Here is a 70,711-nt window from a genome sequence, read left to right as displayed (position 1 = left end):
AAACCAGACTTGAGCAGGACCAGGACCATCTTGGGATGCTGGGCTAACACTCAAACTGCAGGTGAAGAGAGACGAAAATTGTTATAAAATTCTTGTTTTCCTTTGATTTAACCTCAACAATATGAAGCTTTTTACCATAAAACATTGGACATTGGAGACAAAAACATAAAACACTAATATCATCACTTTAGAAGTGACTATGGTAAAAATAGAGTTATTTCTGGCTGAAGCCTCCGATTAGCATTTCTCATCACTCTTAGCTCTTAAGAATGCTGCTCTGCAGGATTTCACTCAGAAGTGGGAGTCTGACTTCTCGAAAGGGATTTATCAAAACCTTTTATTTTAAGTCCTGTTTGTCACTGCTTTTAATCCCTGCAGTCCTCCAGCTCATCCAGCTTGATCACTGACCTATGCAAACAGCCAAAAGAGTCTACTTAACATTGGAATTCATGCAGTTGCTGTATGTTCTAAATATCCTGCCAGACCACAGAGGGTGACTGTGGGTCTGCATGGACACATATACGCTAATAACCTGCATTCACAGATCCTCCCCCAAAAAAAGATGAAGCAAGCAGCAGCATTTACTCTATGAGTCTTGCAGACATGGCTCCAATGCATAATGAAAAGGGATGGTTCATTGTTGAAAGCCCCCCCGACCCCCTGCCTTGGGTTGTGTCTGTCTGAATGTCTGGCTTCTTCTATGAATTATGAACCATGATCCCCACAGGCTCCCCAGTGGCCACAGATGGATTGGGGGCATAGCTGCCCATCCCAGCAAGTGGTGTCGAAGGGCATGTGATTGTATGAGGGGATGCAGTTGTTTGTATAAAATGCTGCGTGTGTCCTTGGCCTCTGTGCACCCCAACGGTGTCAGCTTAAAAGAAGGGCTAAACGGGTTAAAGACTCCTACATGTGAACAGATGTGAAGGTTGTTTGCCCCTAACTGGAAACCGTTATGATCTGTGGATTTTTTTTATTATTTCAAGGTAGCAAGAATAAATATGAATAGAGAATTGGTCATGCAACAAAGATGCCCTACTGTTGTTGGAATGAGGTTGTCTATTAAAAGGTTTATTCCAGGTCAACACACAAATCCCCAACCGGTGTGATTCTCTCCATACAGAGACAGAGGCTTTACTTGACGCATGGTCCTTTAAATTTTACGTGCAAATGTGCTGATTGCAGTTAAGAAATCAATAATTCCTTTTTAAGTGTCTGCTTTTTCAGCCAACTACTATGAAAGCTCTGAATTGCCGTACTTTTTTAAACCAACGGCAGGAAAATACTGTTTTGATCCTTCTAGATGTTCTTGTGACTTTTGACACTACTGATCATGTGAGTATTCCGAACAGGATCAAACATTAAAACACCTTTAGAGCAGTGTGACTTTCTCTGTTGGTACTGGAAATTGTTCATCGTCTTCAGTTACAAAGGCTCCGCAGGGTTCTCCCTTTAGGATCAGATCTCGTTTCCTGTAATATTTTACTATTGGCCCAGTTGCCTTACAGAAATAGGAGGTTTGTCTTTGACTCGAGTAGCCCAAGGGTAACATATTACACGTTAACACCCTCAACTCTTATGCAGATGATCCTTTGAACCAAGAAACTTTGAGACATTTCCTTTCATAGTAACCTTTTAAACTGAATGTCTCTATGTCTTTATACAGACGGATGTGAGCTCCTCTTAGAATACAATCATTTAATTTTTAAAATGCCAGACAGTTCTGATCAGTATGAATGGAATGTTGGTGTGTTCGTCCAGATGGAAATAATTCAATAATCTAACCACTCCTTTGCATGGCAGCTCCTGAGCTCTCGGTAGGTTCCTCGGGAGTGTTGGTGAAGATGGCCAGCCCAAACAACCAATCTGTCTGTCTGTCTGTCTGTCTGTCTGTCTTTCTTTCTTTCTTTCTTATCCTTCTTTATGCATCTTTTCCCATCTCCCCTTGTCCCATTTTCAAGCCCAGCGCAGCTTTAGCAGTTCCGTCATGAGCCCGGGTATGTTGAAGATTTCTGCCTGTTAAATGGAAGTTTTAGCTGGGCCCTTGTTATATAGCAATAGGTAAAACATTTTGAGATAACACTTGCTATGAATTGATGCTAAACAAATAAAGATTGATTGATTGATTGATTGACGGATCAAATTCAGACATTCATGTTATCCAGAATTTAATCTCTGTTTTATAAAAACATTTGTTTTATCATGATGTTGTTAATTCTTGCTGCAGAATCAAATATCTGTATTGAGCTAATGTTAGCATGCCATTTCATTAAATCTCGTAAAGACTGAACATTAACACAAGTAGAATAATCAGCAGCTAGCTGTCATTAGCACAAAGCACAAAATGCTAGCCTCTGAATTTTACTCCAAAATGTGGAAACATGACACGTTGTACTCACTGTTTGTACCCTAAAAAGTGTTATTCAGCCCCCATCGTCTGAACCACCCAGCAGTCACCTAGAAAATGTTTATTCAGGGTTTTTACTGAAACAAACCAGCCCAGTGAAGTATTGGAACTGTTTGTTGTTACATTTAATGATAGATTTTTCAAGCATTTTTTAGTTAAACCCTAACCTTAAACTTTATACCCATAATTGGAGCCAAGAGACCATCAGATTGGATGTTTCAAGTCTCACCACCTAAGCCTTGAAAAAAACACTTTTAAATATTTTTGATATTTTTATCATTTCTATGGCTTCTAACAAACGTGATTTTGAGTGGTTTAATTATTTTACCCCCAACCTTTTTAATGATAATGATTTGTCTCTAAACTGCTTTTAATACAAATGTATATGACAAACATTAACCCCCAAAATATCGGTATTCATACATAGTCCAGCCACTGCTTTCCTTATATTTATAATCTTTTATTGTCAGTGTGACACCGATGATAAATCACAAACTATGGCATCTCTTATCTTGCTTTTGACATATTCTCCAGCGCCTGAGCTGCAGCCTCCAGAGAAACAAAGACTCTCAAGAGAGCTCTGAGACATCAGTGTGATGCTGCCATACAACAATAATAACACGATGACACCATACATGACTCAGTGTATAGATCCGGAGATAATAAACCAGCCAAAAACCATTGCTACACCACAACAATGCCCAAGCTTTTACAGGGCTTCTTCAGCAAAGGCCTCCTCAGCTGTACATTATTGATGGTGCTTAAATTGAATGAGCCTTTGTTCCTCTATCGATGGACACAGGGCGTGTGTCTTCCTTACACACAGAGTAGCGGTGAGTAGTGGGGGAGGGAAGCAGGGGTGGGTGACTCACCCCGTCCCATCATGCAGAAGGCGACTCATCCATCACATTAAGAGGTGCTGCATCAATCATTAACAAGTAGCCTCCTGTTGAAAGGATGATGGACAGCTTGACAAATAAGTTAAGATGAAGTGGGACAAGGTGATGCTGGCCTTTTTCACTTTTCCGTCAATTTATTCAAAACACCACAATGAAATATCTAAATGCAGGCGATGAAATTATCCTGAATAGAAATTGCCATAAACCTAAAATGAGGGAAATAATGGATAATGGGTTCTTCTTCAGAGAGCTTTAAACTCCACTAAACTGAGCTCACAGAATGAATTTACTGATGCTTTTAGGGATTCTGAAGTGCTCGGGCCGAGACGACACTTAATACTTTTCTCATGGGTGGCCAACTCTTCTCAGAGAAATTCCTGTGGTTTTTCATACTCACCCAGGTGTAAGGGATGCATGCTCTGATAATCTAGAAAGCCTGAAAAAAACCCTTGAGAGGATTTTAACTTCAGGTGCGAAGACAGATTGGAGCCGTTCATCCGAAATAGGATTATTCCCCCCTTTTGGAAGGATTTGACATCTTAGCTGTCTTAATTCCAACTAAAATTTGTAGAAGGAGCAAAACCACAAACCTGTTTGTCATCAGTCAGCATACCTCAGACCTGCACCTACTTGTAAAGTAACCTGATGAGGAGTGTAATCAGGAGCACAAACACTTTTTAAAGTTCAATGGATCACATTGCACTGCGTCATGTAAAATGAGTCAGAAAATCATAAACAAACTCTGTAGTTTCCTTCTGCTCTTTGCTGCTACTGCTTTTGGTTTAGCATTTAGTCTCAGTCTTATCTGTGTGATCAGTTTTCCTCTTCTGTCATCTGCTGAAAACATTCAAGAAATATCATGAACCTATCTGCAAAGCATTGACAGCAGGGAGATAGATTATGATAAATGTCCTGTGAGCATATAGTGTAATATTTAACAGAAGCATTAGGAGTTGGTGCAGAACAAACATCTTGTTGACAGGAGAGGAAATATCAGACAATACAACTTACAGTACATTAGTTAGGTAGACAATACCAGTCCAAATGTAAACTCATAATATTTGCTGGATTAAAAAAGCGTGTTGGGCTAAAAAACTTTCAGGGACAATTTTAAGAAGTCTCTTTATTCATATACCAATATTAGGCTGCTGGACATTGTGGGGATGACTTAAAAAAAAAAAAAGCTTAGTTGAGTTCTGTAGAAATCTGTGACTCAGTGTTTTCATATATTTGGACAACAAAGGAGCTCTATCTGTATGAACTATGCTGAGCTTGGGCTACAATACTTACAATTTTTGTAAAATGATGAGGTGTCAACATGTAGTTTATGATAATAACTCTAATCAGAAAATAAAACATGAAGCTAACCTCCATGCATTTTACATTCAATTTTAAAAAGATGAAGTAATGAGGTCATTCAGGAAAATGGTTTTTTTTAGTGTATTATGAATATACTTAAATGTTGTCTGATTTCCCTTTATGACGAACAAAGCAAACCAGACCGTCAGGGAGAAGATTGAATGTTTCTATGAAGTTATTTTCATGCTGTAACTGCTGCTGACAGGAAGGGGCCAGATGAGGAGATTCACAACATGAAGCAGAAACAGCCTTTCTTTTTTTTTTTTTTACACAACAGCAAAGATTCACAGTGAGTGTTGGACTGTTTAAAGACAGTAGGATGAGAAAACAATATATGCACTATATTGACAATGCTTTGTCCACTGGGTTGCTAAAATAAAAAAAACCATTCACACAAGCTCTAAATGAAATGGTTTTAAAAAATCCTAATCTGTTGTTCAGATTACAAATCATTCCAACTTTTCATGATAACTTTCCTTCTCTGTAGTCCAGTGTTTGCTGATAATTTTTCACAGCCAGAGTAACTGCCAAGAAGCTTGTATAAAGCACATATCTAAACTTTTTGTAAAAGCATTTGAGGTTTTTAATTTCTTGCTCTCAGCTGAATATGTTCCCACTACTGATTTCATTGTTGGCATTTAACTGAGCTGAACTCACTGCAAACTGATTAGCGCTAAGTTTACTCTCTATCCCTTAAATCATACCAGCCTAGTTTTTTCTTTTAGACTTATAAGTCTGACTCTGAATCTCCATGGGAACTGATTTACTTACAAAAGAAAGAATGCTAATTGGAGGTTCAAGCTCTCATATTCACACAAAACACATTGTGCTCCAAGCGCCATGTCAATCACACTGTCTTCATGACGTTGGATTCTTGTTTTTGTTGTACATTTTGCAGCAACTGGAGATATCTATCTCTGTCAGATATTTACAGTCAATTAAATGTATCCCACGACAGCCCCTGGAGGCTCTACAGTATGTTTTAGTGCTCTACATTCACCCCTGTCCACTCCCACTCTCAGAACTAATTGGACCAACGTTTCCTCACACACTGCTCACACACTGACTGAACTGATGCTGTACCTACACTTGGGCATATGCTGCATTCATATTGTATCACACAAACACCAGCTGCTGAATGGGGAATGCTTGTCAAGTCTTGAAATAACGGGCAGAAGAGTCAGGATTTTTTTCTGCAGACTCCAGTTTCCTCAACGGTGGATGATTAAATATGGGCATAAGAGGAAAAGTTGTGCACACAAATTTATTGGGTTTATTGGTGAAACTTAAAGTAAGGTTTAGCTTAGTATAAGAACTGCTCAAGAAATGATTATCATATTTCCTTAAATGTTGTACTATCCCCTCAAACAGGAAGTAGAAAAGTAAAAGGTGTCCCATTAGCTCTTCTTGACTTTCTCTGATATGACGTGAACGTGGCTTTGTAGTTTGCCCACAGTCTCCCAGCTTCACTGTCTCATTACCAGAGGTTAATGGAACAGGTGGACCTTCCCGCTTCCTTCGCCTGCTCAGCAGTCGAGCAGAATGCTACCTTTGTTAAGTTTTTCACATTTACCTGCACTGAACCCGTCGCAGCACATTAGCACATCACATCAGCCCATTAGCTCGCCGCTGACACTGTTTATCCAAAGTCATCATATTCGCAGAGTCTTCATGTCCATATGCCTGCCCTAAATTACAACAGGTCTATCAATTTTTCATGACTGTGCTGTCTACTAAACTTAACGTATGGCCCGCAGACAGGCTCATATGCATATTAATTAGAATGGAAATGACAGGACAATTATTCCTTCAGCTGAAGACAAATGAGAACAAAATTCAGGATTCAAAAAAAGACAATTTCATCCTTGTGTCTTTGGCAGATTATAAGAAAAAAGATTTAATGGCAACAACACAATGCTGCTTATGAATGAGCATACAACATAAGTTGACTTTAAATATAGTAAGAGACATGCACTGAGAAGAGCAGCATAAGCAGCAAGTCTATTGCAAATTTCTCTTCATTCTGCTTCCCCCTGTGGCTATTAACATTATAGAGGGCAAAGCAGCTGGATCCAAAGGTTAATGTCCACGCCATTAGAGAGGGACAGAGCATGCGTTTTATCCCTGTTGGTTTAATTAAATTACAGGGAACTCATAAAAAGGGGTATTTATCCCGCACATACAGTTACTGCAGTCTTAATAGGGCACCACCTTCCAGCACGGCTGATTTATCCCCCTCACGTTTCAAAGTGGGTCGTCTTCTCACAGAGTTTGTTATGGCCTACTTAACAATACAGGAACTCGTAATTAGATCATTTGTCAAGCCAGCTGATTGCTTGCTTGTTCTTTTCATGGTGTACAGGAAGAGACATCTCACATTTCACTGGGTCAGTCTTAAAACTCATCAATCTTCAAGTAAACCGGAAATTTGAGCAGATTATGAACTCCTCTGCTCACCATAATGATGACATGATGAGATATACGCATGTCAATTGAGAATAATGAGACAAATCTAATCTTGATTTACTCATACATGTTTGACCATAGAGAAGTTGTTATTCCTTTCATTCCTGAGTGCTTGACTGTAATGTATTTATGAATGGCACTGTTCATCCTGAATCCTGAAAATCTCTGTAAAACCTGCCCCTCAAATATTAACATGAAAAGAAAAAAATGATGATTAGACACCCTCTAGTGGATGATCATTACAAAAACATCACTCCGCAAACCTTGGCACAAAATTTCTTTTCCCCTCTGTTCTTCCAAAACAAAGTTGAACCTATAAGGAAACTCCTCAAAGTGTGAATTTGAAAAACTACTGTATTTAACAGTTCTACTTTTTGTACCAGCTATTCATTTAATTATATAACATCATGCGTGCCACGTCTCTGCTTTATAAATTCATACTTTTTTTATATATATCTGTAGAATCCTAAAATGTACTTATGATAAACAAAACACCCCACAATTTGTCCTGCAGGTGTCTGCTGTTAGGAGACACAGCCTCTTGTTTCATATCTTGCAAGCTTTAATAGTAACAATCATAATGCATGCTTGACATGAACAAATATACACATATATACACACCAGCAATCATTCACTTCATAGAAATATACAAACTTTCTCAGAACAGTTGCCACATAGGATTTAACATTATTATAAGGCTTCAAACTATGTGAGTTCCCCCTGATTTTTTACACAAGCTTGAATTCATCCTTTGGAAAATGCTAATCCTGCAAATAAATAACTGAATTTACCCACTCATTCTAATAGGATCTTTGAAAAAGAATTCATCGTCTGAGTGACTGCCAACAGAATGCAGGGTAATAGAAAACTAATTTCACATCTAATTCAATTACATTAAATACACAGGCTTTTCTACAAATAACATGCAACATGTCAGCACAGGCCATCATAAGTCAGTTGACATTTTTACTGACAATACACCCAGATACATGTGAGACCAAAATGCAAATTTGCATTTTTATTGTCATTAGCTTATGCTTTGACCTGGTTTGAGAGTTAAAGTGAATGTTAGGCATTGTGGCAAATTCTGTTTAGCTTCGAGGAAGTAAATTATTACAAATTCCCTGTAAACTAAACATGTAACCAGAGCCAGAAGCTCGTTAGCTTAGCTTAGCGCAACAACTACAAAGGAATTCTAATTTAACTACCAGCACTTCTAAAGCTGCCTAATTATTACTGAACATCATTTTTAAATGAGTGAAAATGAGAAAAGTACACTGGAAAATGTGCCTGTTCATTTGGAGTTGTATGAAGATTATTTCTTGGTTAGGGCCTGCAATTATGTTCATTCCCAAAATGTCCAACTGTAAGATCGCAACCTAATGACTCTGTCTTTCTCTCTTTCTTTCCTTACTACCATGCCATTATGAAAGCCTTTTTATTCAGACATCACCTTCTTTAAAGCCAAACAGTCCCTGAGGAATAGCAAAGAAATATTAAGTGCTCCAATCAATAGTTTGATTCAGTACAGAGGAGTCCTACATACATACATAATGCACCTCCACCAGTACGTGAATGTCACCCTGTCAAACTCATTTTATCATTTAGCCTGTGGTGACCTTCCCTCATCAACATTTATTGGGCTGCTGCTAGCTTAGCCGCTTCAGTTTTCTATAAAAAGATGCTGCCATCAAAATGGCTGCAACCCCTATCACAATGAGGATAGCGACAGCAATTCCCAGGCCAACAGACGCCCGCTTGCCATCAGACTGGCCACCAGACAGCGCTGTGCACAAATGAGAATAACAGCATTATGGGACAACTGAACACATTCTGACACATTGCAATGAATGAATACTTTTCATTTTTGAAAGAACTTAATTAAGAGAAGTTTGAATATGTTGCTGTTCATATTGAAGTCAACTCAATAAATGATATACTTACCCTCGTCTTTGGAAAGAGCAGCTGCAAGAAGGATAAGAGTTAGTGTTACAATCTGAAAGAGATTATTATGCTAAATAAATGTTATTCGCCCTTGATCCTGACCCCAAGAGAGGCATAACTACAAAGATTCAAACAGGAATAAAAAAAAATCTGAAAATTGTGACGTTTGGGTTAACCAAATGCTAAATGATACATTTAGCAAAACATATTTACAGGTGATGAAATTGGCCAGCATAACTTTGTTTTTATTCTCACCCCCATGTACTGTAGTTCTTAACTGATGTTTCATGTATGTTTTACATTCAAGGGTAATGTCCATTCTTTTCTCAATGTTTTCCAGTTCTCTAATGGAATAATTTGTCACCGCTAAGCAACATATTAGTGATGCTCTATAGCCTCACTTTGTATTGTTGCTAAGCTATGCTAACTGTTTGCTAGCTGTGGCTTTATATTGATTGAGAACAATAAAAGAGAAGTGAGAATGATATTGATCGTGTTATTGTACTTTCAGCAGGAAAGTTTTTTTTCCCTCCAAAATGGCAAATTGTTAAATAACTTTTTATTGACAAGTTCTAATAACGTTTGTTGTGAAATATTTCCTTTTTAATACTCCTGGGTGCTGGCATTACAGTGTGCAGATCTTTTGCCTGACTCCTTTTTACTTCTCATTGTTATCAGTAGAAATATACAAAGCAAACGTACGGGTCTCTGTCTTGGCCTTTATTGGCACAGTGAGAACAGACAGCTCACTGATGCTTTCCTTGACCACCGTTTTCTCCACACTCCTCTTCTTCCGGTTGCATTGCTATGGATCAAAACAGAAAAAGAGACTCAAATTGAAGATCTGGCTTGGAATTAGAAAATGTGTAATTGAAATGCATGTGGTGCCATGTTACCTTAAAGGTGCTGCAGGTGCTGCTCTCACAGAGTCGGGTGAGGCAGTGCAGATAGTAGGTGGATATAGTCTCATTCTGCTGTTCAATGAAGCGGAAAGCCGGGAAGAAGAAGCGTGCCTTTTGGCTCTCCCCATTTTCCAGCATGGTGGTAAGTTGATCTTTGGAGCACCTTTCAACAAAAGGCGAACCTCACAAGTGCCCCATTTGCACATCACACGGATACATACAGGCAGTGTATTAATGAGAGAAAGGCAGGGAGACTGAACTAAGGCTAGGACTCCCTTTGGATTTACTGTTAGCTGTGTTTCCTGTAGATATGGTGAAAGGTTTAAACGTGGAGCTGCTGAAACCATCACCAATTGGAAGGAAATTTAGATGCCTGAAAGAAGTTCAGCTAAAATTAGTATGAATGTCAAACTGTGTTTTTGTGACTTACGAGACAAACAGATTGAAGAAGGTGGAGTTGGAAGGCTGCTCGCTAGTTGAGGCGTAGCATCGATCCAAGAGTACAAAGTACCTGTAGAGAAAGAATGAGGTCCCCAGCACCGAGTCAGAGACTCCAGGTCACAGGTGGAATCCTCAAATTTAACAAATCTATCAAGACACAGCTATGAGGTCAGGGACGCAGAGAGACGAAAGGTTTTCATCTCGACATTCACTCAGGATGCCATTCCGGGAGCCATTCATACTTTATGTTGTGATGTGAAAAGTGAACGTTTTAACCTTTACTTTTAATCCAGCTTGCATATTGAATTTCCTACAAGGAAAAATGCTTTAATTAAAGTTGGTTGATCAATGACCAGCAGTAGTAGTAGTAGTAGTAGTAGTAGAGTAGTAGAGAACACTATAACACATGAAGGCTATTGGAGTAACTGCATAAAGAATAATTGCTCATAATGTGTGTAAAGGTTGCTTTTATAGTTTCAGGGTTTCTAAAGACCATGACAAAGCTGCCATTGATTTTTATTAGAAACATAATTTTTATAGGATCACTTTCAACGCTGGCTGCTTTTACAAATCTAATACTAAACTCTGCTCATGGTTTATTTAATGTTCTCATTAATCAAGTTTGATTTTGGTTCCATCTCAGGCAGTTTATTCAACCAATTTGCTGGTCTTCATTTGACATCCTGATTATTATATACAAGGTAATCATAAATGTGTTTGTAAGTTTGTATCTAAATCATGATGAGTAGGCTACAGGTATTCATTCTTTTTTCTCTTGGCTTTGTTGGCATCACCCAGTTAACAAATTTTGATTATAGAAGTATGTCATGACACAGATTTTATTCAACGATATTATTTGGACTTTTTAGCATCTATTGATGCTAGAAATGTGGGGAAGAGAGATATTTTAGGGTTGTCATGAATGAAAGGTCCAAGGCCGAAAGATGAACTGGCTTCAGCTAATGTGTTAAGTACTGTCCACCCGCTGAGCTAAGAAAGTGCTAAAACTTTTAACACATATGACTAGCTGTCGGAGAAATTTGCAACTGAAATAAATGCATTTAAGTATATGACAAATGTCTTAAAATTGTAACAGAGTAGAACAGTTATCTCTTTAACGTTTGGTCTGAACCAGTCAATCAGAAAGATATTGGGTTATGTATATGGTTCTTACTGGGATGTCAGGTTGGATGCCTCCACCTGCACATAGATGTTTGTTCTGAGTTCCACGCCCAGAGGTGGAATGACGAGGGGTGTGGTGTAATTTACATCCTGGCAGAGGAAGAGTGGGACAAAAAAGAAGTATCATTACAATCATTACATAGAATAATCCCCTCCAGTTACCCTTATAGTCTGTGCCAAGCAGAAATAATGGTAAGTGTTAAGAAAAGGTGTCATGTGGCACCTTATACAGGACCATGCTGAGGGTGCTGATGAAACTCCCATTCTTGTCCTTCAGAGCAATGGAGGAGGCGGACCTATGTGGAAGAAAAGGATGAGATCACACTTGGTACAGAAGGGAAATTTTAGAAGTCTTAATGTATTTTTTAACCTACATACTAAAACTTACACGTCCACCTGGGTGTTGTTAATGAGATACTCCAGTGGGTAAGCACAGGAATAGAAATACTTCAGCTCTGCATTATAGGTGATCGTCCCAATGGTGGGGTCGAAGGATCGGATCACCCCGCTGACGTTCACCGTCTGGATGTCGGAGAAGTCTGAGAATATTCCTGTCCCCGGTGCGCTTGTGGTCTGAGGAATTATTTAACAGATTCATGATTATTTTAAAAAATGGTCAAAAAAAATATGTTGGTCCAAGTCTTTGGCATGGCAGGCGGCCGTGATGAAATCAGAGAGAGAGAAAGCGGAACAACTATTTGATGCTTCTCAGAAATGGAGACTGGTAGGATTGCATGTGTCTGTTAAATGAAATTCTGACTCATGTATGTTTGGCTAAAAAATCTCTTTTTTCTTCCCTCAGTGCTTTCTTGTTCTCTTAAAGGCCAAAAATAAAAACCACACAGCACCCATAGACATTGTCAGTTTCCTAAATCTGCTTAAAACTCTCCCTGGCTTGAGATTACAACTTCTAGAATCACCCTCCCTTTAAAACTTTAAATTAGGAAACTGAAATGATGCAATACTTACCAAGAAGTTGCTCCCACAGGCGTTTCCCTCACTGATGGGGAAGCTGAATCTCAGTACAGGAGGGGCAACTGACGTGTCCAGTGTCCCCTGACAGTCCACGTTGTCCCGGATATGGTTGAGGATCAGTAAGCTTGTGTTGTATCCGGTGTATACAACAGGGCAGATTTGAATGGCCAGGTCAATGGCAGATGTGCCACACACCACAGAGATATCAGTGTATTCTGATGATTATAAGAAAGCTCTGTTATTAAGAATGTGATGTGACTTGTGATTTACCTGAGTAGAACTATACTCTTGTTCAGGAGGCCCAAACAGATTGAATGAAATTTGAATGTAGTGGATAGCATAACATTAAAACATGTAATTTCATCATTTATATAGTCAAAATAATATATCTACAAGTAAAAATATTTTATATTTTATTTGCCTGAGAAGAACGATGATCAAGAAAACATCATTAAAAACTTTAACATTTAACATTGGGTAGTTTGAAAATCTATGTGTTTTGCAAAACACTTTTAGCAGCTCAATTAATACTCTTTCATCTGTGCTAAATAAATATCAGAAGTAAACATGAATCAAGACGGCCTCCCTAAAGGTCCACAGCTGAACTAAAATCAATATTACCTCTTTAATCCAAAATAAATACAAGAGATTGAAGGTCAAAGCCATCTCACCAGGTCGTCTAGCGAATGCTCCACATTCAGATAAGGTGAGGGCCTCTCGGCCCGCAATACACAAGGAGCTCAGGATGAGGAAGCTGAAATAAGCCATCTCACTGCTCTGCCTTCTGTGAAAGAGCTGAGGCAAACACAAGGATGTCAAACACAGAAATTCCTAATAAGTCCAGCACAAGGCAGAAGAAAAGAACATATGTAGGTCCACTAAAGGGAGGTGCAAAAGTCAAAATTTAAATTTAGTTTTAGAAGCTAAATCAATCAATGGATTGCATCATGGTTCTTACTTCTTCAGTCTCTCTGCTGCTTTAGGGTAACAGACGAGCTGGATGTTTTATATATGGTGAACATGGCCACTGTGTGGTCACAACACTGATATAGGATTGGATGGAAACAAGGTCATTCTCATCTTTGGTGGAGCTGCCTCAGTGAAAACAATTCTGTTTTTGTGGCTCAGGTGCTGTGGTCGTCTCCTCGAGGCAAATTATGAAACCCAACACAGCCCTCTTTAAAGTTACATGTATAAACAACATCCATAAGGCTTTGTGAGTGTGTGTGAAATGCAGCCCCCTTCACCTAAGACTATGAAACTTAATAAAGTAAAGTATGTATGGTTTCTTTACAGCAGGGACCTCACACATAATAGGAGCCTGTTGTCTTCTGAGGTGTTTGGTATATTTATCTGACCTGGATGACTCTCTATTGACAAAATTAAAAACAAATGACCTGTGATATGAAGGCTTTAGTTGATGATGACTATTGTGTGACATATTTGTATCATAGAACATGTCAATCATATTGAGACATTTCCTGACAGTTTTGATGTTCAAGAGAAGTTGTCTATTTGTTAAGCGTAAACTGCACAAAATCTCTGCAGGAATTTGTGTTTCACACCAAAAGAAAAAAATAAACACAGTCCCACATATTTGAAGAATCATTCAAATGTAGGTTTGAGTTCAGTGTTTACTTGAGAAAATGTTTGACAAACAGCCAGAAACCTAATCTTGTCAGGTGAGCTACCTGGGAAGAGAAGGCACTGATTGGGGTCAAATTAGAAGATGGGAGTTTCCAGAAGTCTTTTGTCGAAATGTTTGACACCACATCGTCAAACACAGGACACTGTTATTGTCATGACGTGTGCACATAAACATGTTAAGGGTTCTTCAGCGTCAGGTGCACACCCTCACATTTATTCAGTTTATTTAAGAAAAACATTCTCTTTGGTCTTGACATGCCTGACCTTAGCCTCAGCTTTCAAAGACTCATTTTGAGTCTTTGAATCAATTATTGTTGATATTAAACCAAGAAGGCCAATAATAGCATCTATTCCTCTTATTTCAGTTATCTGTGGTTACTTAGCATGCAGAATGCGTCACAAAATGACTCGAAATGAAGGATGAGAGTGATAAAGAGCAGTGAATGCAGCTGAGACCTGCGGGTCACAAAAGTAGCCGTAGAGACTCACACGTGAGAGGCACCTGCTGCCGAAAGACATTTATATAGGTCACCGGAATACAAATCGATACACACACAAAATTGAGAGATTTATTCTTGCAGGCTTTAACTGGCATTTTCTTTATTTTCCTGGAGATTGGGCACCCTCAAGGCAAGGATATTTGAAAAATGTTCACTCAGACAGTGGATTCATTTGTATTTTTAAGGGGAATAAATTACATCAATGATATTATGAACAAAATATCTTGATTACTATTTCAAGTGTAATTACCTACAATGCAAGACAATCAGAGTAAAAGGTATAATAAGGTATAGGTATTGGTGTTAACTGACAGGTCATTTCTTAACACTTCTGCACAAAAATTGCAGCAAACAAGGTTTTCTTTTGTTCTCTTATACTATGACAATAAAGTGCCCATCAATCTGATATTGAGACTTATGGAGAGCTTGTTTGCACAAACATAATTAAATTGCACCGTTAGAATTCTCTCTGTTGCGTGAGTGAAAGACACGTGTAGCTAATCTATTTGCAGTCTGTTCAAAAGTGTAATGGATTTGTGGTTGTTGTAATAGTTTGGGGTTGGCTTTGGCTGTGGTGTTGGAGCCCTTTGGATTTATTTTGATGCAGCCCAGAATTTCTGGTAAACCCTTTACTGAAAGCAAAAAAACATCACTTAAAACAACAAAATATACAGATTTAATAATGCGTTTACAAGGATAGTGTACATGTACATTATACCTTTGTTTATTATACTTCACATACTGTAAAGTCAGTATCAAGGGGCTATAATACAAAAGGTGTTGTTTCATTTAAAGCTGGGGTTCCAAACACCTGAGCTTGTGGTTGCTGTGAGGCGGGACTTCTGCAGGAGGCGGACCGACAGCAAGACAAAGCCCACACTGACCCCTCCCAAGATGACCACGCCTGAGATCAGAGTACTGGTCATAGGGCTCATTGGGTGGGAGGGGGCACCAGATGCTGGAGGATTGAGAGGCAAAGAAAAGCAGAAACTTGAAACAGAAATGGTCAACAACATGACCTGAGATTGTGTCTTTTTTCTCAACAGAAAGAGAAGTGGGACCTTTTTGTTGTATCCTTAAATCATACAATCTCATAAGTGTCAGCTATCTTTACACCAATACCAACTTAGTCACTTGTGCTATTTTAAACCCTTTTATTTTTGTTATCATCACTTACCAAGTTGTGAGTTGTTGACAGGAGTTTCATCTGAAAAATTCAAAAAAGTTTATTAGAGAAGTTTATACATTTACAATCCCCTCTCTCTGTGGATATGTTCTAGTATAAAGGAATAGTTTAACAATAGCTTGTGAAATATAGTTTCTTCTACTAGTTTTTGCCGAGAGTTTGATAGGAAGACTGATAAACACCTCTATACTGTTGTTATTGATTGAATATGGAGATTCAGCGAAGACACAATTTACTATATTTGGCACTGTGAAAATACAATTTACCTTGAAGAACCTTTAAGGTTCCCATATAATAAACACTTCATTTAAGTAAAGAGCAAGTTTTGTGTTTACAGGAGTATATGCACAGCTTTTTATAGTCAGGATTTGTTCTTGTTTATTTTTGTATTTTGGTGTTTTAGTGTTAATATGTAATTTCCATAGTTTATTCTTCAGTGTTTCCTGTCTGTTCATGTCTTATTATCATATTTCGCTCAATGTGTATACTGACACATTCTCTGTGTGTCTTTAGTGTTTCCTGTTTTATTTTGTAGTTTTTGTCCCCAGTGTTTCAAATCTTGTCTTACTTCTTCCTTTTGCCTATGAGTTCCCTCCCTTTTGATTGCCATGATTGTCTTCACCTGTGTCCTTAATGTCACCTGTGTTTGATTACCTCACTGTGTATTTAGTCTCAGTGTATCTTACCGCTTGGGTTGATCCTGTGGTCTGTGATGTTTTCTCATGGCTGCTTGTTGATGGACTTTGTTTGGGTCATTTAAAAATAAGTAATCTTTGTTTGGCTTTGATTTAAAAAAAATCTTTTTGTTCTTGTTATCTGTCCTTGGGTCCTACCTTTTTGCCTTTTTACAACCTAACATTTATAGAACCGTACTAATAGTTTTCTACTGTTTTGAACATTAAGTCAGAGGACATGGGCCACCATTTGAGTTAATATTGCCTCTGGTAAAGCCATTAAAATACTGAAGTGTAAATATCAAAATGTACAAGTTATGAGGGGTAAGCAATGTCTCCCTGTTTTAAGAATATATGGTGAGTTAAACTAAGTTTACTTGATAAAAAAGTAACTTTATTATTCCTTTATGCTAGGCTAGGCTTAACAAACTTAAGTGCGTTCTCTCAACAAGGAAGTGAATAAACATTTCCAAAAAAGTTTAACCAACAGTCCATTTATTGTTCATACCACTCCTGGTGATGATTGGTCCAGCAGTGATGACAGCGTTTCCAGATGCTGCTGGTAGAGAATCAAGGCTGTCATCTCGCCTACGCCGTCGACCACAGATCTGCCAACCACATGATAAATTTCAATCCTACTGAGATTAGGGGACACAATGAGTCAGAATCTGACTCTCCTTATTTTTCTTCGACTTACCGGCATGAGCATGATGCAGTCGTCTGCACGGCACAGCTTGGTGACACAGTGCAAAAACACAGTGGACATCTTTTGATGTCTGTGTTTGACAAAACGGAAAACCTCAAAGGAAAAACGTCCCATCTGGCTCTTACCATTCTCTAAAACTGTCGTCTGGGGGTCTTTGTAGCAGCTTTTCAAAAGGTATAACACACATACAGACATAAGTGCACACACTGAATATTACTAATGTGTAGAGTTTTGCTTAAGCAGACATGGAGAAGAAAAAGTTGCATTCATGGGGGATAAGCCATTTGGGGACCTTGAATAGGTAATGACTCCCTTTTGCGGTTTATCAAGTCATCATTGTGAGTGAGTGAGCAAGTGAGATTACCCAAAGAAAAGGTCATAGCGGAGTTCATCATTAGGATTCCCCGAAGGGGTCGCATAACAGTAGTCCATCAAGATGTTCCACCTGCAGAAGGACAACACTGTGAGACAGGATGGAGGATAGTGATCTAACTGCACATGGGAAAGCAAGGATCAGAGCTTTCTCTGACAGACTGGCGCCTTCAAGCAGAATAATACTATAATTGCATAATGAACGCAAGTGAACTTTAGAAATAAGGACTAAATCTGTTAAAATGATGGTGGGAAAGATTTTGTGATTGACAAAAAAAAAAGTACTTCTCAGAAATAATTGTTCCAGGCAAAATGTTTGCAACATGAACAATACACTGTATGTTTAAAGATGTGGGACTTCAGAAACCCTTTCAAAAGTGGTCAAAATCAGATGTGATACCGTTTGTCCAAGTTTGTGGCTTTAACAGCAGCAAATACTCGAGTTTTCAGAGCCAGCCCAGCCATTGGAATGGCGAGATGTTGATTGTAGGTTGAATCCTGTACAGAAATAAAAGAGAAAAAAGTTATTCATTGAAAACACTCAATTTGAAACTTCAAATGAATATTCATGACATCATGAGCCTTTAAATAGTCAAAGCTTTATTTTTGTTATTGTCACTTAATCCTTTAAAAATCTTTTGAGCTGAACACCAAGTTTAATTGTCCCTACAGAAAATTTAACTCATAAAAGACCGATCAAAATTGGCCACTCTAATCTTCAACATTCCTCCAACATGAATAGAAAGTGCCTTTGTTTGGGCAAGATTTAGTGGGGGATTAATACACATCTGATGCTTTTCTAAACATTTTGTCATTCTGTATTCAGTCAAAACAAACATCAGTGCCGACTTCATTCATTGTTGTGAAAGGAAATTTAAACCAGTATCTGTTAATGGCTCTTTATGGGATTTATCAACAATTACGAAGTATGAAATCCAACCAGATATGGATTTATCTGTTGACATTTCCTGCCTCTGCATCTAAAAGTGTTTCACTTTGTAAACAGTTAAAAGATGCATTTGGAGTTTTATTGAGCCTAACATTCATTCACTATATCATGAATCTCATCATGAAGTCTTTAAGTTCCACGTTTTGAAATCAGAAACGACTTAGCACAAGTTAAATGCAGCTGTTTGTACTCACGTTGTAAAGAATCAAACTCAATGTGCTCACAAATGTACCGTTACTGTCCTTGACGGATACAGCAGCAGAGGAGCTGTGAAGAGATTAAACACCCACACATTTCAACTCTGTATTCAGAAGTTTACCCAATAAATATGATTTAAAATGTAATGCATTATGATTATAAAACATCCTGACATTAATGAATGTATTCATGAGTTTGGGGAAAGGCATGCATATGAGTTTGCATCTTAGTCATTAAGGAAAATGTATAATGTAAAATAAATGACTCTCAGTATAAAATTAGTTTTACACCAGGCGCTTGATTAGGACAACAATAAATAATTCTTAATTATTCTCAATTTAATGGAAAAATTCTATTTTCATATCATTCATTGTAAAAGGTTTCTGTGGGAGTTTTTTTTGGCGGGAACTTACGATGCAAGCTGCGAGTTATTGACCAGGTATTCCAGGGGGTAGCTGCAGCTGAATTTATACAACAAACCGGGCAGGTAGCTTATTATAGCGAGAGGGTCAGGTGTGTCGATATAACCGGAGACATTCCCGATTTGTACCAGAGACATGTTCCCATATGCGTTGGCCCCGTATGCTGTGCTGACCTGCAGAGAGAAACATCTCAGCCGTGTCATTTTGCTTTCTGCTCAGTCAATAAACAGCATGTTGAGGCTGTTTATTGATTTTATTAAAACAATCTTCTCTGGTTTGTGTATTCTTTACCACCAGGCTGTTCCCGCAGGCCTCCAGAGTACTCAGACTGATGCTGAACAGGACCGCCGTGGGGAAGGTGTTGTTGTTGATGAAGCCGCGACATTGTGAGTCACTGTGGCGACCGTTTAGAGCTAAATCTGCCTCGGTGTAGCCGGAAAAGAGCACGGGGCAGAAGTTGATCTTTAGGGTGATGGTTTGAACCCCGCAGTACACACTGATGTCCCGCTCACCTGGAGGAGAGGAGGGGTTAATAACGTGTTTTTAAACTAATAAGACAGTCTGAAGTCGTAACAATTTGCAAGTACTGCTCAAACAAAAATCTCTCATTATCATTAGCCAGATTTAGAAAGTGCTGTTGGTTTTGTTTTTTTAACACAACATATTTAATTTAATATGGAAAGAAAAGTATACAAATTCAAATTCTGCAGAAGTTACAGGTCAAGGTTTGAATGTTGCAGCATTGTTGAAACAGGTCCTGCAGCCTTCTGTATTTGAAAGCATTGGTCACACATCTCAGGGGTCAAAAAGTCACTGATTTGATGTTAGGACTGAACCCCCGAAGACTCTAATCCAGGTTCTTAAAAAGGAAAATACTGATTGAAATACAGGCTCAAGAAAAGGCAAGGAAACCGAACATAGCGTCATCACAAGCACGGCTGAAAGAATCTTTTAAATACACTTCATTTGTAAAGTACTTTATACTATCAAACATAAGTGTTGCAATTCGATACATTGAACCATAGTAACCTTATATCTTGGTAACATTATTTGATGCGTTAGTTCAGTACTTGGGTCAATTACACCTACGATTATCTTTTGGTGACATGTTGTCTTGACGGCCCTATTAGAAGAGAACATTAGTTATTATGTAAAAAACAGATCGTTAAAACTCGTCATCAGATACAAGAGACTCTTTTCTTTTGATTAATTTGTCCAAAAATGTTACTCCTCCACTGTTACACAAGCAGTGTGTGTTTTGTGTGTGTGTGTGTGTGTGTGTGTGTGTGTGTGTGTGTGTGTGTCCAAACAGTCAATTCAAGACTTGTTCATGTGTTATAGGCCTATTGTATTGTTAAACATTCATTAAATGCTAATGCACCAATTGAAGATGAGCCACTGAAGGAGGTATACTCTGGACATGCATACATACATAAACACATTCAAATGTCCTTGTATTTGCTTCATTATAGAGATGTTTATGAAGTATAGGCTACAGTACAACATGTATAGATTTCTCACCAGGAAACCTGCTGTGGAAGTTTGCGTCACAGTTGTATCCATTAAACTGTGCAGAGACAGACCAGGCATTACTCATCAGCAGGACGACAAACAAGATTGCCATCATCTCAGCACTCGAGAGAGGTTTGCCCACTGTCATCTTCACAAGGTCAACATGGCATTAATCACATTCCTCGGGTACGTGTTCAGAAAAAGCACTTATCCCTCAAATTAGATGTTCAAAAAACAAGGTTCCCCTGCTTCGCCTGTTTCCTCGACTGCTGCACGCTGTGCCCTCTATCAGAGAGCTACAACCTTCTTTCCCCAGGTCCCTAATCCTTCTTATCCTGCTCCCTCTTGCCCCTTTTTTCCTCAGGCTCTCACGTCTCCCAAAACCTAGAGTACCCAGCCCCTTTTAAACAGAGGTCACCCCTCTTTCAAGCTTATTTCATCTCCCCTTCCCCTCGACCCCTGTTTTTAATTTTTCTCAATGTTTACCTGTCGCCTGCTTTTTTTTTTTTTTTTCTCCACAGTAATTGTTTGGAACCACTCTTCCCCTTGTTTGAGAAAAAGTTTCAACTGTGGCTGTAGTTTTGTGAGTAGCCAAACTAAACACAGCAGCAGCCTTATCTGCTTTGTGCGCACAGATGAGAAAGATAGATTTCCCAAACATTTCAGTGCAGAACATGGGAAACTCTGTCAGATCTGAATGGCCTGGACAAATCTTTTCACAGCGCCCAGAAACCTGAGCAGACTCGGAGGGTTCCCACTCATCTCTCCTTGGTCTGATCTCCGTCTGTCAGCTCACAACAACGGTGGGGCCTCAGCAGGAGTGGGGTCATCCTGGGAATTAAGCTGTCATCGGTTGCCGTTGCTGCTCGCATTCACATGAACATAAAAGTCAGCTCACGGTCTGATGCAGGGCTGTGTGTGGGTAATTGTGATGCACAAGGCATCACTTAGAGTAAAGGTTTCAGTGGTGTGTACAGCTCCAGCACAGTGCTGTGTTAGGGGCTCTAGAGGCTAAAAGAGGAATCTTTGGTCTGATTTACACTTTTAAACTCTACCTCAACATCACAGACTCACTGATGATTTCACCGCAGCCCCTCTAACAAAACAGGGGAAGAATTAATCTATACGTTCAACTTGGATCAGAAGAAACAACTACAGCTCTAGTGTTAAGCTCTAAAATAAACTGAAGGAAGTGTTTCAAGTCGATTTGACTGCAACAAAAAAAAGTGTCAACATCCAGTGTTTGAAAATGAAGCCAGTGTGGAAGTGTGGAAGAGTGCAGTCTCCTGTGGCCATGTGAGGCTGGCTCTAAATGTCCACAAAATCCCATTAGATCCCATAGTAAAAGTATACAGCCTTATAAAGAAAACTAATTTAATATTATTTTCATTTGTCTGCATTATATTAGGGCTACATTTCTCTAGCATTTCTTCATTTTGATTAAGTGAGATTTATACATTTAGGGATAAATGTTTATTTTGTGTAACCTGAAAAGGCTTGCTTTCGACACATCTGCAGGCCAGCAAAAGCTCCATTTAGTAACTTTTATACTTTTAGACTAACAAAAAGTAGGAAGTTTGACCATTGATGACCTCAGCTCTTTCCATGATATCTACAACTGGCTGCCTGGATGACAAAAGATCATTTATCAGTTTAGGTAAAAAAAAAAAAAACTTACTTACTGAAATGTAACTGTAATGTAAATGTGCTTACAAATATAAAGTTTTACTTTTTAAAAGTCACAAGGGATTTTTTAAACCTCAGAGGCACTGAGGTTTTAACCAACATAACTCTTAAAAGATTAAACAATTCATATTCTTAGAACTTTCTTTAATCACGGAGGAATTTGGTCTGTACCTTAGTTAGTTAATAATAACCAATAATAATAAAACTACTACATGTATTGTACAGTAACAATAGTTATTCACATTCCACCTATCCAGCCAGCGTCATCTCACACCTCCTGAGCATCACTCTGCTTATACTCTTCCTGGCCTTTGGCCTCACGTGTCACACCCAGATCCGGACCCAAGACCCCCCCCCCCCCCAAGGTATTTGTTATTCACTGCTGCTCACCTGCTCCTGTGATGAGGTAGAGCTGAAATCAAATATGAAGCACTTACGAGGAGACATTGAGAGCAAACGAGATCAGGTGGCCACATATACATAAAAGGAATACCTAAAGTGAACCCTTTACCATTCTCCTTATTTTACAAATCCCACCCAGCAAATGGCCTATTTAGCTTATGTATATGCTCTACTTCTGTTTCTTTCTTTAAGATATAAGGCAAGGTCTCAGAAAAAGAAACACGTGCCTTAACAGACAAAACAATGCTTGAAGTCTTGTTTTTCATCGTGGATTTTCGTCATCATACATTTCTTATTAATATGAACGTGAAATAATTGAGAATTACTTTCAATATACTTTATTTTGGACCAAAAAGCAGCAATTATGTAGCAGGAAAACTTTCTTTATCTCACCACCAGTATCTGTAGTAACTCTCAAGCTTTGTGAATGCCTCCTGTAGGCTCAGAGACTTTTAAAGGCTCAGGACCAACTGCCACACACAGATCTGCCTGATCGAACTGTCTCTATCTGATCAACCTGAAGCATCCCAGACTCAACAAGCAGACATCTAAATCACACAATCTGACCAGCATCCCAAAACCTGTGAGAGCACTGCTGTAATCCGATGCTCCAGTTTTAACACAGGCAGTGAAACCCTCATCAAAGGCCAAGCTGAGATTTGATCCTCATTGAGCAATGTCTCTAGAAGCAAGAAAACTAGTTTTTAAACTCCCAAAGAATGTGAATTTTGTCGAGCTCTAATGTAAAATGATTGTTTAATATATGCAACAGATAGCACAAATACAATAGAACAAAAAAAAAGAAAAATAGCATTCCAAATTATAATGCATGATGCAGCTTGTTTAAAACACAAAGTTTGTTCCTCATTCCCTCTGAAAATAAAAATAAATAAACCAGTTTCATTCTAAAGGGAAAAGGTTTTTTGAGAAGCCTCTGTTAGCTTCTTTTGTTCGGCACGAAAACCTGCGAAAAATTCCCAGGTGAGGAAAGAAAACAACGGACTGACTTATTGTTTATGTATGAAACCCGAGCCTGTATTTAGAGAACAACATATGAGGAGCTCTGCTACACTTTTAACATGACCTTGTCAAGGATGTCACTCAGAAGCAACTGCAGATATTGTGCCTATAGTTCAATGTACACATGTACACGTCTGGACTACAAAATAAAGCATTGTGTATGGAAAAATGTAGATTTTTCACTTTATCGTGCACAAAAGTATAAATTGGCACATTTTTTAGATTTGCATTTTGGCCAAAGATCCGACCTAAAACCTTAGATGTGTTGTCCTATATAGAATTATTACAAAAAGTATCTGAAACTTAAACCGAAAACCTCATTTGTATGGTTCTAAAAGTGAACTGAAAATTAAGACCTATCCTTGTGAATACTTCAATAAAATTGGGACCGTTACTCTTTCAAAATTTGGGCTCATAATTCATCCTTTAGAGCTGTGGTTCTCAACTGGTGGGTCAAGTCCCAAAAGTAAGTCATTTTTATGTGGTCAAAGACTTGTTTCCGCCAGTGACAGGACAGTCAGAAAGTAAGTCACAGAATGCATAAAAAAAGTTTTTCTTTCTTCTTCATTGAGTTGTGTGCACCACAGTTCTGCCACATGGACGCCAAAGGAAAACTGGTGGCTATGCTCTTATAATCAACTCTTGTGTTAGAATCGTCGTCTCTCAAGTGGAAGTTTGGGGGTTCAATCCCCAGCCGCTGTCCTTGGAAAAGACACTTAACCACTGAAGTGCTCCCACTGCTTCATATGCTGTTTATGAATGCTTATGAATGGGATTAGTTACTTCAGGTGGTGTTACTGCATAGCGACCACTGCCATCAGTGTGTGAATGGGGATGATGGTGTCACCTGCAGTGTAAAGCGCTTTTACAAGACAAGAAGATGAGAAAAGTGTATAAGCTCACCATTTACTATTTGTGGTTTGTGATGTTGGTATACTGTCATGTCGGTCTCAGGCCCAATCTGCAACAATTTTAAAGGAAAATGTTCTGAAATTGTGTTCATGATTTGTCATTAAAAAGATGGTGTATAGATCCAGTCTTCACCAGAAACCTTCAGCATTTGAGAACCACTGCTGAACAGAGCTGCTTGTTTGACACAAAGTCTAGAGGTATCGTGTCACTGTACTGCCCCCCTGTGTTCAATATGTCACATAGCAGCTATAGAGCATCTATAGGTGGGGAGTTCCCTGACTTAAAAATGGTACTTATTTTTTCTTGAGTTATTCCACATTTAAGCTGCTTTATGCTCTTGCTCACATTTGAGGAATAAATATTAACACTTATTCAACTATTCTCGCTACACCTTACCCCTCCTTATCTCTATTGGTTAGTAGAGGGGAAAGATGAGATAGATCTGTCCTTGCAAAATAAGTTTCAACTGGAGAAAATCAGATATGCTAGATTTAATTAATACTGTGTTGTTATTTTAAAGATAAAGAAACAAACATAGTACAGCCACACAAAAAAGAAAACCAAATCTAAACCAAACTGTTTGACAATAAACAGCGAAGGTCCCTTTTCAATTCCTGACCACTGTAAATAAATGACTAAAAGCGTAGAAATAGACATTTAATGACTGATGTACGAGTTACTTAGGCCTGCATGAAATAAAACACTTCAACTATCAGAGTATAGCTTTTGTGTGCTAATGTGTTTTTAATCGTAAAATATACCATACATAATTTAAAGGAGCATATGATTTATAATGCATTTTAGTGCTATAGACAACTGATTTAACTGGTCATCAGGGGGAGGGCATGTGTTCTCCTAGAAGTATGCTCTAAAAGGCTCTGAACACATCTTGTGTCTTTCAGGTCTTAACTCAACAGGTCCCCCCCAATAGTTCTTCAAACATAATGAATTTTCTAAGGTATACGAAAATGTAAAATACTTCATAAGTATATGTTTCAAAGTAAAAGTATTTTAAAGTATGATTTGTGAATGAAAAGGTTGTGCAGGAAATTGTGTAAAGTCTTGACAGAGCAAGTGTTGTATGATAATGCAACATAATCCATATAGTTGTGAGGAAGAGTGTAATTAAATGTAGGCCACTTCATGAGGTGGATGTTTTGAAGGAGTAGCAGCAGTTTGTCTTGAGTGAAAGTCATACAAGTTATTATTTGGAAGGGCGCAATAGTCTCTTGTAGTCTTCAATGCCTGCATGTGCACTTCACAAACATATTAACCTATTTATTATGACATCAAATAAGGTCACTATTAATGCAAGAATAGTTGTAAAATAAAAAAAAAATAAATAAAAGGCCAGGCTATATTTTACCATAAAAGAATTCTGATAGGCAGCCCTGTTGCATTCGGCTCACTACACTGTCCACTCCTCAATCAATGCAGGCTTCATCCTCGTATCCAGGCCTCTGTCTCCCTCTGACTGAGCATTTGTGCATTGTCCCCCCACCCCCCTCAGCTGGACTGCAGTCAGTGGGTGTACACCTGCACCACAGCGGGCCTTGTGGACACGGAGCGTCGTAAGAGCTGATTCAGACTGGCCGAACAGAGTAGAGTAGGCCCGCCATTTCCCCTCCTCAGTAGTCTTTTTTTCTTTCATAGCGCTTTAACGCCGAGCAGCGGCGGCAGCGGCAAGAGGAGGAGCGGCGGCGCGGCGGAGCGGCGGCGAGCAGCGGAGGAGGCAGGCAGGCAGGCAGGCAGGCAGGGATCCGGTGTTCCACATCGGGATGAGAGCGAGACAGAGACCCGGGTCGGATGAGTCAGCGAGCGGACCCTTTAGTCCCTGAGATCTGAAATAATAAGGCAGGGAGCCGAGCGGCGCCTCAGCAGAAGAAACAGTCTGGCAATTTTGATTGTTGTTGTCAGATTCCGCTTCTCTTTTATTCCGCCCTCGCCTGGTCCGTGTCTGCCATAGCTTGGTTGTGATTTTGTATCCTCCAAGCCGGGGGTAAGGAAATAAAGGGGGGCTCCAGCCAGCCGGCAAAGGTTGTGGAGGAGGTGGAGGTTTTATTATTATACTATTTTACACCGGGAAACAAAATAAGCGGTACATTTTTTTTAACGCGTATTGTGTGCTACATCGAGGGAGTGAGCGAAGATGTCGGGCCAGAGCATTACGGACCGGATCACCGCAGCCCAGCACAGTGTAACGGGATCCGCTGTGTCAAAAACAGTGTGCAAGGCCACCACACACGAAGTCATGGGCCCGAAAAAGAAACATTTGGACTGTGAGTATCTTTTCTACAGCAGCAGTGTTTAAGTTAAATCACCGCAGGAGCCGACGCCGCTTTGAATGACGACCAGGCCTCAAAGCCTCAACACAGGCTACATGCTACTGCTTGCATATGTCAGAGGAGATTATAATGTTTTACCATCGAGGACAGGCCTTGTTGACATGTTCCTGAGTGTGATAAGAGAGCTCTACAGGCACTACAAACCTTCATAAATACATTTCTCTTCGTTTTTTGTCATGAATGTTTTCCAAACTAGCCTGTCTAGCTGTCTGGTTTTTTGCTCATGTTGCCCCTTGTCTCTTCTTCTCATATTTACTCATTCTAATTTGACTTAAATATTTCTCCCACAGAAACAGTCGTCACATTTCTATTTATCTTTACTTGTCTCAAACAACATGTATGAAATAATCAGTGCAGGCAGGTGTGCCCCCTGCACCCAGAGGCCCCTGAGTTATGACTAACATTTACAGGAAGTCTTTGCAGTTAAATTACATCCATTTTATTGAACCTGCAGCAGCAGGACAGGTGTCCTGTGTAAGCACAGGCTTCATACTGAAGTAATGTGACACCTGCTGTTTAACATGGAGGGGTCGTGATGTTTCCACACACAATGAGGCATCACTGTTAGGGCCAGAATCACAGTCTGGGGTTGAAGTTTCTCAGGTGAAACAAAGGAGGAAGTTCCCCAGCTTAATGTTTCCTTACTTACTTCCTTATTGAGGACATTAGACAGAGTCCAATATGTAACCTATATGTAAGTCCTATATCTTCCTCCCCCTCCACCTTTTAGAAAAGTCATTAGTCTGATGCAGTCCCAGTCAGAGGAGTCAGTTCTTCCTATACCTGGACATGCTGTGGTGTTTTGTTCTGCTTATTGATCTGCAAATACAATAATGGCAGGAAGGAAAGTGTTTTTTATGAAGGCCATTCATCATTAGAGGAGTTGAGCAACAGTCAAGGTGAGATGTGTGTTCAGTAACTTAAGCCTACAGGTTGTATGAAGGCCTGTGAAGAGTAATTGAACATGGACATTCACGCCTCTTTGCTGCTTTTTGAAGTTACTCGTAGGTAGCTTGTTGGCTGATTTCCCCACCTGTTGTGTGGCTCGTGTGACTCTCGTGAGGTGAGATGAGTGAAAGTTGGCAGCGTGGCTCCCTTGCTGGCTCAACCCAGCCACTGACGGCATGCCTTCATAAGCACTTTACAGACGGTGTATATAATTATCGTAGATAATTGTACGCCGTCCTCTTGGTTCATGTTGTAACATAAAAGATGATGACTGGCAGGATGAGCCAAAACACAGCACGAAGAATGTTTAATGGATTCCTTAGTGTCAGCTGTAAGTTTGGTCATGGCAAGAATTGAAGAAACTACTGCTCTGTTTCGCTTTAGGGCTTTTGGAAAGAGAGTAGAGATGAATCATCACTGCAAAAGAAGTGTTTGGGCTCATCTGAGAAATAAAAATGTCTTCTTGAACAGATGAATCAAAACAAAATCAAATTTCTCTTTAAGCTCAACACAAAAAAACAAATACAAACATTTGTTAAATTACAGATACGAAATTAAATTCCTGCGTCAATATCAAGAGTGTACTTCACATTTTGTAACTCTTTCTGCACCAAAAGGGTGTTTATGTTAAGTCTCGTGCAGAACAGGAAGTGTTTCATATATAAACTTTCTGTCAACCCAGTAACAGGCTGAGCTGAGGCAGATATTTAATCTCCTGATGAACAGCGACTTTTTATGTATGTTATGCTGTATTGATCCCCGAGGGAGAAATGAAGTGCTTTCACTCTGGTGAACATGCAACATACACACATAGGCTCATGCACAAACCTATGGACATGCACTGATGGAGAAAGCTTGGGGGGGGGGGAGTGTGCTTTGCTCAAGGGCAACCCGGCAGTGCTCAGGAAGTGGTCTGGCACCTCTCTGGCTACCAGACAAATGTCCATATTTGGTCTGTCTGCACCGGGACTCAAACCGGCGGTTCCTAACTTAAGTCTCTACGGACTGAGCTACTGCCGCCTTATACTCCGCCTATGCTTCCTCTTCCTCCCATGCAAACCTGACAACTGAGCGTGGTCCTGAAAATACAAAAACAATGTTTATAAGTTACCTTAGCTTGAGAGGTATATACACATTATTAGTGTGACACAATCATAAAACAGACTGTGGATTATCTTAAAAGTTGTTTGCGCGAGGTCACACGACAGCAACAGAGCAAACATGGCTGACAAACTTTAATGTCTTATCTTCTGTTAGAGGGTACATCCATTTGGGTGCACTTCTGACAGGCTAGAAAGAAGACTTCACCTTCACTTGTAAATGTCAGACTGATCCATTTGTTCAGCCTTAGTAAATCAGATACATACACCTGGCTCTTCTCCAAATACACATCAGCTGCTGTCAGATGTTTTACACATGTACAGCTCCAAGAAGAATGACCCTCAGGTGGTCGACAGATGAATGAATTCATGAGTATGTGTACTCGAACACATCATTACTTTCAAAACGAGCGGTACTAGAACATTCTCTTAAGTCTTGATTAAGACACGACGTGCCGTGACCTCGTGAACAAACTTGAAGTCGTTTGTAGTCCTGGAGCTCTTTCAAATCTGGGAAACTCGTCTGTCCTCATAAAAGATTTTATGGAAAGGTCACGATTTTCACCGTGACGTTTACATCCCCGTGAATACACCTCCGTCCTCTCTGCGGCTTCACTTTTGCTCGTCTTGTCGCCACCTGTTGGAGTCTCGAGAACTCATCTAGGAACCTTTGAGCTAAAACATTAATAAAACATTTTATTAATTTTTTTGGAGAGTTGAACATGTTCTGAGTTGTGTTCACAAACATGTTTGAGGTTTCACTCACGTTTCTACAGTGATTAGAGTGATCAGTCAGTATTTTAATGGCACATACTTTATTAAAACTAAAACGTAGTAGCCTTCTACGAGCTTTTGGCTGAAAGAGCAGATAAAAAAAAACCCAATCCCTTTGACATTATCATTGAGTCATTCAGTTGAAGATTTGTTGTAAAAGTTTGTCTGTTATTCCTGAAGACGGTTCAAACGCAACTGAAGCATTTGTTTGAACTGTTTCAGAAACAATGTGCTCCATAAGGTACATCCATCTAAACTGTTTGGGCGCAGTGGTCAGTGTGCACGTCCCATATATGTAGGCTATAGTCCTCGACGTGGGTGGCCCGGGTTCGATTCCAACCTGTGGCTCCTTTCCCGCATGTCAATCCTCTCTCTCTCTCTATCTCTATCCACCGTCCTACCTCTCCAATAAAGGTACAAAAAAATCAAAATGTACAAATTAAAGAAACAATGTTTTTTTTTTTTAAACAACATTCTGAAGCAAATCGGATTCATTCAAGATTCCCACCATATACTGTACTTTAACCCATTGGGGAGTCTTCTCCTCAGCTAAATGAAACACTGTTTTGCAGCCTTGTGTACCGTCATGATGACTTCTTCATGACTACATTTGTGTCCCATAAATGAATCGCATCACAATTAACGTGAAACGCTGTGAACGTTTAGTGCACACCGACTCAAGCATGACTGTGCTCTCAGTGTTTCCTCCTCCTCCTCCCTGCTCGTCTCCTCTTCTCGTCGTCATCGTCTCCTTCCTTCTCCGGGCAGTTCATCCACCCATGCTAACTGCTGCTGTTTCAGCTTCTCGAGAAGGTTATCCTGTCCTACTTCCCCCCCCCCCGCCCGCCCGCCCGCCTGCCCGCCCTCCCCCTCCACCTTTACAAAAGTCAAATATGGGACAGAAAGGGAGGCCCAGTTCCCTTCCAGTCTGATCACTGTTGTGAGTGACAGGTCTCTTTCACTGACATCACTGAACCACACATTAGAGGACCGTATGAGACGAGGAAGTGGGACACCTTAATGCCCTCGCCACACTTTGTCGCTCGGCTAAAAGGACGTTTCGCTGTTTTTGCTTTTGGCTGCAGAGATCTCTGAAAGCAAACTGATAAATGAAGGTTTATTACGTTAATGTAACTTCGACAAAGCGTCCTGTTTAAGATGCTGATTTCCTATTTGACTGTCAGCGTTTCACAGATCTTTTTGTTTAGATGAAAGTCAATGGCAGCAGATGTCTGACAATAGAAACACAGTGGCTAACACTGTTACTTCCTCATGTAGGGCGTGATTTGTCAGGAAGAAGTAAAACATGGCTCCGAGAGCTGAATGAGTTTTGCAAATATGCATCATTTAGAATCTGTTTGAAGATAATGACGTACATTTTTCTAACATGCTGACAGCATTTGTCTCATTCTCTAACAAACGCTTTAATCACCCAAGTGTGGCTTAATGTTAGATTAACTAAATCAATGATCAACATTAAAGCTAAACAGCTTGAAAATGAAGTTTCCTAATAAACTGATCATCATATCTTTAGGAAGAAAAATCCAGTTACTGTTTATAATAAATATATTGTTTGCGAATTTGTCACTTTGAGAGGTGTATTGAAAAAATAGAAGCCTGTCTTATTGAAGCTTTTCAGTTTTGTCTCTACATTAAATCATCTTTCTAAAATCCAGCTCTTAAGAACTCATGAGAAACGTGTCTTAAAGGTTTTGGGCCTCGGAGCTTCTGCTCTCAGGTTCTCAGCTCAAACAAGCTGCACATGTGGTGACCAGTAATGGAGGACAGGGGCATGAGTCACGTCTCCGACTATTTTTGGCTCTGACTTCTACAAATTATTTTAAGCATCTGTGCTTACGTTTTCATAGAAGGCAGCTCAACGTGAATCCTGTTGGACATGTGACGGACGATAATCGAGGTCATCTATGAGTCGGTGTGTGTTCACGGATTATAAAATAAACTGTCTACAGGAAGAAGTTTCAAATGTGTTTTATCGTGTTGTAGTTTATCAGTGGTTCTGAGCTGGACAGTTCTTCATGAAATAGTGACCCAGATTTTATTTTTTATTTATTTTTTTCTTCAACCAATCAGATTTATTGAATAAAAATTTTTGCATCTTGGACCTCAGAGAAGGAACAAAAACAGCATGTTTCACCATCGCTTCATATACTTTTTGACACTTTTTTTTTTCCAGTCACATGAAGCACTGGTTTAAATGGTAGTGAAACATTCAGTTAAAACATGACAGCATTAAGATCGTATTGTCTGCATTTCTTTTTTGTGTTTCGTGCAGTTTTGAATTAATACAAGAACTAAATAATTCATTCATGTGGCCGACATTAAAGTGGGGAATGTAAGTTGATTAAATCAAATGAAGACTTCAAATGTGTTATTTGTCAAACCCATCAAGCCCAAAAAAAGAAAAACAACCCAAAGATATTTATTTTATTTTGACAAAAAGCAAAGAAAGTCAGCCTGAAAGCACAAGCTTCTGCTAAAGTGGCTGAGTAGGAAGTTTAGCTCGGTTATTTAGCTATGAGCTACGACTTGAGAAGCAGCACCGACACTTTAGCGACAGAATGTCGTTTTGTTGGCCACGACCACCGCGGTCCAGCGGCGTATCAGTTTGAACAGTGAACACAGGCAGCGAGTGCTGACGTGAAGGAGAGCGCGGCGGCGTCGGCTCTGACTCGGCCTCCTTCAGGATTTCATTGATATGGCTCGAACATATTGAAACAAATAGCCCCATTTTTTTGCACTTCACTATTATATTTACGTTATAATCAAGTTTTTGTCGTGTTTGTTTCCTAAAGGTTGAAAAACCTACTTCTCCAAACAACCGTGAGAAAAATCAATAGAAGAAGTTTGAACATGTAGAGCGCTCAGTTCTGTGCGTATTTCGGACACAATATGTCGGATAAAAATACTTTGTACTGAAATGCCAAAACGTCTTCATACCCTTACACGTAGGTTGTAACGGTTTGTTTCATTACGTTCAGCACGACATGTATGTAACAAATATTCAGCTGAAGCGTGTTAAGCTCATGACCCTTCTCGTCTTTGCGGTGTAGATTTGATCCACTGCACCAACGAGATGAACGTCAACATTCCCCAGCTGGCCGACTCGCTGTTTGAGCGGACGACCAACACCAGCTGGGTGGTTGTGTTCAAGTCTCTCATCACGACACACCACCTCATGGTCTACGGCAACGAGGTGAGAACACACACACACACACACACACACACACACACACACACACACACACACACAGTTTAAGATTCACTTATTTCAGCATTCATGTGTTACTAATGGCGTTATTGTGTCGTCCTCTCCTGCAGCGTTTTGTCCAGTACTTGGCTTCAAGGAATACACTTTTCAACCTCAGTAATTTTTTGGATAAAAGTGGGCTACAAGGTAACATTTGTCCTTCTCTTTTGATACCAGCTCCATCTTAAAAGTCACTTACATACAGATTTAGTTCACGAGTTCTGCTGGCTGTTTTTCCCTCTAGGCTACGACATGTCCACGTTTATCAGGAGATACAGTCGATACCTGAACGAGAAAGCTGTTTCATACAGACAGGTGGCTTTCGACTTCACCAAAGTGAAACGAGGGTAAGAGCGCCAAACTGTTTTTTGTTGTTGTTTTTAATCCTACAATATCAAAGAGAGTCAAGATCCTTGTCACTTTTCTTTATTTGAGAAAAAAAATACCAGTGTGTTCATTATTGATAAATATCAAGGACTTTTAAAATGATCAACTTTCTTTTCTTTTTTTAACTACAAGATGTCAGAAATTGGTGATTTATATGTATCACTAAAGTATATGTTTTCAGATGATTTGCGGCGATAGATGATTTTTGAAAAAGCAGCAGTCAGTAACATGTCTTTGGGAGGTACAGTGGTTCGTGCTGTCGCCTTATAGTGTGGAGGTTCCTGGTTCAAATCCCAGTCAGACAGGGCTTCTCTGTGTGCAGTTTGCATGTTCTCTTCAGGCACTCCGGCCTCCTCCCACAGTCCTGAGACCTGCTCCTTAGGTCAATGGGTGACTCTAAATCGCCCGTAGGTGCTGTCTGTCCTATCATTGACTGGTGGCGGCTGGGATAACTAACTGTTACAAACTTTAATTTTGTTAATGATAGGAAAGAGTTGAAACATGTCCACATTTTTGCAGCCCTTAATGTGACTTTACACTTAAATCAAAATATGTGAAATTACTGTAAAACAACAAATTTCTACTATTTGAGGGGTTTTTTTCAAGGTGAACATGCAGAGAAGTAGTCAATCCAAGAACTGGATCTGTAACTTTATTGAGTTAATAATAAAGGTTTTTTTTTTTTTTTTTTAAAGCACTAGAAAATATTTTTTGAATAAAAAAAATCTGCTTTTTTTTAGTTAGTTTTTTTTTTTAATAAATCTGCTGCTTCTAGCTTTTTAAGTTGATGCTCACTTTGCCATTAGGAAAAGTGAACCAAATTACTTTTGTTTATTTTGACTGTTGAAATGACGATATTCTGATATTTTGCTCTGTCAGGATGAGTAGTCGGTCTCGGCCCGACAGTCTAAAGACGTCAGGAGTCTGTTTCCATGTTTTAATATCTGCACTGCTGTACTCATCTATCTTCCCCTCCTTCTGTCTCCTCTTCATCCTCCCTCTCTCCATCCTCCCTCCGTCCGTGTGCGCGCACAGCGTGGACGGCGTGATGAGGACCATGAATACAGAGAAGCTGCTGAAGACCATCCCCATCATTCAGAACCAGATGGACGCCCTCCTTGATTTCAATGTGAGTTCGCGGTGAAGCCTCCTGCAGCTCCGGCCACTGGAAGCTGCTCGTCTGGAGTAAACAGATTGCACAGTGGCTGTCAGATGCATTATCTTAGTTCTCATACAAACAGGCGTTGCTTTTGGACGTCGCCGTAAGACAAATGTGATTGCTTTCCCTCAGGTCAATGCCAACGAGCTGACTAATGGAGTCATCAACGCAGCCTTCATGCTCCTCTTCAAAGACTCCATCAGGCTGTTTGCTGCTTATAATGAAGGCATTATTAACCTGCTCGGTACGACCTTCACAAACAACGTTCACTTTCTAACTTTTGATTTGTCCTCAGTTAATAAGGTCTGTGTTTCACCTCAATCCACTTTTATGTTCATCACCAAACAGAGAAATACTTTGACATGAAGAAGACTCAGTGTAAAGAAGGTTTGGACATTTATAAGAAGTTTCTCACCCGAATGACTCGGATATCAGAGTTCCTCAAAGTAGCAGAAGTACGTTAAAGCAAACATTCCTCTCATTTACTTTAAATTCTGCAGCTGCAGGATTGTCATTGAAATGTTTCTCTGTCTTGCCTAACAGCAAGTGGGCATCGATCGAGGAGACATTCCAGACCTTTCTCAGGTAAGCGCAGAACATTTTGAAGACGGTAATAAAATAAACGGGTTTCCCCACTCCTCTCAGAAGGTCCTTCCTGGCTCTCTCTTTTTAAATTTCCAGCTTTAAACTTCTCTTTTTGCATTTGCTTTGTCCTTGTCCAATTCCAGTCTGAAACACAGAAGAGAATCCCTTTCTAAATAAAACACCTTGCATGCTTTCCTCCTCCTAGCGCATGTCTGCTAGAGGAGGCGCTCTTCTTCTTTTTCTTGTCCTTCTTCTTCTTCTGCCGCTCTTTATCTTCTCCCTTTTCTTCTCCTTCTTTCTACAGTAAATAAAGGTGTTTGAAAGTAATCACGGTATTTGCAACCCTCTTAGAAGAATTGCTCAGTGACAGTTAGACATTTCATGATAAAAAAATAACGAGCGCGTACTGCTGTGCCCGACTGTGGGGACCATTTCCCCATAAATATTTCACCTCCGGAGAGCTGCAGCTAAAATGCATTCCCCTCTGACTGTCACCACCTTTATATTCTGTATTTTCCCCCTTTATCTTTCCACTTCAGTTCACAGTTTGTGTAAGTACTATCATTTCACTCTTCTTCTATGTCCGTGACTGCTTCAGTGTTGTCTTTTTGCATGCCTCTGCTCTGACTCTGTCTCCTACATCGTGGTGAAAACAGTTGAAGGAAAAAACACTCGCTGTGGTAAATCCTGTTCATGTTGGTCCCATTTTTTTCTTAAATTTCTTTATTTTTTGAGGTGTAAATCCAGTGTAGCTCATCGACTGTGACATGGCTACCCTGTTGTGCTTAGACACGGACGATTCAACAACGCACAGGTTGTTGAAAGTGCTGTGGTGCAGTACGTCATCCCACACAGATGTTACTCTCATCCAAAGTAGCTTTTGGCTGGAATGCAGTCATCGATCAGTGGTGGGTTACTAATAGCCAAAAAAGAAAAAAAACGTGAGCCAAAATCTACCCTCCTAATGAACAAGATTGGTTTGGAGTATATCATTTGAGTAGTGATTTCAGCTCAATCTCGGTTGCCCACCACTGTCTTTACTGGTCTTGATGTCCATACACACTATTTCTCTGTGTGTCAGGATCGTGCTGATTGTGTTTTTCTGTCACCACAGGCTCCCAGCAGCCTTCTGGAAGCTCTGGAGCAGCACTTGGCCTCTTTAGAGGGCAAGAAGGTCAAAGACTCCACCGCAGCCAGCAGGTATGCTAATCCTGCCGTCACTGTCTCGGAATGAATCTCATCTTTTCTTTGAATCTCAGGGACTGAACAATATAATGTTTTTTGTTTTTTTTTGATTTGTAAGATTTATCCGTGCTCCATCTAATGAGTTGATGGGCGAGATTTGTATGGCACCTTTTTGAATGTTTGGGTAATTTAAAGTGTTTTACAAATGACAGACAGGCATTAAAGTACAAACGCATGAACAAAATCAGACTAGTGCACATGAGAAATAAAGATGTTACCAAATGTGAAATAAAGTGAATAAAAGAGAACAAAAAAGGAAATAAAACAACAGGAAATTGTATTTTTATTCCCTGCAGGGCGAGCACTCTGTCGAATGCAGTGTCATCGCTGGCCAGCACGGGGATGTCCTTCACTAAAGTAGACGAGCGCGAGAAGCAGGCGGCTCTGGAAGAGGAGCAGGCTCGGCTCAAAGCGCTGAAGGTTGCTTTTATTTTGAAGAAGAAAACCCCTGTTACTTTTCACCTACATCTAAGCAGAATCCAATTGTATTTATGACTTGTTCGCTCTCACTCAGGAACAGAGGCTCAAGGAACTCTCAAAGAGGCCCTCTTTCGCCACCACCGACACGTCACCCATCTCCACCACCGGGGGCACCATCAGCACAGCACCAGCCCTCGACCTCTTCTCCACACCCAGCTGCTCTAACGGGTACTGCTTAGATCTTCACAGCACATAGCCTCGATGTTTCTATCATTCTTAGTTGAAAACAACACGTTCTTCCTCTTTTCATTTTTGATGGCTAATTTGAGGAGAAAAAGTTAGTTAGGTCTTCACACATTCATAAGCTGAATAGCCACACACATATTGATGGCAGAGATTTAAGAGTCAGTCCCTTGCAGCTCTGTGGTGCGCATAAGCTCCTATGACAATTATATGACAATACTATTTGTCTCTGAAGCCGTGACTTTATTATGAAGAGAAAAATCCAAACCTGACATTGTCAAACTGTAATAAACAAAGCCCAGTGACTCAGAGTAAACCACTTAAGGATTACAGAAACAGAGAAAAATATATTTAAGGAGAGGATTGAGCTCAAAGTGCAAAAAAAAAAAAAAAAGAATTAGAATTAAAAAATGTAAAAGTCAGAAAAAAAATCGCAAAGAATCAGTTCTGAAACCATTTTTTTTTGTCTTGATAGTAGACCTTTTTTTCAGTCTTGTGCAAGCAAACGTAGTGCTTGAACAAGGCATCTTCTGCTCTTGTTTCCTTCCTGTGTGCAGGGCAGTGAAGATAGAGAGTGACCTCTTTGACCTGCAGTCGACTTTCCAGCCGTCCATGCAGTCAGGCTCAACAGGGCTTCCAGTGGCAACAGCATGGGCAGGTAAGAAAAAAAAAAAGAGCTGACTTCCAACCGACACCTGTGTTTGAGGACTCTGCATGCTCTCCTTCTTTAGTTGTTGTCTGACTCTGATGCCCACCTCTTCCTCTCCACTCTGTTCTGTCTTTTTCCCCTTTTCTCTGTCTGTCTCTCTCTCTCTCTCTCTGCCTGCATAGATCCTTTCACCTCTGCTGAAGCTGGAGACGAATCCATGCCAAACCTTAACCCTTTCCTCTCAAAACTCGTTGTCGATGCCACTCACTTACCTGTCGTGTCTTCAGACGGTGTTAGCTTTCCCTCTAGGACATCTGGTCATGAAATGTTTGGTGGTAACGGCTCATTTTGTTTCTCCTCAGAAGTCTTGTCACTCTGGTTCATTTCTCTGTACTCACTTTAAAAGCATGACTGACTTGCATGTTAGTGTGCCGCTGTAGTTTAAATGTTGATTCTGTCTTATCTTTTTCCTTTTGTCTGTCTGCATAACGCACCTTATTACTGTACATAACAAGCTCAACGGATGATGTTTCTGAATGAGAACAATGCTTCTGTATCAACCAGGAGCCTCCATGTCCCACTGTAAAGCTTATTGTGCTTTACAGTCCACCTCCATCCTCTCTTTTTAATGAACAGTTTGCTGTTGAATTGTAATACAAAAGTGCCATAGAGCTTTTAAGTTGAAACCTGTTTTCTTTTACCAACACTATGTTTGATTCTCCAGATCGTTACAATCCCTTTACTGACACAAACTCATCAGTATCAACCAATTACAAACGCACAGTGCGGATAGAACACTCCATCTCAGGTACTTGATGGCTCACCATCCCAGCCTATGTTTCCTGATCCCTGGCAAACATAGGAGCCCATGCACTGCCCTCAGGGCTCTGATTTAGGAATGATAGAAATGTGGACATGAGCTAATATTAAAGGAAAAATTCAAGACATGTTGGGATTTTTGGTTTCTTGCCTAGAGTTCGATGCACAAGTTTGATAATATTCGAATGAGTGTACGTTCAAGGTCAAATGAAAAACACAAACGTTACCTTTCTACAGTCACAGCAGAAGTTTTTGATCTTCATAGCGATTGCCAGAACATTCTCAAATGCAGTCATGCTCACTTAACAGCGATGTGACATTGGCTTGATTACATCCCATATCTCTGGCAGCCATCTTGGTTGTTAGTCCTCAGTGGTTCTGATTGTTCCCACCTTTAATTCATAGCTTTTAGCCACGTTGCCAGAGTGTGACGTCTATAAATAGGCAGGCAATAAGCTGACTTTGTACATTACACACACACTTTTACACTTAAGAGTCACATTTTGTTTCCCTTGGACGGAGCCAGGCTAGCTGTTTTCTTTAACGCTAAGCTATCGCGCTTAAGCGACACGTTTAGCAAGCAGACATTAGCGTGGAATCAATGTTGTAATCTAACTACAGGCAAGAAATCTTTCCTTTTTTTTTCTCCCCCAAGATATCCCAACTATTCCTCAAGTTCCTCCCCTTTGGTTGTTCTAAACAGATTCTGCTCTTTCATAGCCCCTGAATGTATTTCTTTGTCACAGCTACAGAATTGTTAGATCAGTTAGCTGTCTTTCTTCCTGACTGCATTACTGTCTTTTCCAACCTGTCTCTCTGGCCTGGCCTTGAAATGCCTCTCTCCTTTTGCTGTCTTTCTTTCTTCCTTCCTCTCTCTCTGTTTTTGGCTGCTCGTGGCGTGTCAGACTCCTTCTGTGGTCCAGTGTCCATTGCCCAGCACCTCCCACACCAGGCTCCTTACCCCACTGAGCCCTCTACTGTAGCAGGTCTATTCAGAGGTACTGAGCCTCTCTCTGGCATTATGCCTGCAGATTGATGCTTCACTTGTGTTCTATCAAGGAAATCAGAGGTCATTCAGCTCTTTGTTCAAATAACCACTCGTAGTTATTAAATACTGTACTACCACAGGCTAGTGAAAGGCTCCAAGTCCAAGAAGTAGACGCGTTATCAGCGTGCGTTAAGTTTGTCCGTCTTCTTTCTTATCTCTCATGAAGGATACTCAACGCCACAGGCCCCTCCTCAGCAGTCTGCAGGGGGACTCCAGGTGGACTTTGAGTCTGTTTTTGGAGCCAAAGCCGCAGGCAGCAACAGCCTCAATTCTGACGGTGAGGGGTTTTCTGTTATTTATGTATATCGCTGCACATGCGTCATCTGTGCTATAAGATGAGATAGACGTGCTTCGTTGTAGTTTGCTGACTAATCAGAGGCCTTTGTCACGAATGCAAAGCTCGATCTTTAGTGAGAGAACGGGTGTTTGTGTTCCCTGCATTGTATTTGTTCCCTCTGTCACTGAGTTGCCCAAAACTGCTGAGTGTCACTTTGTGAAGAAGTCATCGATGAGATTTGAGTATTTCCAGCATAAAGCTTCAGTGACTATTCAAACTATTATTTTAAACGTTTTAAAAGTACGAGTGGATTCTCTGTATATCCTGACAGATATTACTGGGAGTATCTTAAAACCTACTCTAGCTGGCTCCAACCTGCCGTCCGGCCTGCTGCCAGACAAGCTGGTTTCTGATGACCTTGACTCTTCCCTGGCTAACCTTGTCGGCAGTGAGTGTGATGCTTTGCTTTCAGTCGCTCTCATTACAGTCATCATCTTCGTTACAGTACAAAAGGACTCCAGATAGAATCCTAACGAGTTCCCCTTTCATTTCTTTTCCAGACCTTGGTATCGGGAATGGCACGATGAAGAAGTAAGTGATTTACAGCCGCTGTTACGCTGCTGTACAGAAGCAGCTTTGAGCTTTCAGTGCATGTACAAGCTAACGCCAACATCAACTGTGTTAATCCACAGTGACATCCACTGGAGCCAGCCGGGGGAGAAGAGGATGACTGGTGGCACCAACTGGCAGCCCAAAGCGGCCCCGTCCACGACCTGGAACCCCGTTTCCATGGTGACACACTTTTCCTTTTCACTGTCGCGCTCATGATTTGTGCCTCTGGTTACCTGTCATTTTCTTTAACAGCTGAATAACTGTGACTGTTTCTATGTTACGCTGCTGTCTGCCTTTCTCTGTGAGATCAATTCTCACCATCCTGTTTTTGTCTATTCAGCCTCCTTCAATCATGGCCTTCCCTGCCACCACACCCACAGGCATGATGGGATACGGCATGGTCAGTATCATGTTAATTATACTTTGCAGTGCAAGTGGATTTTATAACAGTGTGGCTTTAGTTCAGTCATTTTTTGAACATTTGAGTTAAAAAAAAAACTTTTTGGATTTTATGACTGATTTTACTCTTAAACAGTGACTGGCACAATTTGGGATCTATTTGCTATTTATCTTAGTTCATTTACATAGAAACAGTGTACTATCATATTGCAGACATAATTATCCTTAAAAGCTGATATTTTGAATATTTGAAGGATTAAGATTTGCAGAGAAATCAAAAAAAAATCAAAGAGGAGCCTGAAATAATTTATTGATGATTTTATTTATTTATATTAATAATAATAATTATATTATTTATCTTTTTTATAAAAAGTTTTTTACATCTTCCAGTTGCTTAAATGTGCCTGTTTTTTTTTTAAAGTTGTTATTATACATATGTTCCCTTTGGTTGGGACAAATTCCGCCTTTTTAAGTATATCAGATAAATATCAGATTAACTGTTGATGAAAATTATCCTCCGTTAAATCCAGCAGTTGAAATACACCATTACTGACTTCTTTCTTCTCTCTGCAACCTGCTGCAGCCTCCACAAATGAGCTCTATGGGGATGATGAATCCGCCCACCATGATGTACTCGCAGCCTGCGATGAGGCCACCCAACCCTTTCGGCTCTGTGTCGAGCGCTCAGGTGGGTGCACCGCAGTCTGACTGCTCCACCACGCTGCTGCACAATGAAGTCAGTATCTGTTTGCACAGTTATCCGGTTGAGTAAATAGGTGTTTCCATTGTGCTGTGATGTGGACCAATTAGTCAGTTTTTTAGCTTTACTGTCAGGTGTGAATGCTGCTGAAGATGATGACAGTTTGAACCAAGAGCCCTTCACTCTTTTGAGCTGAAGGGACACAACTGTGAATCATCTTCCTTGTTTTTACTCCCTGTTCTTCCCCAAACAACTCCTTTTTATTAACCCTTCTGTCATTCATCACAGTTTCTCCGGACTAATCTCATCCCTCCTCAGTCTCAGTACTGACTCTCTCACTTCTCCTCTGGTCCTCCTACTTCGTGTATTTCTTCCCTAAATAGCCCTCCGCAGCCTCTAGTCCTTCCAGCCAGAGTCCTCTCCGAGCCCCTGGACAGGACCCGTTTGCACACCTCTCTCTCAAGGATTTCTTGTAGAGCATCTCTTTAGGTACAGCATGCTCTCTGCCTGAGGGTGCACCTGCATGTTCTGCATGCCCAGTGCTTATAATACCCTTTTCTTTCCATTTATTTAATGTTTGCATGATGTCGTACTCATCGACTTGGATGTTACATGTCATTTTTTTTCTCAGTCATTTTGTTGTATCATGACCATGAAGTGCATGGAACTCTTGCTTTATATCACGATTAAGCTGCATCATTAACAAAGCCAGAGTCATCGTGACCCTTTGTTCTTTCATTATCATCACTTATCAGTCTTGTTTTTTTCTGCACCTTGTAACAGTTGCAGAATTTAATTGACTGTTCACCAAACTCTGCCCCCTCCAAAGTTTTGCTAATTTTAGCCATAACATGGTATTATAAAGTTTTAACAACAGTTGATTCATTGAAATGCAAGTGGTTTTAAACCTTAGCGGCACCAAACTAAATACAAGCAATCTTCTAATTTTCAACCTCTGACTATTGATGGGGTTGAAACAGGTCCTGGCAGGTTTTCTAATCTTTAGCTATCAAGCTAATAAAGCTAACGCTAGCTCCATGAGTTGGTCAACGATGATGTCACCAGCAGAAAATGTAAAGATTTTGTCTCATTTTAGACTAAATCAAGGTAAAATACATTTGAACTTGTTGATTGTAATTAATGATATCATTTATTATGTTAAACAAGTTAAAGGAAGCGGTGGATTAGAGCAAACTTTCTGCCTGAGACATGCAAGCCGGTCTATACCTAAATAGTCCTCTCAGGACTAATAGAATATCTCACTTAGGGAGGGTTCATTGAACACTCACTCTTCTGTATTATTCTCTTTATATTTTGAGATTTTAACTCATGTCTTCTGTTGCTTCTCTTGCAGATGCAGTTCATGTAATTTGAAGAAAGTGTCTATCAGAAGATGAAGCACTTAGCAGCAAAGCTTTATCCTCGTGGCCGTCTAACTCTTCAGAGAAACATTCACACACTATCCCCCCCCTCCCTCCCCCAAATACAGACATGTCAAGAACACAATGGTGCAACGACTGTCAGAAACCATGGTAACCATGTCCAAATGACGTATGGCACTAGCTCACACCCATTATTCTGTAACTTGTCCAAGACCTCGAGTGATGCTGCTGTCTAACCCCCTTAAAGAGGATTCCTTATCCATTTTACAGCGTGATCTGTAAAGATAGTTCTGGGTGCGCAGAAACTTTGGTGTTATGTATTTGGACAAACTGTGGATGCAAACAGCTTGATGTTCAGCGGAGCAGGGGATTGGAGGGAATGTGGAGAGCAGTCCTCCCCTTTCTTGATCCGATCATCCGCCATCCGTTCCCCACAGTAATTTAACTGTCACTGAGTAGTGATGCTAATGGCGTTTACACCTGTTTAGTTTTTGTCTTTTTTACCGTGTTTACAGTAGACATTCCTTGTGTGTTGTTTGTATTTATTTATGATTATTGGTTTAAGATTGGGGGAAAATAATCTACAGTACATTGAACACCTGTGGGAGTGCTTCAGCGTTAAACAAGGATCTCAGACTATCATCGAGAGGTAGAGTTAAAAATATCTATTATATAAATTACACCTATTAAGCGGAATGATAGAGCACTAAATATTCTACAAGTTTTGTGTTAAGAACATTTTTCACTAGATGAAAGATTTCACCATCTCCATTGTACTCAAAGTGCAGGGGTTAGAGTATGAGTCAGTTAACAGTATATAGTCGATTCTGTGCCTAGGGTTTTTTGCAATGGATTGGTTTCCTGTCTAGTTGAAGAAGAAGAAGAAAAAAAAAACACGTCATCCACGAAAATCTGAAGCGTGGCACTGGGTGGTGGGCTCCATTTGCTTTAAGCTTGGCATGCCATTGACTCACTGACCGTATTCAAGGCTGCCTTTACTCTGAATGTGAAAGAGTTGTCTTCATGTTGCACACATCTTTCCACTCTGCAGTTCCTCAGCTGGAGTTTTGAGGGGCAGGCGAGGGGGGCGGAGTCGAGCGAACATAGTGTGTCTGCTTGCTGGTTAGCTGTGGCTGTGAGGGGGGGAGGGGGGAGGGTCTCAGATTAGATGTAAATTAATTGTATAAAAGATCCAGAAGACCGGGGGGTGGCGGGGGGAGTGAAGGAGCACTGTTGATCGGTGCTCTGTGTATATAAAATACTGACTGTTCTTTAGGAGGTAAAAAGTGAAAGATGTATGAAATATGAAAGCAATTCAATCAAATTTGACTCTACCTAAGTTTGATTCAGGATATTCTCTGCGTTTGTCTCCGCAGATATTTTCTTTATGTAATTAGAACGTGTAGCAGACAATGACTGAAGTCTTTTCTTTCTTTTACAAATAAAGAGCAGCTTCCACAACATATTGGTCATGTATTTCTTTTCAGAGTGTACATTAAAATAACAGATATGATGCATTAGAAAACTTGAAATTTAGTTTTTATTATAAACTTTATGGACACCTCAAATACTCAAATCAACAGCCAAAAAACTGAATCATGGTCTTTGAAGCCTGTCTTTGGGTAGTTGTGCCTTACTAATAATTCTCAAAAACAGATTGCTTTCTTTAAGTTTGTCGAAAATAAAATGTAATGAGTTTATTGCATGCGCAACAGTTAACGTCAGATGATAGTTGGATTTGGGGTTTATTCTTCAATTAGATAAAGCTTCTTATTGCGAGAACGTGGAGGGAAGTATTCCACATGGAGATCACTAATCAGGTCACCAGAAAAGGTGTTCCTGCGTCTCAAAATGTCTGGTTTTCTTTCATTTGTCTTCCTTTCTGGTCTGAGTGGTCTCGTGAAACATGAGACCATAAGAGGACCATAGTTCTGGTGGTCGGTGGAGTTATACTAAAACACATGTTCTCACAACAGGGAAATGATGTCTTCAGGTTCCAGTTGCCTGCTTCTGAGGGATGTTCACACCCATTTGTCAAACACATATGCTATAATGTGGGGATCGAGGACACCTGCTGGGCTCTTTCTGTAATTACGCAATCGACTTTTTTTAAACAAACAAAATGCAACTCAAATTTCAAAGAAAAAAAAAAGAGAGAGGCTAAAATGTCATTATTTAAAAATGTATCAACTGAGGAAACATTGTTACCCCCTCAGTTGTCTGTTTCCTCTCGGTTCTGCAGCACGTCAGGTAGGCTAGTTTTCATTCATAGCAGACTAATCCGCCCTCCTCCTCCTCATCCTCCTTCTCCACCTCTCAGCTGCTGTCAGAGGAGTACCGCTCATCCAGGAGGAGCAGCAGCAGATTTATGGAGGTGTGGAAAGTTTCTTCCTTTTTACTTTCTCGTCACTTTTCTTAACCGACATTTGACGATGCAAGAGGTGTTTGAGACGAACCTGCAGTTATCCTGAGGTAGGCAACATGTCAAATACTGAAGTACTTCATAGGTCACTTCAAAGAGATGTAAGGGGGAAAGGTGACCAACTTTTTCTTCTCTCTCTATACAGTCAGGAAATGTTACTGACGTGTTTATCAGTTGGGTAATCTACATTACTTGCATTTTTGTACGTGTTTGCTACTTACACTACAAATCCACTACTTAGCGTCAAACCTTATTTTGTTTTTCTAAATATCACCTTAAATTCAATGTTTTGATAAACCCAGTGTCCTTGTACCATTTTAGCTCGTCTAAATGTTTTAAACTTTGTAACTTTGCTGTCTTTGTCTTGGCTTTGTAAGGTGACCATGAGAGTTTTGAAAGGCACCTTCAAATAAAATGCATTGTTATTATTGAAATGACGTAATTATGGAAATGCTTCGTCACTTACCCAAGCTGGAAAGTGATGCCACAGAAATATGACAACCTTCATTTATAAAGGCCTAATGCATTTCTAAAGATTCCACCATCCAACACAATAAAGTATTAGACCTATGGAGCTTAAAATCATTAAAGCCCAAAATGCACTTTAAAGCAGTAATGAGTAATGTTAAGTGAAAATAACCTTATTAAAGTAGGCTGCTTCCCCGGCATGAACCATTTTACAGCTTTTAAAGTCTGACACTTATATACCTATATTTGTTTAATAATAATGTCTCTTCCTGGAGTAAGGTTTAATTAAAGACGTAAGTAAGACTGCTACTAAAAAAAGGGATATCAAAATACATCATCTGAATGGTACAGTGAGATGTTCATAAATAAGTAAAGCCTTTTTAAAACAGTTCAAACTATTAATAGCCAAACTCAGAGGAAACTTAACTTGTTCTAAATTCTTGGTGGTTCAAAAACAAGCCATATGGGCTCCATAAAAAGCCACATTTAACTCTTGACAACATAACCATGTTATCACATAAATTAGATTTCAGGTAAACAGAGAAAAAAAGTTGAGATAAGAACGAGAACAATTTTTTTATCTCAGAATCCAAAGCAGCAGTGAGGCTCACATGACAAGACAGTGTTGTTTTGAGTGTCAAGTTTTGTGTAACAAAGTGGAACAAATACATGCTCAGAAGGTTTGTTTGTAGAGTTGTCACTCTTAAGTCAAGTTTTGTAGACAACCAGTTCCCAAAGTAAACATGCAAACACATGAGAAAACTTTTCCAAGCCAGGGCCCAGGCCCTTAAAAAAACCACGAATCTGGTGTGATTACAAGAAGAGCAAAAGAAAGTTCTTCTCTAATGATCTGTTTTCATTCTCAAATTTTGTATTGCTATTAGATAATGTTATCTATCTGGACCTCTTTAAATGAAGCCATCTGAGAGCAAAAATGTTGTTTTTTTTAGACATTATCGCTAACATCTAAAATGAGCCATCTGGGTTCAGACAGACTGGTTTAATATTAGATTTTATTCATGAGCTAGAATTTGTTATCATGCAAGATCATATTCGGTAAAGACACTTTAATTGTCAAATCAAAACAAGAGAGAAAAAAAATCAGACTTAAGTGAGATGGAAGTATAAAACTAGCCAAATGCTAACTTTTAAGGATTTTACCAGGCCAGCAGCCGATTTCGACTTTCCATAGCCAAAACCGAAAACACGGTTGCCATTTTTACTCATCTCTACATCTTTTGGACCGAAGTCAATTTATGATTAAATATGATGATTTCACTTCTATTCTCTGACACTAAGAAAAGCAAGCTTCTGATAGCCTCTTTTTACATGCCACGTCATGTTTGTTGATATATTGTGTCGTTGATCAGTCTTTTACAATTTTTGGCATTCTGTGTTTTCTTCTCGTCAGTTATCTGCTCACTATGTGACCAAAGGCCAGCTTTGAAACAAGGTCTACTCTAGTCTTGAAACCTCAAAATCTTCATTTACTCCCTCCATGTCTGCACTTCACTTCTTCAGCTAAACAAGTCAAAAGCAGATTCATCATTGTATATATTTTCAAGCGCTTCAATTGTTTCTGAATGAAATGACTTTCACAGAGACACTTCATCATCATCTTCAATCAGAATGGTGTTTTATGGCAGTCACTGTAACTCAATGTTTCTGTATGAATGGCGTGCTTTGGTTTTGGTCTTTTAAGTCTTCCTGTCATGTGATTCCTGTCTTTGTTTTTTGTTTTTTTGATGATTTTTTTGAAAGGCTTCCCTCTCCCTTGGAACTAACAAAGTTAGTTAACCTTTTCAGGATGTGACAGAGTGAACTTGTTGCTACTGGATTTAATCGACAACCATGATTGACCTAAGCCACCTGACGGAGGAGGAGCAGGAGATGATCATGACGGTGCTGAGGAGGGACGCCGATCTGAAGAAGGCTGAGGAGGAGAGAGTCAGGTAGAAATATGTAATCAAGTTATACCATCCTCAAACAACCTGGGAATTTTTACATGAACAGAAAGACTTCAGCTGACATTCAAGCTAATGTGATTTTATTGATTCAATAAGTGCGTCCATCGCCTGGTCCGTGAGAAGAGGCCTTTGTTTGACATGACAACCATCCGATTGTAATAGAATAACACAATAACAGCTTGTCTGGATACAGACGCTGCCTCGGCCGCTGAGAGGTCTCGATGTGAAACAGGGAATTAGATTAGAGCCACACAGGGGTGAGGATCATGCTGCTCTGGAGGACAGGAATAGAAAGGCCTCCATGATGGGCAACACCTCACCTGTGAAGAGTGTGAAGACCTCAGAGTTTTAATTTGGATCCTGATAGCGACACATAAATGAAACGTAACAGCTCTTGCGTGTTTCAGCTTGGTATTGGACCTTTACACTTTCCTCTCAGTGTATGTCCAAGACTTGCCTCTGACCTCTCCCATGTCCTAAAACAAAAGGAGAAACGTCTTTCTGACTCAGGACCAAACCACACTTGTAAACAATGTTCTTTTCAAAGACTTTAAATGGAATTGGCCAGCGAACTTTCTTCTTTGAATGCTCGCTGTGTCTCAAGCGGTCGAGTGTAAAAGGATTAAGCCAACAGCCTGTGATAATGTGCTACCCTTCGTTCACATGACCACGCGACGGCTCTCCGTCGAGAGGAAAGATGAGTGCTCATTTTAATGCCTTTGATTCAATTTTGAACTTGATGGAAATGTTTTCCTGAATTCCTTCCTTTAGAAAGATCATGTGCAACTGTTATATAAGGCTCATAATGAAGTGGTGGAATGCAGAGGAGATTTAGAAAGAAAAGATTGATGCGTTAGGAATTGGATTAGATTATAAATAAAGTGAGTTTCTGTAGAGAAGAATAAAAGCAAAACAACAAGGGTTGCACCATTTAAACTAAGTATATTGAAATGTTTTCATTCCATTGATTCCTTTCTTTTCTTTGTGTTTCTTTGGTTTTATATTCCCCCTCATAATAAGAGATTAGTGCAGCTTAAACCGAAGTCAAATGGTGTCAGATTCCCTATTCAGTGCAGCTTAAACTAAGCGTTGTCTTCTATGTGTTTATTCACAACAAAGTGTACGTAGCCACTGGGCTAGAGAGGCACCGTATCCTGGTGTGTTTAATAACTTCCATTCGTTCTAGTCAGGATTAACATGTTGCATCTAAAAACACAACAACTTAAGTATTTGTCTCCTCTGTGTTTCCACTTCAGGAAACTGGACAAAATACTGAACACCGGCTCACAGTCTGACTCGAAGAAGAAGTACCTGACCGGAGAATGGTTTTACGAGGCCAAGTCTCGCAGGCACATGGACAAGATCCACGGCTCAGAAATCATCCTGGCCTCCATGAAACCCAGGAAAGCTGGTTTAGGTGTGTTTGAGCTGTACTGTTGACAAAGGGTTTGTTTTAACGCACACGTGTTGTGATCGAGGGAAGAATCCAGCTCCATTTGTGACCTCAGGACTCTCTGTGGAGGTTTCTTCCTGTTTCAGTCACAAACTATAATTTGAACACTTACCCAGCAGTAGGTGAAAAATACATGCATTTGTTTCGCAATTCTTTAGATGTGTACTGTCTTAAAAAAAAGACTGACGTGCTCATGGGGTTAAACCAGAGTTTAAATCCACCGCCGCTGCAGATGCTTGTCCAGTTCACTGTTTTAGAGGGGAAGAAGATCCGGAAGCAGCAAAGCTAGTGGAAGATATATGATTTAAATATGACAAATGTTGAATCACAAAAAAAACATTATTGACAGATGGATGATAATATACTAGAAAAACTGGAGTCAATCTCCTTTTATGGAAACACATACTGTACAGTACCAGGCCAAAATAGCTAAATCTGATTCCAGTGCAAAATACAACCTCTAAGGTTCAACAGAAGAATGGATGTGTGGCTAAGAGTTCAAGGTTCAGAGGTTAAGAGAATGAGACAGAAATCGACCATAGAACTACCCCAAACTAGAAGCTGTTCAACTTTGTATTCGGATTCATGGTCTTTATCCCTCTGTCTTCTGCAGACTCTCCAAGAAGCGAACGATCCAAGACACCCAGCAGTCGAGGGTCAGACATCGTAGCTCCACCAAAACCTGCCAGATGTTTAGAAACCCTGCAGCCACAGGAGAACAAGTAAACAACACCTATACAGAGATGTGCTCATTCTTCTGTCCATTTACCTGCTGCAGTGTTCACTTTGTTCCATGTGGCCAAGAGCATGTTGTGTTGAACTATGACTCCAACACATACTATCTGCATCTCTCCTTGAAATATATACAACGTGCCCATTCATATTAGATGCAGTGTTTTGAAATACAATTGCAGCTCATCGTCTTCCCTCTCCATCAGTGTGCGTCAGTGTGTGTGTTTGCTGTCTTGTGACTCAGCCTGTGTAAACATAGGCGGTGCTTACTGCTCACAAGGAACATGGCAGTTTTATAACCCAGCAACAGCTAGTTGCTACTTACTTACAACATTGCAGGATGTGGTCTGATGTCTTTATGGAAAACAGGCAGTAGGGCAAAGCATTTAACTCAGTAGATATCTCAGTAATAAAAAATGTGTAAATGTTTCAGGTAAGGAGAGCTCAAAAGAATCAGGTAATCACAAGTTCTCCCCTCCCTTTGAAGTGGATAAACAGTTAACTTATTACCTTCATTTTAGCAGACAAAACAAAAAGTATGTTTCAGTAACTTTGTGCTGAGCCACTTTTAACAACCTCCTGCGACAGGTTGGATCAATATTTGATTTTGCCAAGCTTCTGTGCTTCTTAGACTTACAGTAAGCTCGAGTATGCGATTGCCTGAACTCTGTTTGCACTCTGCCAGTGTTTTACAGTGCAGTCCCATTTTTTTAATATAGCATCAGATGCATTTTATATTCAGTCAATAAAATACATTTGTTTCATTTTAGTAATATAAATCTCATTCGTCTGCATAATCCCAGAGATGTGAGTTTATCTGTTCAGGCTCTATGTTGGTTTTTGTTAGTTTGAGTTAACATCTTTCTCTTTAATGTCAGCTCTGTTAACAAGTCAGTAAACTCCTGTAATGCACTCTACAGTATGAAGAAGGCAAACTATGTGACCTCACCTGATACTTTTAAGTCCCTGTTTTACTTTTGAATTCCTCATCCTTACTACACGTTGCTTGAATTGTTTTTTTCTTCAGTGGTGCGGGAAAAGAGAATCTGAATTCAGACGTTCGCTCACCCAGAACGGTAGGAGATTGTGCTAGAAATGATACATGCGGTCCTTTTGTTGGTGCAAACTTGTTACAATAACAAGTTATTACAATGTAAACAAATTTTTTTTTAAATCATTGTGTCCATTTCCATTGTAGCCCAGGCACAACCCTTTCAACCGTGCTTCCCTTGTTGTGGAGCCCCCTGCAAATAGTAATGACACTGCAAGCAGTTCACATCAGGGGACATCTGAGACAGGTTTGAAAAAACAACTTAGATCATATCTATAAACATATCTATAACCTAGACTGAGTTTTGCTTCCATTTTCTCCTTAGAGACCAGATCACCACGGAAAAGTCCTCCAGCAGCAGAGTCCAGTCAGACCTCAGGAGACTCTGTCACTTCAGAGGGCTCATCTGTCGGTTTCAGGCCCGTGCCAAAGAAGAGGACATTTCTCTCAAGGCAGATAAAGACAGAAAACAACGGGCCTGTTTTAGATGAACAGGTCAGGTCAGCAGGCATTGTTCCTGCCCCGAGGACCAGGAGCCTCCAGCTTGGGCTCAGTGGAAGCTCCGACCAGTCAAATCAGAAAAACGTTGATGAACTGCCTCAGAAAAGTGAGGATTCTGATCAAGTAGTTCATTCCACTCAGCCATCCAAATCTCTCAATGGAAACTCCCAGCTACCATTCTGTAATATATCACAAGTTTCATCTAGTTCTAGACCAGAGAGAGAAAAACACACACCTTCTTTAAGAAGAGACGGTTCTTTGGACAACTCTTCAGACCCCAAAAAGAAACTCTCCTATCCTTCTGCTGCAATTCAAAACTTGCTGGATTCTAGTCCAGCCACATCAATGAGGAGTGATGCTTCCACTGACAGAAACATCCCACCGAAAAGCGATGAACAGATTGATCAGAAACAAGTTAAGTATGCGGTGAATAAACACATCAGCAACGTTCAAGAAACAGAACAAGAAAACTGCAGCAGTGTGGGAACATCGACGACGCAGGGAGATCTAAGCCTTCCACAAAGCACTGCAGGTGAGTTCACTTACAGGTAATACAAAAAGGCTTGGACTGGAAAAACTTTGTAACAACCCTGTCAACACACCCATGTGGGGCACATGTGGGTCAGATATGGGCTGGTGAATATGGATATGGCATCTCCAAAAGCTCCAGCTTTATGCTATGTTTGAAAGCAAATGTTAGCATGTTAACAGGCTAGAATTACTATCATAAGCATGTCATTAGTTAGCTTAAAGTGAAGCCTCACAGAGCTGTTCGCATAAGCACAGATTGGGTCTTGGTTCATAAATAGGGGGCCTTTATCAGAGATAAAAACAAATCTTGTCCAAACAGAAAGGGGAAGAGTTCCTAATGTCTTTAATTATCTTTTGTTTCAGATCCAGACCCTCCAATATCATACGACCTCATATTTATTGACAAGTCTGATCTGAAAACACAGGCAAAACCAAATAACAACGACACATTTAAATTATCCACCCAGGCCACCAGTCCAACTGGTGATGAGGAGGACTCCATTGCAAAGGTGCTGGACTGGTTCAACCGTAGCACAGACAGCAATGATTGGCTGAACACAGATGATGGTCCAGAGGTGAAAAAGAGCTCCAACAAGCACATGGAAGATGTTGAGGATGTTGATCAAAGGAAGGACATAATTGAAACGAAGAGTGGTTCTGTACAAAGAAGGCCACATGAGGATGAAGAAGTAAGAGTCACAGGCACTGAAGGAGTGACCAAAACAAAGGAAGTGCCGAAGAAGGAAACCAGAGAAAGGATGCAGTCACCAAGAGATGAGAATAATATGGACGAAAGCCAATCACCCCAAATCTCTAATCTAAAATCTTTCTGGGAGAAAAACAACTCAGGTCCAAAAATACTTATCAGCAACTCCAATAAGCCCGGAGAGAAGGATCAAAAGCCAGAAGAGAAAAACAGAGAGAGAACGAACAAAACACACAGAGTGTCTGATAATCCCTGTGTACCTGGAATAATCAAGCGAGCACCAAATCATGTGGACGAAAGAGAAGAATTGATAATCAGCCCACAGAAAGGCACTGGAGACAAAGATAACTTAATCAACAGCCAGAAAGGAGACAGTCTGGAGATTGATACTTCACAGAAAATGAGCCATCATGACCCAACATACAACTCCACTGACATTAAGTTAGAAACCAATCCTCCGGTAGCTGACAGGAGAGGCTCAGACCCTGAGATTTTAAGTGGAACCAGCTTGAGTCCAAAGCCGAGGAACTCTATTGATTTTTTACTCAGTCCAGAGTCTGAGGCCAACTACTTGGTCAAACCAAATCCACAACATGACAGTATTTGTCAACCAAAAGAGATCCTAAAGAAAGATGAACTGAATGATGTACAAACCGCCACCAAAATGCAAAGAGATTTGCGTGTAGATGTGAAGAGCAAAGACACTCAGGACGACGGCATGCAGTCATGCGTGACTCCAAAACCCATGCAGACTACGCCTAATAAAGAAAGACTTAACAGTCCTCACCTAAACAGACATGGGTTACCGCCTCAAGAACTGACTGCAATTAAGATAAAGCAGCTCAGATCATTCTGGGAGAAGGAGATGACCAAGCCCATGTTCAAACCTAAAGCTCTTGGCGAAGGCAAAGTTGTTCATGGTGCAAATCAGGCAAAACTAAATAAAAGATTCACAAAATCTGAATTTGACCTGAGGTCAATAGGGAATGAATTTAGCAGCGATGAGGAAGACTCTAAAAGAAATACTCCAAATTTTACTGTTCTTCCGTTGAATCAGAGGTTAGAGAAGTCGTCCCCAAGTCTAGGCACGAGCAGAACACAGTTTAAAACTCTTCGTGAATTCTGGGATGAGGCAGCATTAGATGCTAAGGCATCAATTCCTTCTGAAAAACCCAAAAGCCCAAAAAGAAAAGAGCCAAATAGTCCTCAGCAGACATCTCAGGAGTTTAAGTGTGGTGATACTGAGATTAACCGTTCATCAGCCTTCGAGAAAACAAAACCTGGAGTCAAAAAAGTATCTTCTCCTATGAATCGAACAAGAGCTCCTCATGATAAACAGATGGGGTCGAAAGCAGTAAATGACAGCAAAAAGATCTACTCTAAAAATTTCAAAGACACGGAGAAGAGAACCAACAGAGAGGAGAAATCCACTAAACCCCTTAACAGTCCAGGAAAAGAACCTCGTTCTCCTAAGAGTAGAAAAGACAGCTTCAGCAATTCAAGTAGTCGTGGCAATTCTATGCGTCGCGCCATTAGCATGTTTGCTCTCAGTGTTCCTGATGAAAAAGATAAACTGCAGCTTAAAATGGACGTCAGCCCTGTCCATTCTCAGAGCAGGAAGCCAAGGTTGAACACAGAAGAAGGTGGAATGGCGACAAGATCGTTAGTGGACAATGAGTCTCTGACTCCAAGGGCACGAGCGTATGTTCCCACAGACTACCGGCATTATCTTGGCATGACAGATCAAACCAGTGTCCACACCACCCTGGTTTCAAATCTTAAGAATGAGGGGTCTGAGGGTAAGAGTAAGTATGAGTTTGATCTTGATGGGCCAATGAGGGCCAGCACGCCGGTGAGCTCTGAAGAGCATTACAGCAGGAGGGGCAGCAAGACGAGTCATCGCCCTTTGTGGGCAACCTACAGCTCAGACACAGGCCAGGACTCTTCTGTAAGCAGCATGTCAGAAACTTGGTCCCTCTCTAGGAACAGTTCAAATCGTGAGTTCTCTTTTTGTTAAGGGTGATTTACAGCAAACTTAAAACTGCGTCTAAAATGAATTTGCATGTGACCTTGCTATTCCTGCAACCCAACCCATATGTCAACCTGTTTTGTCATTGTCTGCAATTGTCTTCTATACAAGACATTTCATCGCAACATTGAACAAACTAAGTTTAAAGTTGGTGTTCTGAAAGTAAAAATATCAATTTTATGGAACTTTTTAATAAATAATTATTTTAAAATACTGTACATGAAACAACTGATACATGTCAGTAGGTAGCCAAACAAAATAAGGTATTATCTAACTAAAGACGTTTTCCAGAGAAAGCTAACAATGGTAATGTAGTAAAAGGAGTTGATCTCGTTCAGATGATCATCATCATTGTGGGTTTTTTTCAGTTGTATCCTTGATATCAGGTCCGTGTCGGAATATCTGTGTTTGCAGAAGCAAATCTCTGTAAACACTTTTGTCATATGAAGTCAGCTGACGGTATTTAATTTGTGGGATGGGTGACACACTTACTAAACTGAAACACACACACACACAAATGTGTTACTGAACTACAACATGAGTACCTGTGCAAAAGTTTTGCTCTAGACGAGGGGTGGAGTCCATGGGTGGGGATACCAGGGGAGGGGACGGTATGGCTTTACAAGAACCCACTTGTGATGTCACAAGTTGAGCAAATTTGAAACAGAGCACCTTTCTCTGTGTTGTAAGACTTATGTAAACCACAAACAAAGGACTGGATGGGTGCATTTCACATTTTATGGCTCAGTAGCCGATTTTTCATATTATGTCTTCTTTAAGTCTAGACCTTTTAGTATCAGAGAAACAAACCAAACTAATGATAGCTGCAGCTACGCTCACCTTGATGAGCTGTGTCAGAGAATTGTTTTTGTAACATTAAAGACTACATTGATTATATTTAGTTTAAATTTGAAATTGAAAGTGGGTAATATGATTCATAATAGGAATGTATATCGTGGATAATTTATTTAGCAGCATCACTGTAAGTCAAAGAAACCCAGCTGATGCTTTTCTCTTCCCTCAACCTGCAGGTGAAAATGACGATGAAAAGCTAAACCTGGTAAGAAAAGCATTGAGACGAGCAGAAATACGGCCTAAAAACCTAGCTAAAAGTATGGAAGACATCACAGGATCGTTGTCACCAAGTGAGTTTAAAGTCTTTCAAGTCAGATTATACATATTTACAGATCCTGTGTTTGATTGTGCTTTATGGTCACTGTCTCTCACAGGACAAGAAAGAAGGCAAGAACCTTCTGACAGACGCATTAGTGATGGTAACGTTCGCCTCCTTCTTTTCATTACAAGTGTTTGAGTCTTATATAGTATCAAATATTTAAGGGTAGTGTCAGAATTAGTCCAGATTGTTTTTATCATTTGCCTCCAAATCTACCACTCTTCAGTTTCATCCATCCCGTCACCTTCCTCGTCCATTTATTCAGACCCAGAGCACCTGAAGAAGATGAGCAAATCAGTTCCTTCATTCCTACAAAAGGAGGTAAAACCTTCGATGCATTTTTTAAGCCGAAAAGGTCAAAGTTTGCCCTGCATTCTTTTGCACAGAGCTTTTTGTGCAGTCTGTTTGTGTTTCAGGACGTTGGCGCTGACACTGATTCCAACTATGAGAATCATAACCACAGAGGAAGCCTAATGTCCAACGACTCCTTCACTAACCTCACCAGCTCTTCTGGCAGGGCGTCTCTGTCGTCTTCTGTATGTTCACACTTAACAGCATGCCTGCTTGCTCATACTACCCTCTAACACTGCACTGTTTGTTGGCTTTTTAGCTTTATTTTAATCACCTAGCCGTTAATGTTGTCTCACATTCTGTAGTAATATATTAAACATTTTCTATATAAAAGTGTCCTAACAGTAGCCTTCTAACCCCATTAGACCCTCCCATCAGGGTAGGGAGGGATGCACATTTGTAACGCACAAACACTTAAATAATACCCCAACGATTAGCATTGTGATGTACGGCTAAGGACTAAACCAGTGCAGTAGAACCAGTGATAGCTTCTTTGTAAGGTCATCTGGCATCTACATTACCCACAATGCACCATATGTCAAGTATCGGTCAATGTTAGTGTGTTCTGTTATTAGGAGCAGCTATAATTTGAATTTAAGAAGGCCATTTATAACATTTTTACTACACACCCTAAGAGTCTTTTAAATGTCTAAAATTGGTGGAGGTTCTTTTAAAGCGATGTTATTATCTTTGACATTAACCTCTGTCTTCACAAGATGAACTAGATTTCCTTCCAAAAAAAACACCTGCCTCAAATACTCCAGAAGAAACTATATGTTATGATTCCAGTTGCACTTCACAATGTCAAATGTTTTCCTGCTTATTTGTTCCATGCTCACAGCTTAGTGGAAGTGTGATGACCATGTGCAGTGCTGACTTTGGCAATGTGGAGGTTCAAGGAAGCATCCAGTTCTCCATCAACTACATTCAAAAAATCAGAGAGTTTCACATCTTTGTGTCTAAGTGCAGCAACTTGGCAGCAGTTGACCCGAAGAGGGGCCGATCAGATCCGTGAGTAATGTATCTGTAGTAGAATTTAGTCCGGTCTTTGTCTTCCCTCCACAGTTTAATCAAGGTCACGACCAGTGTGCACATTCAATTCTATCAATTTGTAGAGATGAATATTTGTTAACCAGTTGTCAGCATGTAATTCACAGTATATTTTGGCCAGTAACAGTGATTACTTTCACATGTAATTATTGTGATAGTGTTTGTTTGCCTTGTGAAGGTATGTCAAAAGCTACCTGGCTCCTGACAAAGCCAATCTGGGAAAAAGGAAAACATCCGTAAAAAAGAAGTCACTAAATCCATCTTTCAACGAGATCCTCAGAGTAAGAATTCGCTGATATTACAATGCCAGTTAAATGGATTTTTTTTTTGTTGGCAGATACTTTCCCAAAGTGTAACGTGTAATTCTTGGCAGCTTGGCAAACAAAAGCAGTTCGCTCTCTCTTGTCCTCACAGTATCGAGTTCGCATGGAGTATCTCAGAACCCAGACGCTTATTCTCTCTGTTTGGCATAACGACACCTTTGGCAGGAACAGTTTCCTGGGAGAGGTAGACTTGGACCTCTCCAAGTGGGACTTCGACCACACCCACATGAACTACTTACCTCTGAAAGGAAGGGTAAAAGAAGAACACACACATTCTACTTTATTGTTTGTTTTCTTATCAAATAGCAGCATGGTTATCGTAGCATGTGGTCAAACTGCTCATTTTCCCTGCTGTATTTGTAAAGGGTGTTATCACAAGCTCTGTAGCTATTGTCCAACCTGTGAACAAAGGAATTTTAGAGCTTCACGGTGGATGTCGGATCCACTGTTGATGTGTTCTTTGTCAAACATTGCAGACTACGCCCACTTTAGCACCATCAAATGGCTGGGGTGAGATGAAACTGGCCATACGTTTCCTGCCACAGATCAGCCACAGCTCAGGTCTAAAGACTGTTCTTTACAGTGGGAAAACAAAATGAAGTTTCAGTTATAAGAAATACCATACATGTGATAGACAAAGTTCCATCATGTTTTTTCCATTTGTTCCCAATAGGATTTGTGAAAGAGAGTCAAAATACAGGAGAGATTCACATTTGGGTGAAAGAATGCAAGAACCTGCCTCTAATCAGGACCGCTATTGACCCATATGTGAAGTGGTATGTACAAAATACATTTACATTTTAATCAAAGAAACCATTTTGCATTTTAGGACATATTCTTTATTGCCAGAGATTGATTTGTTCGTTAGCTAAGCTAACCGTGGCTGTGATCTTATCATGAGGACATACTGTATGTGGCATTGGTATCTTCCTATCCTTTTCTTTGCAGGAATAGGAACAAGAATATTTCCCAAGATTGTTGTTAGAGATATCTATATATTATCTTTTTATATTACCAGGAATAAACTTGTTGAGATTAAAAATATCTTCATTAAGAGTGTCCTGGTAAAGACAGACAGCAGCACAATCTCACAAACGACCAACCACACATAAAGAGAATAAAGATACATGAAATATTAAAAGATACATATAACATACATAATAACACATTTACTCAGCAAATATTTTACATAAATATTTTAGAAGAACTTCTACAGACAGAAAACAGAAAAGCCATTTCACTTTCGCTTAAAAGCATCCAATGAGAGCAGCTGGTTACGTTTCAGGTCTTTTTGTAAGTTGTGCTTAGTAAAGAGAGCAGCAAACTTTCAAACGCCTTTATCCGCAGTTCAGTTCGGATCTTTGGAGCAGGTAGCAAAAAAGGGTTCTTTAGTCAAAGTCTGTAAGTTTTTGTGCTCCTCTGACTGATGAATGTACGAAAGTAGCAGACCTGAAAAAGACTTGTAGATCAGGATACTTCTGTGTTTGTGTGGACGAAGAGGAACAGGTGATGAGTGAGGGCTTTAAAATGAGTGACTAACCTTGAAGTGTCCAGTGGGAATGTAAACTTTGAGACAAGGTATGCATGTGTAAAACATCACAAGACGTCAAAGTGGCAGCAACCAGTTTCTTCCCAGGCAGGCAGCGTTTGAAAATGAAAATCCAGTTACAATTTAACCCCTTTAACCAGCTGCTGAATGTGAGGTGTAAAAGAAAAACATTGATCTATCTATTTCTGACTCGTGACATGTTTTCCTTTCCCCAACCTAAAGCTGTGTGCTGCCAGACACGAGTAGAAAGAGTCGCCAGAAGACACGTGTGTTGCGAAGGACAGTAAACCCTGTATTTAACCACACAATGGTCTATGATGGCATCAGAGAGGCGGATCTTGATGAAGCCTGTGTGGAGCTCACCGTCTGGGACAGAGACAGGCTTGCAAGTAACCTTCTGGGAGGCCTGAGGCTTGGACCTGGAACAGGTCAGAAATATACACTTTTTTTCATCCCCCCAAAAAATGTTTGTTAACCACTGTTTTGATATTGAACTTTTAATAAACTTACCTCACCTTAAACAGTATTTGAGTAAAACTCTGAGATGTATGTTATTACCTGTGTAAGTATTCTTTAAGTATATACATGTGTGTTTTTAATCCTTGTGTGTGTGTGTCCCTTTAGGCCGGAGTTATGGAGCACTCGTGGACTGGATGGACTCGACCCTGTACGAGGGAACACTCTGGGACCGCATGAAGGCCAGCCCCAATGAATGGGTGGAGGACGTACTCCCATTGAGAATGCTGAACTCTGTCAAACTTTCAAATAAGTAAAAGCATACCAAACTGCTATGAGGCAAGCAAAGTATATTCCTAAGAGCTGAAAGCACAATAACAAATGAATTGTTCCAGTGCATTTTAAAAACTGTTGAAGACGACTTCTCTTTTTCCTAATTTAGACAAGTGTGTGTGATAGAAGGAAACCTATGGATTTCATACATGTTTTAACTTTCAGGTCAAGTTTTCAATGATTTGTAACAAATACTGTATGTAAACATTAGCACAAATGGTGACCCCTGCTGTTCATAATAATCTCCTGAGTTCACCTCTGGCGCCACCATGAGGTTTAAATTTGGATTTCAGTCAAGCATTTTTATTAAACATGTATTTCAATTCATGAATACATTTCTTGATAAACTACAACATTAATGACTCATGTCACTCATACTTCATTTATATATCAGCTGTGAACATGTGTTAAAAGTATACAATTACTACAGAAGATGCCATTCAAAAATGAAAATAAAATAAAAAGGATAAGATGTGTCTTTTGCACTTACTTATCCACAGATGCAGGAATAGTTATTAGCAGTTTAAAGTGAACAGTAGTGATAGTGAAACTGTTCCACAGAAGGTCAGGCCAACAGACCCGCAGATAGTAAAGTGAATGTTGTGACTTAAGTGAATCAATGGACACCTCACAGAGTCTTGAGACGCAGTGCAGGTAGACGCAGTGAGACATCCTATAGAGCCACACCTTGTTTTATGAGTCACTTGAACACCTAGGTGGATAAAAAGACAGGTTGTGTGACTGCATCATGCTTAAGTACAAAGAGCAGGATTAGAATTAAGTGTCAGCAAGGTTATGTGTATGACTCCATCTTGTGCGCACAAGATATCTTTGTTTTTTTTTCTTTTTGGGAATTTTAGGGCTCAGTGCAAGATAAACAATTCAAACATTTAGCAAAAAAACACTCCTGATAAATTAATGTTTAAATTCTGTATATTTGTTTGCTGTTGAAATTAAGTGCATTTCATTTGTTTTCTAACTAAATGGACAAGATGAGTTTTTGTTTTCGTGACGTTGTCCGGTGAATTTCCAACTTGACAAATCAGGCCAAGGTAAATGTGAATGTTTGATGATATTTTTATAAAAGAAAAACACACGAGTACTTCTCATAATTCTCAATTAAGTTTTTTGTAAAGTACACAATTTCTAAGTGAATACAAGAGATGACATCATTTATTAAATACTGCAGTATGACTCACAAAACCACCAACATAACACTTCATGCACACATATTTTACAGATTAAGTGACCTCATCTCCACATTTATAAAATATATAAATCATATTGATCAAACAATTGTAAGTCTATAGAAAGGATGATTACATCGGTATAATGATGTATGAACGCTAAATAGTAGTATTGCAATATACAGTATCTATATTGGTTTCTGATGACATTAATTACTATTCTTGTACACATAATGGTCATCCTTTGGGGGATGATGAAGGAATACACTTGAAGACCGGTGAAGGGAGTCCACATTTAGTCACGACATGTTACTGAATAATTGGTTTTCTCCTTTTGATGTAAAACACAAAGTAGGCAGCCATGGTAACAAGGAGAATAGTAAGGATGACGATGCAGACAATTACAGCCACCACAGGGCTGCTGTAGTTGCTCTCAGTTGTTGTACCTGTAATGATCAGGGAAGAGAAAAATTATGACGATGTTTCACCTCAAAGCAAACTTTATTACAAAATGATGGTATTCATTAATGTTGCTTTTTACTGTCACAGTGCTTGATATTAGTTAATCAGAGGCATTTTTGCAGCTTTTCACTGCTCCCTTCCACAATAGTACATTCAATGAGTCAAATATAACAGAAACTCTTACCATAAGGAGCTGCGAAAGTTTGGGCTTCTCCTGAAAAAAAATAAACAAAAGCTTGGTTAACAGCTTTTACTTTTTGTTTTTTTCCTAAAATAGAAATGACACAGTTTAACTTGATGTTTAATCCATACATAAAACAAAATAACAAATAAGGGTTTACATTTATGAAACTTCTTTGCTAAATTGAGCAAAAAACCTGCAATGTTCTGTTTCTAATTTGGAGTATTTATATAAATGTATAGTTTATAAGTAATGGCACATTTTAGTCAAAGTCTTATCTAAAAGAGAATTGAACCACTAAAACAAAAAGCTTTTGACTTGTGCAGGGGTGGCCTGAAGTTTGTGTGCAAACACCTGATTGAAGAGGATTTATTTACACCTTCTGTCTGCACTTATCAACAACTTTGTAAGAAAACAAGACATTGACAACATATCTGTCTACATTCTTAATTCTTCAAGGACTCAAGAAATTAGGTACAGTATGTACAGTATTCTAATTAGGGAAGTTGCAAAGACCTGCACCCTTAAAACTATGAGCTGGCTTTTATAAAAAGCCTAGAATTCAACATAAGGCCCAATCATAATAAAGGATTTTGTGGTGGCTAGTGAGATTTCATTTGGGGCCCCTAGTACCCCTAGCCTTTGGTTTATGTTGTTTTAAAGACGCACCAATGGTATTCCTGCCCACAACAATGAGATGTGAGGTGACTGTAGCATTGCCTGACACATCTTCGACCTCTCTTTTTCTCCTTTTTCCAATATTTGTACAGGCCTGTTAAAGAAAATGGGGGGAAAAAGACAAGCAAAATAATTTATCCACATTTCACACTTTTGTTTAATTTCAAAATTTTAAAAGTTGTTACTCACAGGCAACAATGCACTACAGCTGGACACCTCACAGAGTCTTGTGACACAGTGCAGGTAGAAAGTGGAAACTGTTTGATTTTTGTGCTCAACAAATCTGAAGGCTTCAAAGGAGAAGTATGCAGTCTGCGACACACCATTGGTAGTCACCTGAGTTTGTGCGTCACGATCACACCTGGGGAGGAGAAAAAGACAAGAAGTGTAACTCCTCATGTTAAATACAAAGACTAGGCTAAAAGCTAAGAATTAAGTTGGTAGGTATTGTTATGTGTGGCACATATACAGTACGTAACTCACCCTACAAAGAGGTCATAGTATGTGACAAAATCGGGAATTGGTGTTGTTGTTGCATAGCATCTATCCAGCAACACATTGAACCTTTCAAGAGAGACAGATGGCTTTAAAATATGTTTCCTTTAATTGCATTTTTTTTTATGTAAACTTTCCAAACTTAATTACCTATCTGTGAGATTAGTCGCTTTAACTGCAACATAAATTTTAGTCTTCAATTTTATTCCAGATTGTGGGAAGGTCATTATCTCTGTGTGCTGCTCATTCTGTTTAAAAAAAAAAAAAAATTAAGACCAGAATGAAGCTCTGAAATATTGTTACATCTGTCTAATTCTAAAAGAAAGAGGCGGTCTTACCTCATACAGCTCCATAGTCAGTGTGCTGACGAAGCTGCCATTGTTCTCATTTATGGCCAGATTTACTCCAGATCTGTATAAAACAAGAAAATATTACATAACAAAACTCTGGTTTATTAAACTAACAGTATGTGTTAATCTAAGAATCCAAAACCACTTACACAGCTAACTGAGTGTTGTTCAGGAGATACTGCATGTCGTAAAGGCAGGAGAACATGTACAGGATCTGCTCACGATAGGTGATTGGGCCATTACCAGGGTCTTTAGAGGTAACCATGCCAGAGACGTTAGCATACTGGACTTTTGAGATGTCTGCAAAGGCTCCAGTCCCTTTTTTATCGATAATCTGTCGGAAAAACATTTTTAAAGTTAGCTCCAATGAAATCCCTGACATCTACATTGTAAAAAATAAGACGGGTATTTGAGAAGAATACCTCAAAGTTATTGCCACATGCTGAGACAGCACTTGTGTTTAAAGGGAATTTGAATCGTAAGACTGGTGGCTCAACGTTCCAGTCAGGAGTACCAAAACATTCAGGTGTGTCATGCTGACTATTAAGGGCCATCAGAGACTCATTGTAAAGTGCTTGGTAAATGGGACAAATGTAGATGGCCAGGTCCATGTACTCAGTGCCGCAGGTAACAATAATGTCAGAGTTTACTGGAAAACATAAAAAGGGAGAATACAGATAAACAAAAAATGGAAGTGCGAAATTTCAGTTGACAATTTTTAAATAAAATTCCATAGACCTGGTGCTCTGTTTGTTGGGCTCGTAATACAAGCATCTGGTATTTGGGCCTCCATCTTTGAAACGAAGCCGAGCAGGCACAGAAGGATGATCAGTCTCATTGTTCTCAGTGTGGTTCTGAGAAGAAGAAAAAAACAGCACAACAACAACAAAACAAAGCATTAATATTCTTCTTTCACAATGCAAGTTCTTTGAAAGGAAAAAATGTTGAAAATGTCTAAATATGTTGAAAGGGACAGATTAACTGAAAGAACACATGTGGCACGCTTTAAAGAAAAGGGAAAGAAAATTCATTCTTCAAAATAAATAGCTGTTTTCACAAGTTACTTAACATAACTCAAAGTTACCAACTTCTCTAAATGTTTGAACTTTTAAAAAGTACTTGTCAAATCAATGAAAATAATAGTTTTACGTATGGCAAACATTTCCTGAAACTGGCTTATCAAGAAAACTAGACATAGAGAGGAGTTATGTATCATGTTAAGATACTAAGATTGTTTCTTAAAAGTTGAACAGAATCAGTTCAAGTTCAAAACTGCAGCATCGTATGCCATACAGAGTAGGCAATCTTACTTAGTCCAATGCAACAATATTATATCAGTTATTGATACTGAAACAAAATCTACACATTTAATGGTAAAAATATAATATATAATCTATATGTATCAAAGAAACTACACGAATAACAAAGAAGTGATCTATGTATTGATTCACGGGACTCACCTGGCAGTCTTCATACAGTGTCCTGCTATTAGCCTCCAGATCTCCCCTTTTATGCTGTCAAGTCCACAGGAGGCGTGTGAGGGAAAGTTTCAGACAATAGTGTAACATAATCTAGGCCTCTTACGTCTTCCATTTTTCTGAATATCCTACGTACGAGCACATTTTAAATAACAATCTCAAATGAGCATGTTTTTCACACAGGTGTCAACCTCAGTTTAGCTTCAGTCGATTGTCAGCATCAGTTTTTGAAATTTTTTTTTACATCACAACTGGCTTTTTGTTACAAGACAATACAATGAAATAGAGCGGTGTGTGTTCATGACGCATATTTGTGTCTAAATACTCAAACGCTAAATGGGATTTTTCTTCAAGAAATTTCCTAAGAATTAATCTGCACTTAAAAGAGACAATTACCCAAAATGGACATTACGTCCTTATTATTGCAATAGTTGCTGTTTTAAATGGAAACAACTCTTATTTTGTTGGATTTCATCTTTATTTATCCAGGTTAGTCCCTGGCCAGAGATCTTTTTCAATAGAGAACTGACCAAAAATATCAACAACAAAAACACTCAAACTCAGTACACATTTACAAATAAGAAAATCATCAGCTTAAGCAATTGCATAAAGAAAATTTTATATCAAGACTTTTCCCTAAGGATTAAAAAACATTCAGGATAACTACATTTTGCAGTTTAAAATCAGACTTGCAAATGGGAAAGAAAACCGAAAAGCTTGATAGTTTGATGTGATACATTTCCATGCCATGTGTCCAAAGCTGAGCTGTTTTATAACGTGTTGGTATTGATGTCAGAAGAGATGATTTTTGCAGTCAGATATGAAAACTCCACCACTGAAATTATTTAAAGCCAGATACAGGAAACTAAAACTGGGTGCTTCACTTCAAGTGATACATGAGCTCCCTTTTGAAATAAACACCTCTGCTACGTTTTGGGAAATAAGAACAGTTTTCTGAGCAAAACTGTGCCACTCATCGATGCTTATGACATGTCTATGAAGGGTTTCTTACTTAGCTCTGAACTTACATTAGTAACGAAATATATGTACATGCTTAAGATCATTCAAGTTCAATTAATGCTCATGATGTTGTGAAATGGAGAAACCCTTGCATGTCATCTTGAGTATGGGCGTTGCTTAGGAAACCATGATGTATACACACAAACAGAGTTTTAATTTACATAGTCAGAGGACAGAGTGGGATCAGGGATCTGATCACAAGAGTTCTTCTCTGAGATCTTTTCATGTCCCATTATTGTTCTTCAGGGTGTACGTTTTGTAATGAATGCTTTTTTTGTTATGTCCTCGGGCTAAACACTGTAAATAGAACGTTTCTGTGCTGTTTTGTACAACTAATCAAAGACACACCTATCCTGAGAGAAATCCAAAGTCTTTTGTCAAGCATCATGACACGAGAGGGCCTCCTGAGTAACTCTGGTCCCTGAAGAACGGCACTACAATACAAGGAGAGGATACAGCCTGAAAAAGGTGCCTGGTCGATTACTTTACAGGTGTCCAGTGTCAAATGCCAGTTTTAATCTCTCCTTTGTTGTCTATTGCATTTGTCTGCAAGCCATGCCATCGGTGTAACTAAGGGGTATTTTTTTTTTTTAAACTTGGACCCTAAAACACTCAAATGTAGTCACCCTTGGGAGTTAATGACGCCTACTAAGTGGAAGATTTGGGTCAAGACCCATGATCATGCTGCGGGGCTTTAACGTGAGTCGTTAACACAAGTTTAGGCACTTTACATCTATGGCCTTTTGGGAACATTCTTGTTAAATCTGCTTATCATTAACAGCTTAATTTAAATGACGAAATCACACGTTAGAAGACGTGATTCTTAAGAACTGGCACTTTTAATCTTATTTATTACAGTGGATATAATTTGTGTTTGCTGCGGGGCTTTTACGTGAGTTTTTTACGTAACACAAAATCATAGGATTAGAACTAGAGTTGAGTATGTAAGGACAAACTAAATCTAACAGAATATGTAGTCAGTTTACAGTACATGCATTGGGTGCTTGTTAAAGAATGCAGCCGAGGACGCACTTTCCCTGATATTGTGTTTATCTGGAAATTTGCCAACAAGACCAAAGGTTTGTACTGTGAGACTAACTAGATGCTTGGATTTTAGGGCCCTTATATCATTGACAGTATTTTAAACATTCTTACTTTGAAGAATATTGCCAGTACATAACATGAAACAATAAAAGAAAAATGCCAAGGAAAAATATGAGATAATATATTGATGGTATTTCATAGTTTTTTCCTTCATATGAATAAACAAATAAGTTTGTTTTTTAATACAACACGTCACTTAGTATCCATATTAGTCATTTCTAATAGCGTAATGTTAAAGTATAGTCCATGCTTGCCTTTTCACGTTTTTACAATGTTAAATGACCAGAGTGATACGGCCCTAATGTCCAAAGGTAAAGCTAACGACCTGTTTGCATAGTTGAGCAATTCTCTAGCCTGTTTCTGTCCAATGCTACCAAGAACCCTGCATTTCACTAATCAACCATTATAGGTTTGATCTTTTTGAAAGACAAACTCCTCACACAGAAAGCCATTTTGCATATTGGATTATGTAGCAGAATTTAGATTGGATGTACCATAAACGTCAGGATAACAACAGTCCCATCTGTAGTAAAAATCACAGCGACATATGTAAGAAAATGTAATGAACAGGTACAGTCTGTAAAAGGATTCAATCACGTGGCACACAGTCAAACATGCACACACACAGAGCTGCGCTCTCCTGCTGGATCCGCCAAAATCATCCTGCCTCTGTACTACAGAGACATTACTTTATTATGCCTCCGAAGCATTCAGAAACCTGACTGTGGAGTTACAATTGTGGCTTAAAACAAATTAGACCAACAAAAAGTATTATCATCAGAACTTGTTCATGTTTATATAAATTATAACGGTCCATGCATGAGCTTAATTTTCATTTGCTGTTACCAAAGAAATTTGGGATGGTGTGTAAAAGCTATCTTACAGTCACAGCAACTCCATTTATTTTACATGTGTTTAACTCACGGGGTAATGTTTGGGTAATGACTAAGCTACATGTTCTTCACACTTTGTAACAATGCCAAGCTGTGCACATGTGTTCATGAATGTGACTCAGAAATGTGAGGAATAACAGACTGTGTAAGCGTTCAATGGGAACAAAAGCATCTATGGATGTTTACACTGAAACAAGAATGGTGGTTGATCGTGGAAGTCTCAGATGACTCCACAAGTGTCTCGTCTCTGTAGACCTGTGACAGTTTAGGCACTGTACATCTATGGCCTTTTGGGAACATTTTTGTTAACTCTGCTTACCATTTACAACTTAACTTTCTTGTTTTTATTGCAAGACAGGAGACAATACATTTTTGAAAAAAGACGATACACAATTGAAGTACAAGCCAGAAGAAGTGCATGTGGAGGTATTTATGAGTTTGTGCGAGTGTGTGTGCATGTGTGTGTTTAATAGATGTTTGGAAAGAGATTTGGAAACAAAGTCAGAGTGGGACGAAAGAGAGCAAAAAATACAGTTCACAGCAGACAAAAAAAAGATTATTTAAGTAAAGTAGATAGGTAAGTAATTTCATTTTATAACAAGAGTGTCTCCACCACAATGTCAACCTCCCCACCATCCTCTTTCCTCACTCCCAACAATAAACAAGCAGTGGCAAGTCCGCATCAGAGAAAGAGACTGCACAGGTAATTGTAACCATGAGTGAGCAATAGAGGCCCCAGGCCAAGTCCTCGACCACTAGGTCGTGGGACGACCCAGGACTTACCAGACAGAGCTTAACACACTTTCATGACGAAAAGACACGTTAGAAGACATGATTCTCAAAAACTGGCACTTTTAATTATTTAAATTTTTTTATTGCAAAAAGGCGGCCAAACACACATTGTTGGGTTAGTTAGGTGCCAAAATAAATGTTCAACCTTTTTACTCCTGTACTGCATGTCTGATCCACCTGCTTTTTCACATGCAGCTAGACCTGCAGATCTGCTCTAGTTGCCAAGCTTAACAAGTAAAGTAAATGGACTTGAGCTTGTATTGTGCTTTTCTGATCTTCTGACTGCTCAAAGCGCCTGTACATCGTAGGTCACCAGTTCACACACATTCACACAGTGATGGTAGAGGCTGCTATGTAAAGTGACCATCAGAAGGAACATTTATATACCGCTGACAGGAGCAACCTGGGGTTAAATGTCTTGCCCAAGGACACATTGGACGAGTGGCTGCAGGAGCTGGGGACCAAATCCCAGACCTTCCAGCTGAGAGACAACCAGCTCTCTCAGCTGTTGCTCAGTGGTTTTTGTTAATTTACTGCTTTAACCACAACATTTGCTGTAGACCCTCAAGTTTTTCATGATAGTAGTTGTCACACATCATTTATTGACTTTGTTTAAGTGCATGGTATAATACTAATTAAATTTATCATCTTGGATAGGAACTTTTCTTATTATTTATATATCCTGTTTGACGTCAAATTAATTTAAGGTATCAAATTTAACATTGCATTACTTTAAAAAAAACAATACATTTCTTTTCACAGTATCGCCTGAAATTAGACCATACAGTACAAAGAGTCACTCAAATGTGCCCCCCCTTTGCCCCAAATGGAACACCTGAGCAGTATCATAACATGTTACGACAGGAACAGAGGAGGAGCTCATTTTTTTGTTGAAGGGCACATCAGGACACATGCTCTTGGATTCAGTGTGCTGTAAATGGTACACCAATCCCAGTTAGGAATAAAATGTGATCCATCTGTGACCCACTTGTTTTTTACTGGGAGGGAATCCACCCTGATATCAATGTCTTCAATGAATATATGGTGTTGTAATACAGATTGTGTTTTAAAGATATCCGCTGACATGTTTTTTTTAAAACATAGGTGTGGTCATACTTTTCGTTTGTTTCTTATGTAGTTTGAAACCATATTGATATCATAAAAGTAAAACATCTAATGTTACTATGTACACTGGAATAATCCTGTCTTTGTGAGGGTTTTTTTTTTGTTATACTTTCTAATTAAAAAATGTAAATGTGTGATGTTTGATCTTTTCAAATAATCCTGTTATCGTGAATTTGACATTTTTCTTGTTTTACTCATATTATAAGGGGAGATGGTATGCAATTCAATCATGGGTGAATGGACACAGTGCACTTCATCCCTCCTCTGTTTGTATGCTGGGGTTGGCGCCACCCTGGTCATAAAAAGCCCTCACACGTCCCTGGCCCCTCAGACAGCCTCTGAGCTTGGTCGTGTCTTCTCTCTCCATCACAGTTCATTTCTGATGAGGTTTATCGATCCCACTCACAGTCTTCGTAGCAACTGCCGTGGAAAGCAAAAAAAACCCCGGTGTTTTTATTGGACCATTATATAAGGGCAGTTTATGTGATGATGGAGGAGGATTGGCCAGCCTCGCTCCTCCTGTGTTCTAGAGAGTTCTCTGTGAGATCCAGGAGGCGCGGCCGCTCCCACACACACACACACACACACACACACAGACAGACAGACAGACAGACAGACGGCGAGGACCAAGGACCTGACAGACCCACAAACTCGGGGTGAAGCGATCCTGTATTATTAAAAAAAAAAAAAAAAAAACGCATAATCGACACACTTTACACTAAACGGAGG

General features: G+C 39.6%; 6 protein-coding genes across 17 annotated transcripts in view; 3 read left to right on the top strand and 3 right to left on the bottom strand.

Annotated features, from left to right (window-relative positions):
• Positions 1-8,780: 8,780 nt before the first annotated feature.
• LOC306830058 (zona pellucida-like domain-containing protein 1) lies at positions 8,781-13,343 on the bottom strand (the record flags this gene model as incomplete). The annotated part of the gene is made up of 10 exons (XM_079353279.1): positions 8,781-8,917; positions 9,076-9,096; positions 9,778-9,880; positions 9,972-10,140; positions 10,408-10,488; positions 11,593-11,690; positions 11,824-11,896; positions 11,989-12,173; positions 12,570-12,790; positions 13,247-13,343. The coding sequence occupies 10 exons, from the start codon at positions 13,341-13,343 to the stop codon at positions 8,781-8,783; spliced, it is 1,185 nt and encodes a 394-aa protein (XP_079209405.1).
• Positions 13,344-15,507: 2,164 nt separating this feature from the next.
• zpld1b (zona pellucida-like domain containing 1b) lies at positions 15,508-20,889 on the bottom strand (the record flags this gene model as incomplete). Its single annotated transcript, XM_079354229.1, has 10 exons — positions 15,508-15,680; positions 15,900-15,929; positions 17,091-17,190; positions 17,280-17,451; positions 17,653-17,733; positions 18,061-18,158; positions 18,804-18,876; positions 19,221-19,402; positions 19,521-19,741; positions 20,751-20,889. 10 exons carry the CDS (start codon positions 20,887-20,889, stop codon positions 15,508-15,510), a joined length of 1,269 nt encoding a protein of 422 aa, XP_079210355.1.
• A 4,829-nt stretch (positions 20,890-25,718) lies between these two features.
• picalmb (phosphatidylinositol binding clathrin assembly protein b) lies at positions 25,719-44,582 on the top strand. Of its 7 annotated transcripts, none has more exons than XM_079354627.1 (23): positions 25,721-27,040; positions 33,000-33,142; positions 33,268-33,343; positions 33,441-33,543; positions 34,619-34,712; positions 34,875-34,986; positions 35,091-35,197; positions 35,286-35,327; positions 36,442-36,527; positions 36,869-36,992; positions 37,093-37,220; positions 37,793-37,893; positions 38,067-38,219; positions 38,609-38,692; positions 39,609-39,701; positions 39,918-40,028; positions 40,360-40,476; positions 40,589-40,619; positions 40,721-40,820; positions 40,981-41,040; positions 41,623-41,727; positions 42,123-42,228; positions 43,094-44,582. In XM_079354627.1, exons 1-22 carry the CDS (start codon positions 26,911-26,913, stop codon positions 42,213-42,215), a joined length of 2,193 nt encoding a protein of 730 aa, XP_079210753.1. In that variant the 5' UTR covers positions 25,721-26,910; the 3' UTR covers positions 42,216-42,228; positions 43,094-44,582. The 7 variants fall into 7 exon arrangements, with proteins under 7 accessions (XP_079210754.1, XP_079210753.1, XP_079210752.1 ...); XM_079354626.1 differs by having other exon boundaries at positions 25,725-27,040; positions 37,087-37,220; XM_079354628.1 differs by lacking the exon at positions 42,123-42,228 and having other exon boundaries at positions 25,719-27,040; positions 37,087-37,220.
• Positions 44,583-45,481: 899 nt separating this feature from the next.
• Positions 45,482-60,687, top strand: sytl2b (synaptotagmin-like 2b). 6 transcript variants are annotated; one of them, XM_079353884.1, is made up of 19 exons: positions 45,482-45,593; positions 47,818-47,963; positions 49,235-49,395; positions 50,045-50,153; positions 51,191-51,239; positions 51,362-51,461; positions 51,540-52,247; positions 52,610-54,949; positions 56,013-56,126; positions 56,211-56,255; positions 56,421-56,476; positions 56,572-56,691; positions 57,348-57,517; positions 57,735-57,837; positions 57,971-58,132; positions 58,356-58,440; positions 58,553-58,655; positions 59,651-59,856; positions 60,053-60,687. In XM_079353884.1, exons 2-19 carry the CDS (start codon positions 47,863-47,865, stop codon positions 60,199-60,201), a joined length of 4,881 nt encoding a protein of 1,626 aa, XP_079210010.1. In that variant the 5' UTR covers positions 45,482-45,593; positions 47,818-47,862; the 3' UTR covers positions 60,202-60,687. The 6 variants fall into 6 exon arrangements, with proteins under 6 accessions (XP_079210010.1, XP_079210008.1, XP_079210012.1 ...); XM_079353882.1 differs by having other exon boundaries at positions 56,382-56,476; XM_079353886.1 differs by lacking the exon at positions 56,572-56,691.
• A 558-nt stretch (positions 60,688-61,245) lies between these two features.
• LOC306830755 (zona pellucida-like domain-containing protein 1) lies at positions 61,246-64,417 on the bottom strand. Its single transcript, XM_079354434.1, has 10 exons — positions 64,309-64,417; positions 63,993-64,219; positions 63,720-63,904; positions 63,559-63,631; positions 63,371-63,468; positions 63,209-63,289; positions 62,915-63,086; positions 62,717-62,819; positions 62,051-62,080; positions 61,246-61,850 (listed from the first exon to the last, which is right to left on the bottom strand). Exons 1-10 carry the CDS (start codon positions 64,406-64,408, stop codon positions 61,714-61,716), a joined length of 1,206 nt encoding a protein of 401 aa, XP_079210560.1. The 5' UTR covers positions 64,409-64,417; the 3' UTR covers positions 61,246-61,713.
• Positions 64,418-70,313: 5,896 nt separating this feature from the next.
• The window catches only part of hspa8b (heat shock protein family A (Hsp70) member 8b), a 5,458-nt gene continuing 5,060 nt past the window's right edge, over positions 70,314-70,711 (top strand). The window contains exon 1 of the mRNA XM_079354336.1: positions 70,314-70,710. The gene's annotated coding sequence lies outside the window, so the exon portion shown is untranslated. The remainder of the gene's footprint in view (position 70,711) is intronic.

This window comes from Symphodus melops, assembly GCF_947650265.1.
Source record: "Symphodus melops genome assembly, chromosome: 10".
Classification (NCBI taxonomy): domain Eukaryota; kingdom Metazoa; phylum Chordata; class Actinopteri; order Labriformes; family Labridae; genus Symphodus; species Symphodus melops.
This window is presented reverse-complemented; position numbering and strand designations above follow the sequence as displayed.

Coding starts and splice junctions, on each gene's coding strand:
- picalmb (XM_079354626.1), top strand. CDS start 26,911: ATGTCGGGCCAGAGCATTACGGACCGGATCACCGCAGCCCAGCACAGT. Junction 35,198..35,285: donor AGTTCCTCAAAGTAGCAGAA/GTACGTTAAAGC, acceptor CTTGCCTAACAG/CAAGTGGGCATCGATCGAGG. Junction 41,728..42,122: donor GCTCTGTGTCGAGCGCTCAG/GTGGGTGCACCG, acceptor TTCCCTAAATAG/CCCTCCGCAGCCTCTAGTCC.
- sytl2b (XM_079353882.1), top strand. CDS start 47,863: ATGATTGACCTAAGCCACCTGACGGAGGAGGAGCAGGAGATGATCATG. Junction 47,964..49,234: donor GCTGAGGAGGAGAGAGTCAG/GTAGAAATATGT, acceptor TTTCCACTTCAG/GAAACTGGACAAAATACTGA. Junction 56,692..57,347: donor GGGCGTCTCTGTCGTCTTCT/GTATGTTCACAC, acceptor CCATGCTCACAG/CTTAGTGGAAGTGTGATGAC.
- LOC306830755 (XM_079354434.1), bottom strand. CDS start 64,408: ATGAGACTGATCATCCTTCTGTGCCTGCTCGGCTTCGTTTCAAAGATG. Junction 63,469..63,558: donor TGACTATGGAGCTGTATGAG/GTAAGACCGCCT, acceptor TTTTTTAAACAG/AATGAGCAGCACACAGAGAT. Junction 61,851..62,050: donor AACTTTCGCAGCTCCTTATG/GTAAGAGTTTCT, acceptor TGATCATTACAG/GTACAACAACTGAGAGCAAC.